This window comes from Grampus griseus (genome assembly GCF_964374135.1).
Source record: "Grampus griseus genome assembly, chromosome: 3".
Taxonomy (NCBI): Eukaryota; Metazoa; Chordata; class Mammalia; order Artiodactyla; family Delphinidae; genus Grampus; species Grampus griseus.
In genome coordinates, this window is record NC_139019.1 from 149,739,401 (window position 1) to 149,811,489 (window position 72,089).

A 72,089-nucleotide genomic window follows, 5' to 3' on the forward strand; every position below is an offset into this window, starting at 1 on the left:
AAATTGGATAAAATTGGGAAGATTTTAAAGATCCCCAGGTGATTCCAAGCTGCAGCCTTTTAAAAGGACCCTGGTAGGACTTAGGCAAACAGCATGAAATCCCGCTCTGCCGGCACTCTGCCTCCATAAATGCCCTAAGCTGCTCACTTGTCCATTTTGCTTTGCTGGTCCCTTAGTTTTCCCTTCTTGGGCCCTGGCCCTGGCCCCATTCTCTCCCTAATCTCTCCAATGAAGGAACCCATGAGGATACTCTTTCCAGCTTTGACCTCACCCCTCCCTGGGAGGATTCCTACATGCCCTCTAGCTATGCACCCCTCTCCTGTCTGGGTGCCTCATCTCCACCTATCCCCACCCCTTGAGATCTACAGGCAAGCCCACCCCACGCCCATCGTTCCCCACATGGGCCACAGCTCTCCCACCCATGCCCAACCAGTTGGCCTCTATGTTATTGCACATACTGCTCCCCCTGCAAAGAATGTCCTTTCCTGCCCCTTTACCTTGCTTTCTCCTACTTGTCCTTTAAGCCCTGGTTCACCTATTACCTCTGTCAGGAACCCTTCCCCAGCATGTACACAGAAAAGGCCAGTTGGGCCTTCCTCCAGGCTCCATGTCTGCTGCTGAGACCACCTGGCCCTGCCTGTGTTGGGCCCTGAGTGTCTTACCAGCAGGTGGACTGTGTCTAACTCACCTCGGTGGCCACTGTACCCTCATAGGCCTTAACCTGATGCAGCATCAGAGAACGTGGTGAGTAAACCAACAAACAAATGGGACATCGGAGAAAACTAGGACATATGCCTTGGTGTTCAGGTGCATCTCTGTTTGGGCTACAAGCAGTCACTTAACATTCCTATTTTTAACTTTCCAAAGTAAGAATGATCAGAATGCAGATGTTGCATGACGATGTTTGAAGTACAAGAAGCAAATGAGTGAAAAGTGGCCTGAATCCAGCCCACAGATGTTTTTGGATTGTCTTACCTTGTACTTAAAATAACTTAGCAACATTCAAAAATTAGGAAACTCTACATATTTTGTGGATTTCTGGTTTTTCTTGAAACAAATCAGTAGATGTGGCCCCTCGGAGCTCATACTACCATGGCAACAATGTGCTGGGCTGGGAGGACTCTGCCCTCTCCAGCAGATGCGCCCCGACCACTCGGCCCAGTTCCATGCTCTCTTCTGTTCTCATCACCAAGACCAAGACCAAGACCCTCAGGCCCTTTGAGCTCCAACCCCTGGTCTCCTTTAACCTTGCACATGGCGATGAGCATGTACTCCACCATGCACTGTGGTGTTAAGAGCATTTAACCTGGAATCAGGCAAACCTTCAGTCATAGAAGCTGCGTGGCGTTTAGGTACATTACTTCACAGCTCTGAGCGTCCTTCTTTGCCTTCCAGAGCTCACAGACAAGAAGAGGAGACAGACCATGATCATAGAAATTTATGTGATGAAATAAGTCCTCCTACAACATTACTACCAAACATTTATACCAAAGTGTGTACCCAGTGGAGAGTACAATAAAGTTCCTGACAAACTGAAGGACAGCTCCCTAGAGGAGGTGTCTTTCATCTGGGTTTTGAGGGATGTGTAACAGTTTGTCCAGGAATCAAGACTCTCTGGGGAAAGGCATTCCAGACGAAAGCTGTACAAAGGCCAAGAGGAAGAAAACAACCTGGTACATTCTAGAAACAGTGAGTTGGTCGATGTGCCTGTATCAGGGTGTAAGGCAAAAGATGTAACGGATTGGAAGTTAAGGTCAGTATCAAAAAGCCGTGAATACCATACCAGGGAGGTTGGACTTTATCAGGAGGCAAGAACCAACTTTCACATGGGGAGTGACGTGAGCTTCAGATCTTGGTAACATCACTCTGGAGGCAGAAATTAGGTGAAGACACATGCCCCAAACATGTGAACTAAATGCAAAAAAAGAACTGCTCTTTTATCCATAAAAAGATTGTACGTGACTGTTTATATCACAGCTGCTTTATTCATAATAACCAAAAACTGGAAACACTGTAAATGTCCATCAATTGGGAAATGGACACAAAAATTGTGGTCTATTCATATGAAGTGGAATTCTACACATTAGGAAAAAACAAGCTACAGCTACATCCAACAACATGGATACATCTCAGAAACATGCTGAGTGAAAGAAACCAGACACACACGCAAAAAAGCACATACTATATGATGCCATTTAGCTCAAGTTCCAGAACAGACAAAGCTAATTAGAAATAGTGCTAGACATCTACAGAAAAGTTTTGATGTGGCGCTGGCACGTGACCGCGGCTCAGCCAATCAGATGCGCCTGCCCAGGCGGTGGCGTATCCGTTCCAGCAGCGGCTGTAGTAAGCAGTTCCAGGAGCATGAGTAACTCTTGTGTAAGCTGCAGGGTCCGACATCCGGGGTGGAGGCCGTAGGATCCTCACCACAGTGGTGCTGTGGCGTGATTTGAGCGGGGAGGGTAACTGCGGCAAGCATTGTTCAAGGAGCTGAGAATACAGTGGCAGATAAGGCAGACAGGACCACTGCCCTTATGGTGGGACATTCTAGTGCAAGAGACAGAGAAGAAACAAGTCAACAAATGAGTCAACAAGGTGATTTTGGATAGTAATAGTGCAGTAAAAGAAATAAAAGAGTGATGAGCTCCAGGGGGAGTGGGAGGGGCTACTCCTACTCAGGTGGTCAAGGAAGGCTTCTCTGAGGAGGTGATATTTGACCTGAAAGCATTCCAGGCAGCTGGACCAGCATATACAAAGCACCTGAGGTAGGAATAAGTTGGCCTGTTCAGAAGTCAGGAAGTTTAGTGATATTAACATGAAACCACAGAAATAGTACAGGACGGATCATGAGGGTCCATAGGCCATGATGGAAAGTTCAAATTTAACTGTAAATAAAACTGGTAGCCATTGAGGATTTTAAAGCGGGGCAAGAATTGACCTGATTCACATTTTCAAAAGATCAGGGGATGAATTGTTAGAGGCAAGAGTGAATGGAGATATAAAATCAGGGGAAGGGTAATATGATGGTTACTTTTATGTGTTAGCTAGGCTAGTCTAGAAACCCAGTTATTCAATTAAGCACTAATCTAGGTGCTGCTGTGAAGGCATTTTGTAGATATGGTTAACATCTGTAATCAGTTGACTTTGTATAAAGAACATTGTCCTCCATAATGTGGGTGGGCCTCACCTAAGCAGTTGAAGGCCTTAAGAGCAAAAATTGATTTGCCCAGAGAAGTTCAGCCTTTCAACACTACAGCATCAATAGGAGCTTTCAGCCTGCTGGTCTGTCCTATAAATTTCAGGCTTGCCAGCTCCCACAATCATGTGAAAAAATTCCTTAGGAAAAATAGATAGATAGATAGATAGCTATAGAGATAGAGATGTATCCTATTGGTTCTGTTCTCTCAGTGAACCCTGACTAATACAAGTAGTTAACCTCTCAGTGTTTCTCTGAGGACTAGAAAAGATGTTTGTGAAAGTGTCTACTATGTGCCCAACTCACAGTGGGCACTCAATGACTGTTATTCCCCTATGTTCCTTCTCCTATAAGGCTCAGGAAGAACAGAAGTTTGATTAGGTCAGAAAAGAAAAGAAAATCCTAGAAGGAAACATACTAAAAATCTCCCAGGGAGAGAGCTGAGGAACAGCATGGAGTGTGTACATGAAGTTTTCCACACCTCTCAAATTCATGATTATGCATTTCTTTTATCATCACAAATAAATTTGCTAATTGAATCTGTAACTTAAGGTTTTCATTTAAATATTAATTTAAAAGAAACATATTAAGTCTCACTGAATTCCCTGTTCTTCCATGAGGAAACTCTCACCTTGTGATATATTCTGCAAGATCTTTGCTCAGCTCACGGAACTTTTGCTATGCTCAGAAATGTCCCCCTATCTTTGCTGACTTAAGCATTGTTTCGTTTTTGCCATGCCCTGAACAGTTCAAAGTCCATATTAAAATGCCAGGGTTTTGCAACCTTTGTCAATGCTAGACTAGCAAGAATTCCCAAGCCCTCAGTTTCCTTATCAACAAAGGTGAAAAATACTGCTTTAGCTTCCTTGGAAGTTCTTTCTGAAAGACGTTTATTTAAAACAATGGTAGGAACACATGTGGACACCTGCTTTTTATTCTTTAAACCTTAGCTCATTTCTTCTTCCTTCATCTTCCTTCTTTTCCTTGATTTTTCAAATTTGATTTCATTCAGCTCAAATGTCACCACTTCTGTGAAGCCCCCAGTCAGTTAGAGACAGAACTCCAACTCAAAAGAGCTTATGATTTAAAAATGAAGCCCCAGTCAGTTAGAGACAGAACCCCAACTCAACAGAGCTTATGATTTAAAAAAACAAAAACAAAAACAAAAACTGTATGTGGGTGGATTTATTGGCTCTTATAACTGGAAGCCTAGGAGGTAGACCTAGCTTCAGGATTGGCTGAGCCCAGGGCCTGCAGTTATGTCATCTGAACTCTCTCTCTTGCCTTCTTTCAGCTTACTTGCAATTCTGCAAACAGGCAAAAAGAGCAGCCCTGGCAGCCCCTGATCCACATTCTCCCAGCTTAGCAACCCCTATAGGGTCAGAGGAGGGGGATGACTTCTCTTTTTCCCGGTGTCTACATATAAATTCAGAGCGGGATTCTGTTTGGCCGAGCTTGGGTCACATATCCATGGCAGTGGCAGGCGTGAGAAGATAAAAGTCCCATGACTGACAATCTGACCAGGATCAAATGAAGTGAGAGAGAGGAGATCCCCAAAAGAAACTGGGAAGCTGGGAAGGCAAAATACACACAAGAAAGAATTTTTGAAAAAGAAAGCCCCCAAGTCTCCACTTGTCTATATATCACATCTATTTATAATGTCACTTTGCAGCTCATCCCATCAAGAGATAAAGAATCTGGGCTGGTCTTGTGACTTGGTTTGACCAATAGGCTAAAGCAGAAGTGAAGGCAGCCTTGAGGATTCTCTCTCCGTAACTTTGCTGGAAAAATGAGACCTGGAACAGAGCCAAGTCAGTCCACATGTCCTAGCTGGAGACTCAGACAGTGAGAAAACCCTGCCAAGACCCACAAAGCCACCAACTAAGGAAGCCTTGCAGAGCCCAGCTCTGATCAGCAGAACCACCAGCCAACCCATAGATGCAGAAACAAAAATAACCTTTTTTTTTTTTGTATACTCCTGAGGTTTTTTGTGGTTCTGCTATAGCATCACCGTGGCAACAGATAACGGATACACTTTGTATCTACCAGACCTCTCTCACATCACCATTCTGCGGGCAGAGCGGGGCATCCCTCCTGTGCTCACGCACTTACATCACCCAAAGTATGTTGTTGCAATGTTTATACTGAGTTGTAATCATCTATTGTAACTACTTGTTTACATATATATATATCTCCTTGACACTAAGCTCTTTGAGGGAGGAATTTTTTTAAATTTTTTTGAGCCCAACACTTGGCACAGAGTGTAGTAAAGAACAGACACCGGTTAAACGTTCCTAGGAATTCTGAGAATGAGGAGTCCCACCAAAAAACTATCTGTAGGGCTTCCCTTGTGGCGCAGTGATTGAGAGTCCGCCTGCCGATGCAGGGGACACGGGTTTGTGCCCCGGTCCGGGAAGATCCCACATGCCGCGGAGCGGCTGGGCCCGTGAGCCGTGGCCGCTGAGCCTGCGGTTCCGGAGCCTGTGCTCCGCAACGGGAGAGGCCACAACAGTGAGAGGCCCACTTACCGCAAAAAAAAAAAAAAAAAAAAAAAAAAAAAACTATCTGTGAAACCTACGCTGAGTGCCCAAATCCCTAGCCAGGTTGATTTTTTTTTTAGGTATCAGGGTCATTTGTTTTTCTGTCTCCGTGAATTGCATGCTTCTTGTTTTTTATTTGTTTATCTATTGGATTGTTTCTCTTTTTTCTTATTAATTTGAAAACTTTTTAATATTTTCTCCATATGTATTCTTTGCCAGATCATGTATTGAAAATATTTCCTGCCAGTCTGTGAACCCTTTCCCTTTTATTATGCTATCATTGATGAGCATGACTTTTTTAGTTTTAATGAGGTTTAACTTTTCAATCTTTCCTTTATATTCCATCCATTTTGTGTTTATTTAAGAATGCATCCTTATCCCCAGTCATAAAGATACCCTCCTATATTGTCTGCTAAAAAGTTGGGAGTTTTGTTTTTCATATTTGGGTCTTTAATGTGCCTGAAGTTCAGTTTTATATATGGTTTAAGGTAGGGGTTCAATTGCCCCAGCGTCATTTAATGAATATCTAACCTTCCCGTTCACTTAGGATGCAGCTAATAGAAGGTTTCTGTATGTGCAGGGTGTGTGTCTGGTACCTCTTATTTGCCTGCACTATTTGTTGATCCCTGCACAAACACACAACCTCTCTGTGTTCATAGGATGAGTCACTCCACCCTGCTCTTTTTCTTCAAAATAGTTTTGGCTATTTCTGGCTCTTTATTTTTCATATACATTTTACAGTCACCCTGTCAAGTTATACACCAAACTCTTATACCCACTAGAGTTGACAGAATTTTGTTTGGTATTGCATTATATTTTTAGGTTAATTTGGGGAGAATTTACGACTTTAAAAATCGAATCTTCCTATCCATGAACATGATTTAATTTCACTACTTATTAAATTTCACCTGTCTCCAAGATATACCCGGAATCCAATAATTCTCACCGCCTCTCCTGTTACCAACCTGGTGCAAGCCACCGTCATTTCTCCCCTGGTTAGCCCCGGGTAGCCTCCCTACTGGCTCCTCTGCCTCCACGTCATCTCCTCTACAGCCTATTCACACAGCAGCCAGGATGATGGTTCTTGTTTAGACATAAATCAGGTCATGGCCCTTGTACCACCTAAAATCGCCTTGTAGCCCCAGTGGTGCCAAATTCCACACTTTGGGAAACAATGGTTTGAATGAATGAATGAGAGGATGCTGACTATGTAAGACCCTGGGAACTGAGAAATGATCAAGTAAGGGGTCGGTCTCGGGGAAACCAAAATGGGAAACATGGCACGGAGCCCGCACCGCGGTGAGGGTGAACTTCGGAGTTCATGATGGAGCCAGAAGCAAAAGCGCGGGCACAGAGGATTGCGCCTGGACCAGGCAGAGGCTGCTTCCAGAGCGCAGCGACTGCGATGGCGCGTCCGGGGCCTCCCGCGCGCGGCCGCCGCCCAGCCCAGCCGGGCCTCTGGGCTCCGCACGGGGACGCGCTCTGAGGGCGCGCTCCGGACGGCGGCGGCGCGCAGGGCCGCCGTGGCGGGAGAAGCGCTTCCGGTGGCGGCGGAGGCGGCGCTGAGCGGGTCCCCAGAGCGGCGCGGGCTGTGGCCGGGGGGGAGCGGTGAGTCGTGGGCCGCAGACCCGGGTGCTGTGGGTTGGAAACGCGCAGGGAGCCTGGCGGAGGGGCGCGGGCTGGAGCGGGGGCGCGCTCCCGCGGGCCGGCTGCCTGGAGACACCGGGGCTGGGAGGTCAGAAGCCCCCTCGCCATGCCCGAGACTCCCCGTGCCAGGGGGTCCCTACACCTTGGAGACCCCTGCCATCCCAATGCCTGAGCTCCCCATCTCTAGCAGCCTGACCTCCTCCGAGCTCCCCCTGAGCCCCCGCGGTGGAGTGGGTCTCCCGGCATGGGAGGGGGCTCACCCATCCACGCCCGCACGCGCCCTGCCACGCTGTCCCCGCGGCCGCGTGACGAAACTCGCGGCGGGGAGGACACCCAAGATGGCTGCCGCGGGGACAGGCCACGGCGGGGACTGGCGCGAGCGATTGCTCGGTGGTTCGGTGGCACCGACCCCCTCGCCCCTCAAGCTCCTAGCTCCTGGCTTCTCCTCCTGGCGCAGAGGGGGGGGCTCGGAGATCAGAGACCACCTGGCCCCTGCCCTAGAACTCGCAATCTAGTAGGGAAGAGAAAAGCAGGTAATGGGAACAGGAGTGATCCTGCCCGGAGCTTGCATTTCCGTGCTGACCGCCTGAGCTTTCCCACTCGTCACGAGCCTCTAACCTTCTCAGAATGACAATAGACACAATGCCTACTAAGAGTTTGCAGGTGATTCAGGTCCATCTACTTTTACATTCCTCCAGCCCCATGAGGTACTTGGCCTTGCCTTCCTAATCCAGATGGGGAAGGAAACTGGGGCTCAGAGAGGTTGTGTAACCTGCCTAAAGTCACACAGTTGGTCATCTGTAGTCTCAGCTTACATGTTACTTCCTCAGAGATGCTCTCCCTTGGCTGTGTTGTTTGAAATTGCCCCTTCATGCACACATCCTCTGTTAGATTACCCCTGTGATTTTTTCCTTAAGAGAATTTGTCACCAGTTGAAATTAACTGTTTACTTGCTTGTTTGATTCTCTGCTTGTGATCAGGGCCTCTGTTTGTCTTGCTCATCTGTCTGTTCCCTGCACCAGGGAGACCCTCACTGAATATTTGTTGAGTGCCTGAATGAGAAAGCTCAGTATGAGTGACTTTAGAGCTCGGGCACTTAACCACTCCATGGGCAACTGCCTTCTGAAGCCCCATGGCATTTTGTTTTTACTTTTCCTCAGTCATAATCTCTCTTCTGCCTCATCTTCTAGATTTTTACTTGCGTGTCTCCAGCTTTTCTCTTCCTTTGCCCGTCCGCAGTTTGCTGAGCTGCTTCCATGTTCCAGGCACTGTAATAGGTGCAAGGCGGGTATACAGGTAAATAAGGAGACTTTGCAGCTCTTGTGGTGCTGAACTTGCCATGTAAGAGCTGTAAGCTGAGAGGGAAATCTGGGAGGATGAGTGGAGGCTCCACCAGGAGGTTCTGGGACCTCAAGCAGCTCCTTTCTCGCCTCAGGACTGCAGTTGTCTAGTTTGCAAAAAATGATGGTGTTTGGAGAGGAGGGTATATCGGTTTCTATCCAGCTCTAACATATGATTGCTTTAAGTATGTATTCAAGGCTTTGCTTGAGCAGGCAAGCATTTAAGTCCCATGGGATTTCAGGAAAGGGGTATCTGTGCTTGCAGTTGTCAGAGAAGAAGCTGTATAGCAAGGGGTAGATGTAATTCAGGATCAGGAAAATATTTAGAATGCTTTTAATATTCTGTAAAAGTTTTATGAAATCCCATGTGGATGAGTATAGAAAGATGTTGTCAGAGGGAGGGAACCCCTTCCCCCTCCTCACTTCCTGCAGAGGAAGCTGAGAAGACAACCAGAGCAGCAGTGACCCTTAGAGCAGATCCATCATAAAACTTCTTTGCTCTCTGATGCATTAGAATGAAATATGGCATCTACATCCTACTAAGCAAGCCGTGGTTAGATGCATTCGGTTGGAGTATAACTGTGAATAGAACCAACCTTTTGTTTGAGGTTAAAGGTAAGAAATCAGCACTAAGTCATTTTTTTAAAAGGCTGACTCTTACCTAGACAGTGAAAAGTTATTGTCAGCATACATATCAAACCTATACTTAATTATACAAAGTTCAAAGTTATTAAGTTTTTAGTTAACTGCTATTACTTTGTGAAATATTTTCATACACAGTATATATAATCTGTTACTTGATTCTTTAAAGTAGGTGGGAAAATATTCAACTGAATATGTCCAAAATACTACAGTTCGGGAGTACTTTATTATTTTTACAGGCTGATACCACCATCTCAAGTAAAAACTAATAGAATTTTTTTTAAAAAATGGATAAGAACTTCACTCATCATAAGAAATTGATTAAGAAACCCAAAGTTGATCTTGAGGTTCACCAGAATATGAACAATGATTGTATTGTTACCTGGGTGTTTTAAAGTTCATAGAAGAATGGGATCTGCCATGTGGATGGGGAGTGGAGGCAGGGAGTATGGTGGCAGGGAGACAGACAGAAGGCATTCATTCCCCATGGGTTCCTGATTCTACTACACAGGCCCCATGTCTCCATGCAGACCTGTCCCTGGAATAGAGGAGGGTATGCAACAGAAAGCCATTGCTGAGTGGAAATGCCCTTTGAAAGAATCTGCTTCTTAGCACAGGATTCAACTTTCTGATCTATAATTTTTTTTTTTTTTTTTTTTTTGCGGTACGCGGGCCTCTCACTGTTGTGGCCTCTCCCGTTGCGGAGCACAGGCTCCGGACGCGCAGGCTCAGCGGCCGTGGCTCACGGGCCCAGCCGCTCCGCGGCATGTGGGACCTTCCTGCACTGGGGCACGAACCCGTGTCCCCTGCATCGGCAGGCGGACTCTCAACCACTGCGCCACCAGGGAAGCCCCTCTGATCTATAATTTGATCTCTTGTGTGGCCATGCCCATAAGAGAGAAATGCTGTGTGTGGACGACCATCGCAAAGCCAAATGAGGAAATGTGTGCCTTCAATGAACGTGACTGCCCTTGCCAGACACATCACTTCTGGCCCCGCAAAGGTCAGAAGTGGGGTATAAAGTCAGGCCGAACTGCCTTCTTGGGCGTGGCCCTTGATTTCTCTGAGTAACTCTACAAAGTAGGGGGAAATTTCTTAGCTGAAGTGAGAATTTAGCAGTCTAGTAACGCGTGGAACACCTGTGTCTGGCCCACAATGGGTGCTCAGCCATGTACCCCTATAGTGACTTTGATAGGGTACATCACACCTCTCTGGCCCTAACTAAATAAACCAAGAGCAACCAGACTCTTTTTCAACTCTTTCAAATGCAGTAAACAACTGCATTATGTTAGTTAAAACATAACTAACAATAAGTTTCCAGTTTAATAATTTAATTATCGTTGTTAATCTTTAGCCAGGGTTAAAGGTCTTTCTTACCAAGTCCCTGAGAAAGCACATTCCCTGCTAGTTTGTTTTCTGTGAAGTTTTGGAAAATTCTTTTTTTTTTTCCAGTAGTTAAGCATTTTCTTGGCATGTAGCTAAAAGTTTGAAATAAAGCTTATCTCAGGGAAAATCACTTTTCTTAGGCATCATCTTCAGGAAGCCAAGTGCCCTTGCATTCCCCACCCTCCCCCCACCACCAACCCCACCAATACTACCAGCCACTGTGTTTCTGTGCAGGACTTGAGCCAATGAGGGCAGGAGATTCCTTGCTTGGAGAATGACATGTTAGTAATGACCCTACCTTTGTTTAGCCCTTTACACTTAATAAAGGTCAATAAAGCCCTCTTGCACACTTCAGTTTCCTAATTCTTCCAACTGTGTCAGCCAACTCTCATCTCCATCTTACAGACGAGAAAATTGAGGTTCAGAGAGGGGAGATGACTCCCCCAGTGACATGCTTAGAAAGGAAGAGACAGAGTCAGGACTCTAATCCAGATTGCAGTGGTTCAAGTCCAGTTCTCAATTCCGTGGTTTGGCAGGGTAGGTACTCAGCAGACCAGGCTGCAGGACAGGGAGCCTTCCTCGACAGGACCCAGCCAGCAACCAGCCTGAGTGGCCATGGAGTCATCTAAATATTTCTATTGCCCCTGAAAGAGGGTAAGAATCTTCCCTTAACTGGTAGGGCATTTGGTTATTTATCTATAGGTTTTATATCCTTTCCCACAGAGTGTTTCCCAAACTTAGCTGATCATAGGATACCCCTGGTGTATTTCTTAAGGATCACCTTCCTAGGCTCCACCCCCGCTTTCCTGAATCAGGATTTCCAGGAAGCCGCTTTCCAGGTCAGAACTACCTCCCCAAGGAGCAGGGATTCTGGAGCCAGGTAATAAAACGTCACACCCTGGCAGCACCGCTTCCTTGTAACCAAACCCTTATGAGGGTTAGATGGGGTAATATAAGGAGGGCTCTTATGATATGTGGTTATTAAACATTAGTGTTATTATTAAGCAGCATCCTAATTTTGCTGATAAAGATGCAGAAACTTGGGGCAGTGGGATAATGTGTACAAGGTCACAGAGTCGTCGGTGGAGCTGGCATTGGAACTCAGGTCTGTTGCCTCCACCAGCATAAGCCCCTAACCACTACACACCCCTGCCCTCATCACCTCCATCGGAGGATTCCAGGTTACAGGGCAGTTAGGGAGGTGCGGCTTGGAGCCAGAAATTCAAGTTCCACTAAACAACTGGTTCAGTAAAGTTATTTGGCAATGAAACTGATCACCGTTGTCTAATTGGAGCAGACTGTTTACCAGCCATGAAGGCTTGTGTGTGGTGGGAAGTGGTCCTGGGCCTCTGAGTCAGGGGGTGGTCCTCGCCCTTGCATAGCTGTGCACTGACTGTGTAACATCTAACCTAAAAGGGAGACAGTATTGCCCTCCCAGAATTGGTGATGAAGGTTGTGATATAACTTAAATAATGACTTGAAAAAAGATGGAGTTAAGTACCATTTCCAGTAGGCCTATAATGTGTAATACAATATTATGACTAGAGAATCTTTGTCATGGCACTCATTTTGGCTTTAAAAACTTATAAATTCTGTGACTGAGTTATTGTGGATGTTAAACCAGGTTTACTTCACTGAAATAATAGATATTTTTGAAAAGTGTGTACAGATTTGGATATGACAATCATTCATATCACAGTCTTCAATAAGGTTTACCCAGGTTAGTAATCTGATAACTCAGTTGAAGACTGCATGGACAGAGGTGGGTGATGTCCACCCATAATGAGTTCTATATGAGAAGGGTGTCTATAAGTACGTTTGGGGAAATTTAGGCTGTATTCATTAGAATGTGTTAGCCTTTCAGTTTATTTACCGCATGGTGGGTCTTTCCAAATCCAGGGCCAGGCCAGTGCTGGGTATAGGAGAGGCCTTCAGTGCATACTGAATGCATATATTAATTTTGTTTATGAATGAATGAATAAAGAAAACTTGGAGAAATTCATTTTGATGAGTTTTGATGAGGCTTCATGATACTATATTTACCCAAAACCCCTTAGCCAAGAGATTGAATTTTAGCAGGATTTTTTTTCCCCTCTAAGAGATTATTTCTATCCCCTTTGAGGGGTTAATTAATGTATATAATCTGTAAAATAATATCCTTAGGAATGACTCATTTAAATGCAATCTAATGCTATAAGTATTAATGGCCCCAGATAGCTGTCATTCTTAGTTTATTGATTTTGTCTTTCGGTAACAAAGCCTTGACTTTATTTCTTAGCATAAGTGATGTCAGTCACTACAGAAATTTTTTTTGAATCCCACTTTTTTTCTCATACAAAAAAATATTTTCATACCTTTACAATCCAAACTTTTCTTTGAAATCATTCATTTTAAAAAAAGATTCTTAAGTCAGAATTAACACGTCAGTTGGTCAAGTGTCAAAAAGCAACATTTTAGGGCATCCCTGGTGGCGCAGTGGTTGAGAGTCCACCTGCCGATGCAGGGGACGCGGGTTCGTGCCCGGGTCCGGGAGGATCCCACATGCCGCGGAGCGGCTGGGCCCGTGAGCCACGGCCGCTGAGCCTGCACATCCAGAGCCTGTGCTCCGCAACGGGAGAGGCCAGAACAGTGAGAGGCCCACGTACCGCAAAAAAAAAAAAAAAAAAAAAAAAGCAACATTATAACTATTTAAATATACAGACACCTCCTTTCACAGGTCAGTTCCTGTTAACGCCTCTGTTCCAGAATCTTCCAGCCTCCTTTGCTTCTCTACACCCCCTATTCCATCATTTCTTCAGGTCATGGAAACTGAGTTTGTTGAACATCAGAAATCTACTGATATGATTATGTGTAAACCGTAACATTCCACAGTTGACCATCTGCAGCTATTCAACCAGCTGGTCACTGGTTAGTAAATTTCTCCTTGGGAAGCTCTTCACTTAATCAATCTGTAGCTGTGATATTTCCACCTTTCCTGTCTCTCCTGTCTCTCCTTCTATAGCCTCTAAATTTCTGAAGATATTTCCACCCTTCTGCATAACTGTCAAAGCCTCAGATAGACGTGGCAGAGAGAAGATCCTCCCACTCATCTCTTCTCAGTCTGTCCATGGCATCTTTCACTTGCATGGCTTGTTGTAAAGCTGACACACTTGCACTTCCTTGAACACATTGTTTGGTGTCCCGTGCAGTCTGTCCCTTGGAGGTGTGGCATTTTCCCTTATCTCTGCCACCCCTGAAATTGGACGATATATACATATATGTATGTATATATACATATATGTACCTTGTTCTCTGAAACTTTCTTTTGAGCCATTGTGGCTTTGCAATCATCCGCGTGGTCCCCAGTATCATTGCTAGGGCTGTACAGCAGAATGACTTACCCAGTCTACTTTGCAGAAATTCTTAGCTGAGAAGCACTTGTTCTAAACTGTCACCATACATTGTCATGAAATACTGTCAGAACTGCGTGGTCAGTGGTGCTTAAGAACTCTCTGGAAAGGTATCTGATCTTTGACCAACGTCAACCTTGGTGAGGAGACAGAGAGGAAAGTCCAGAAACCACAAGTTCAGGGATGGCTGTGCTCTTCATGCATAAACCAGACAGTGGGGAAACCAAATCCATTTCTTCCCCTACCACCCCTGGGACTTCGCTTCCTTCCCACGAAGGTGCCCGCGGTGGCCCCAGCCCCTGGCCCACTGCTCGGTACCGAGTTTGTGGGGCGGATGATCCCAAAGCGCAGACCCCGGCAGCTGGTGGGCGTCCTGGATGCTGCAGGTCGCCGACCAAGTGACCAGCCCACCAAGCCCTGGCGATGAGGCAGGTAGGAAGGTGATGTACCCCAGGGACCCCCGCATAGCAACCAAGGCCATGGGTGTGCCTTGGCCCCGGAGGCCGCTACTGGGTCAGGAGCCCCAGCCGTGGCCCCCTGCGTCTTGGCCGGATGTGCAGAGCTGCTCCCAGGTCCACAACTGGAGGGAGACCAGTGATCCAGGGCAGCAGCGCCTGGATGCACTGTTTTTTTAGTGCAAAATAAGAAATATTTTTTTTGAAAACTGGACCCCTAATTATAGAAACTGGTTATTTTTTTAGAGTGGGAAAAAAGTGAAAACTGTTCCTGGGCTTGAAGGTTGGTGTGTGAAAATGCTTGTCTCATTGGAACATGGGAGTCCTAGTCAATAATTAAAATTTTATCTGGTTTGAGATCAGCTGTGTTTGTAAGAATGTTCATATGGTATTCCTGATTAGCCTTATGGTTTTGAAATTGGTGGGGGCAGGACAGGCGCTCAAGTCTAGTTGGTATTACTTACACCAGTATAGGGTTCTACTAAAATTCTTTTTAAAATTTTTTATTTATTTATTTTTATTGAAGTATAGTTGATTTACAATGTTGTGTTAGTTCCAGGTGTACCGTAAAGTGATTCAGATATATATATATATATATATATATATATATATATATATATATATATATATATATATGTTCTTTTTCAGATTCTTTTCCCATATAGGTTATCACAAAATACCAAGTATAGTTCCCTGTGCTATACACACAGGGAACTATAGGTGTAGGTCCTTGTTGTTTATTTTATATATAGTAGTGTATACATGGTACTCCCAAACTCCTAATTTATCCCTCCCTCGCCCCCCCTCCTTTCCCCTTTGGTAACCGTAAGTTTGTTTTCTAAATGAACTTATTTACAAAATAAAATCCTTTTAAGTAGGGGAAAAGAGTGCTGAATTAGTAGCCTATTGCTATTTAGCACATTACCACAAATGTACCTTAAAACAAAACAACTGTGTATTAGCTTACTGTTCTGAAGTCAGAAGCCAGAAGCCTAAATGGTTCTGTATTGCTTCTGGAGGCTCCAAGGGAGCATCTGTTTCCCTGCTGTTTCCAGCTTCCAGAAGCTGTGCACCTGCCTTGGCTCATGGCATCACTCCAAGCTCTGCTTGTCCCTTGTCACATCTACTTCTCTGATTCTGCCTCTCCTGCCTGCCTCTTTCTCTTATAAGGACCCTTGTGATTAACAGGCCCCCCTAGATAATCCAAGGTGGTTTCCTAGTCTCAAGAGCCTTAACTTAATCATACCAGCAGCCACCTTTGCCGCGTAAGGTAATCGATTCAGATCCTGTGGCGGTTGGGAGGTGGACATCTTTGGGCGGGCACGATTCTGCCCACCCCAAGTCTATACGAAGTGGATCAGTATGAGCGTTCAGTGTTGGGGTCTTGGTGGGCTTGGCCTGTCGTCTGATGATAAGCCTGCTTCCTCCCTTGCCGGGAGATAAGGGGGTAGCTGTGAGTGACGTCTCAGAATCTTACTTTCCTCTTCTGTGAAACGTGCACAATATGCGTAAAGCACAGCGTTGCGAAAACTGACATAGACTCTTCTGCCACTGGCACATGGTAGGGGCTTGCACTCTTAGGAAGCATCCAGCCCAGTTCCTTGTATGCAATAGAAACTCCGAAAATGTGGGGTTTCCTTTTCCCATCTATCTCCTTTCTCTTTGCCTTTTTAAGAAGGCACACTACTCTATATAAAACAGATAAGTAACAAGGTCCTACTGTATAGTACAGGGAACTGTATTCCGTATCTTATAATAACCTATAATGGAAAAGAATCTGAAAAAGAATACAGACACACATACTTACATACATAGGTGTATATATATATATATATATATATATATATATATATATATATATATATATATATCTGAATCACTTTGCTTTACACCAGAAACTAACGCAACATTGTAAATCAACTGTACTTCAATTAAAAACAAAAAAGAGACTTTGTGAGGCCTCCACAGCATTCTTCTCACATATACTATGGAGGCACCAGAGGGTTAGCGTAGCGCAGAGCTTCGTGGTGTGAGTAAAGCTGTTTTTATTGAAAGGAGAAAAGGAGAGCTTCAAAGATACCAATTCTGTGCAGACATTAATTGCTGTACTTTGGCGGGGGGGGGGAGGGGAATAGCTAAAAGAGAGTAATAGAGTAGAAAGAGTAAACTGGTTGACCAGTGCTCAGGAGGTCAGTTTGGCTTTGCATCCTCGCCCACTTCCTTCTGCCACCATCACCAGGAGCACACCCTGGACAAGTTATTTCCCCCTCTGTGCCTCTGTTTCCTACATGAAGAGAACATTGGGTGGATTATTTTTAAGATCCTCTCCAGCTCTTATGCAATAGAACATCTTTATTTTATGAAGCACCATGTTGTAAAACCAGATCATGTGTTCAACAGCTTGACCTGAAGCTTGCCCTATATTTAACAAATTGGAGATGGTTGGTTATTAAGAACTACAATTCTATGAAAGCTACATTTTAATTTTTTGTTTGTGCTATTGTTATATATATTAAGTGTGAAGGGGAAATAGTGAGAATTATACTTTAAAAGGAAGATATATTGCTTGGTACTCAATTTTATGAGAAAAAAATCAGTATCAGGTATCCACTGGGAAGCACTGCAGATTGCTCAGGCCTGGGGGAAGTCATAGGCGGCACAGAGAAAGATGCAGGGAAGGAAACAGCTCCCAGCTTCATGTAGAGTCCCAGCCTGGTGCCCAGAGAGCTGGAGGTCCAGACCCAGAGCGCCTGCAGAATCACATGCCCAGCCTTATGTGAGACCTCCTAGGTCTGAATCTCTAGAACGGCAATAGTATTTGTCTTTTTCAGAAGCTCTCCAGGTGATTTCAATGCGTTCTGTTGGTTAGGGACCACCGGTCTGTGCCGGTGACCTTGCAGGAATAAACAGTGCCCCGAAGAGGGGGCATTTAATGTGCTGTGCATTCACTTCCTACTTGCCATCACCATTGCTAAGAATTTTTAGAATTTGCCAAGATAACCATCTTTGTAGCGTTCCCATTCCCTAGATGGCCCTTCAGGAGTTGTATCCCCCTCTTCACTAGCCCAAGATGGGAGTAACCAACTACCAAGGTGTTCTTCCTTTTGGCCGATGGGACTACAAGTAGTCACCTGTCCTCCAGGACACCACGCTCTGCTGAGTTCCTACCCACTGGTCACTCTTTCTCAGCCTCCTTTGCTATAACTTAGTCTTTCCTGACCTCTTAACATTGGAGGTCTCGGATCTCTTCTCGGTTTACGTTCACTTGTCTGTCGCTCTCCCATTGCCTGAGTTTCAGCCGTCTCTGCTCACAGATGAAGATCTGCAGACTAAATCTCTCCTCTGAACTCTGGACTCTCGTACGCAACTGCCTCCTGGACATCTCCACTTGGAAGTCCCCTAGGCGTCACAAACTCCATCCATCCAAACCTGAACTTGCTGTTTGATCCCTGACACCTGCTTCTCCTCCAGTCAAACATCTTAGGAGTCATGCCTTTTCTTTCTCTCACACCCCACATCCAAGATGTCAGGAAATCCTGTTGGCTCCATCAACACAGTATCCAGAACGTCAGCACTTCTGGCCCCTCCTTGCTGCCACCTACGCCACCATCAGCCCTCTCCTGGATCCCTGCGGGAGCTTTACAATTGCTCTTCCTGCATCCACTCTGATAGCCCCACTGCGTTCTCCACACAGCAGCCAGAGACATCCTTTTCAGTTGTAAGTCCTCTGATTGGAGCCCACCAATGACTCCCATTTCCCTCAGGGTAAAATGCAAAGGCCTCACGGTGGCCACGAGGTGCCAAACAGAGTGATTCCAACTAAACCCCTCCCCATACCTCTCTGACCCCTCATCTCCTGTCTCCCTCCCTCTTCCTCTCTCCACCCCAGTTGCATGCCTTCTTGCTGTTCTTTGAAGACACCTGCTTCAGGGCCTTTGCAATGTCTGTTCCTTCTCCCTGGAATGCTGCTCCCCTGGATACGCACATGATTCAGTTCCTCACTTCTTTTTGAGCTTGCCCCATTGTTATTTTCTCCATGAGGCCTACCCCGACTGCCCTGTTTAAAAATGCAGTCTGTCCTCATGATGCTTCCCATTGTGATTCTTCCCCAAACCATTTATTACCTACTAATATAGTGGATACTTGGCTTACCTTGTTTATTGTCTGTCTAGCCTTCCATTGCCAGCACCCAACATCAGCTCCACCAAGGCAGGAATTTTTGTCTTTTGTTCACTGATTTAGCCCAAGAATCTGTCACGTGGTGGGTGCCCAGTCAGTGAACACTAAAGGTAGGAGCACTTTCTAGACCTTAAAGAAAAAACAAAGCTAAAAGTTTTGTCCTGGTCAGAATTTCATCTGTTCTGTATTTAGTATGCGATCTACTTGAGGGTAAGAATTATACCTTCTAGTGGTCCATTCAAAAACAGAAGTGAGTTAGACCAGATTGTCTGTCTTTTCTAGTTACATGATTATATGTAGCATTTATTTGGTGACGTTTAAGTATAGAAACAAATTGTGATCTATACGCCTAAGTGTAAATTCAAATTATGACCCTTGGACGAGGCCAGTGTCCTCACATTGGGGAAAATACAGAAATTGGGGGTAAGCATTTAGGAACTTTCATAACAATATGATAGAGTTCTAGTATATCTGCTGAACCTAATAATAAAAATGGGGGCTTTTGTATGTGTCCCACTTTTTTATTTCATTTTTTCAAAATTTATTTTTAATATAGTTTACAAAAGTATTGGTTCATGATGGGACCGGAAATTAGAACAACCAAAGCAGGTCCTTCGCCGGACATAGTTGAAGAGGCACTAATCAAATGGATACCGGGGCTGACTTAGGAAACTGGAGTAAAAAAAAAAAAAAAGCTTGAAACCTTCTGGACCTTTATGAATCGTCTCATAGATCTTCAGATTTTCCTCTCCTATAGTGATTTTCAACTTTTTTCTTTTTTGCTTTTTCTTCCCCCCCCCGCCAACCCTCAAGCATTAGAACCCTCCCTTTAAATGATCATTGCCATAAAACCCAGATGTAGAGAGCAGATGAAAGCAGACCTGCTCTAGTTGACTATAAACTCAGGGGCTCAGAACCCACCTGCTTGAATCCCCTCCACTCCCTGCAGGTCACTAGCATGCCTCAGCAGAGCCCTAGGTCCCTGCACACAAGTCTAAAAACACAAGTCTGAAAACACAAGTCTGGGTGTGAATTAGAGTTTTTGTTTGACTTTTTGTATGTTTTATAAATAATACATTTGGTACATTCTTATTCAAAATTGAGACATTTCTTCATACAATGACACAGCTCTTTGAAGTGAAAATTATATCCTTACATCCCTGGACTTGACGTTCATGGCTTAGAGGTGTCCTAATTTGAAATTTAGACACTTCTCTTATCATAGCCCAGCTGACTGAAAACCAGCAGGGACAAACCTTAGTTAAACAAAGTCATGTGTATTTCAATGAGGGAGACCACACACTGGAGGAACTGGGAGTGTCTCACCAACAAAGGAAAAGATAGGTCTTTCAGAGCATCTTGGAGAATGGTGGAACTTAGGGAAGTTTAATGAAGCAATATTTTGATTGGCTCAAAGCAGGGCTGGGTGTAAAGATCTGAACTGTGAAGTAGCCCATGACCTGGAAACTACAAAGTTTCCTTGGAAACTACAGAGTTAAGAAAGACATGGAAGGGACTTCCCTGGTGGCGCACTGGTTAAGAATCCTCCTGCCAATGCAGGGGACACAAGTTCAATCAAGCCCTGGTCCGGGAAGGTCCCACATGCTGTGGAGCAACTAAGCCTGTGCGCCACAACTACTGAGCCTGTGCTCTAGAGCCCGCAAGGCACAACTGCTGAGCCTGCCTTCCACAACTACTGAAGCGCATGCACGTAGAACCCATGCTTCGCAACAAAGAGAAGCCACCGCAATGAGAAGCCCACGCACCACAAGGAAGAGAAGCCCCTGCTCGCCACAACTAGAGTAAGCCCGCGTGCAGCAACGGAAACCCAACACAGCCAAAATAATAATAATAATAAATTAATTTTTTAAAAAAAGAAAAAAGACGTGGAATGTTGTGTCCAGAAACTCCCTAATCTGAAACTGCATCTGGGCTGGAAATCCAGGCTCCTTTTCTGTGTTAAAGTGGGATGATTCATTCTTCCTAGTATGATTTCAAACAGCAAAGTTTCTGACAGTCTGTGATTGTGGAGAACAGGGTTTCTCAATGAGATAAGAAAGCAGTGGTTACCCAAAGAAGGGGGTTGTTAGGACACCTTTTAGCTTCAGTGTGACCTTGGGAGAAATATGGTTTCCTATTAGCTTTGCAGCTGACTTTATCTGTGTTTGTCATCCCAGCCTGCTTTATGAATAATGGGGCTGATTTTTACTTTCTTACTCTCAACTGACCAGCTGTTTTACATATACTAGATTCCTCACATCTCTGGGCCTAACATGCTTGATTTTGATCCAGTGGGCCATGAAATGTGTTAATTTGAGATTCTGATAAAGTTCAAATGGCAGGCGTCTGCACCTGACATCTTAACAGACCTATGATCTAGTGAAGCTCTGAAAAATAACTTCATGAAAAATACCTGGAAAAGAAAGCCACTATAAGAACCAATATTAGAAATATAGAAAGAGGAAAGAGGTATGAGAAAGCAATGGTTTGAAGCCTTTATAGTGATAAGATCCTTTGACCTGCTAATATCACATAGAGAGATCTAGTTGAAGGAAGTCACCAGTTATGAGGAAAAAAATTAATAGACAAGGATACAGCATTATTTTTCATGGTGAAAAACTGAAAATAACATAAAGGTTGAAGGTGTTGCTAAATACCTGAAATGAATATTTAGTGCCATAGGGAGTGCTCGTGAAATAAGTACAGCAGGAAACAGTCAAGATATTAAAATATAGAGTATGATATCAACTTTATTTTTTTAGTTAGAGGATAATATGTATAGAAAATGTCTGCAAGGAAATATATCAAAACATCAACAATGGTTATTTCAGCATGGCTAAATTATAGCAGATTTTGTTTCTTTATTTTCTACAATAAGCTTATATTATTCAAAATACTACAATAAGCACGTATTACAGCAATACAAAGCAGCTCTAAAAATAAGCGTATATTACTCAGCGAAAGAAACTAGTTACTTTAGAAAGAAGTAATGGTTCTTAGCCAGAAAATAAGTATTTTATGAGGAAAATAATATGCTCTATGTTATTACTATTTATGGGGTTGTCAAAGTGTGTTTTTCCCACTATGACTCTGTTAGATTGAGGAGAATAATTTTTCATTTTTGATTGGTGGTTTATACGCTGAATAAGGCTGAATGAATCTGAATCTTGTTTTAATTCTAGACTTTTTAGCATGTAAGCCTTTTGGCATAATTAGTCACTTCTACTTGTAGGAAAAACAAATTTAGTAAACCAAAATGCCGCAGTAGTTTGACGTTGGTTCTTTCATCCAGAAAAAGTGTTTCAGACTTCAGACACTGTTATTGTTAATGTTATTTTTAACTCTTTATATTTTTTTCTGAAGAACAGATTTCCAAAGTAAGGGATGATGAAATACTATGTCCTCATAAAAAGAACTATGTGGGAAATCACTGGAATTTGGTTAAGATAAATTGAGATTTACAGACAAATTTAGCTTTGGATTTAAATAGCCTTTCTGCCATGTATAGCAAAATTATTTTCATAAATAGGAATGTAATGTAAATAACTCTTTATTTGAAGATCAGTGTGACTACAAAGTTCCTCAATGTGTAGTGACTTTGTAAGTCTTAACTAGGCCTGTCCTTTTGACCCTCTACAGTCCAGGACAATGTCTGGAGAACTTCCACCAAACATTAACATCAAGGAGCCTCGATGGGATCAAAGCACTTTCATTGGACGAGCCAGTCATTTCTTCACTGTAACTGATCCCAGGAATATTCTGTTAACCAACGAACAACTAGAGGATGCAAGGAAAGTAGTGCATGATTACAGGTAACATTAACAAGTATGCTTTGGGGCTTAATATATGAATAGATCATCATGTTACCCTATTGTCTTTAAACCTTCCCTTAGGGATTTTTCAACATTTTTTTTGCAATTGATTCCTTTTTATAAAAAAAAAAAAATGTAAGAAATAGGAAGACGTGTTTCATTCCCCATTGTTGACACTTAACACAGATACCCAGGGTGCGTAGTAACCTGAAAATAAGCCAGCCGTCCCTCCAACTTTAGGTGCGAATCCGTGAGGTCCCCTTTCTAGAGCCCTGCCTTCTGCTCGACAATACAACCACACCTGCATCCACAACTTTCTGTCTCCAGATAGAGACTGCATCTTACGAAAAGCAAGTCGTCAAGAATTAGGGTAGGTTGTTCGCTTCTTCTCAGATTAAGCCCCAGGGAATAAACCCCACGTACAGTAGCTCAGATGGGAAGGATGCTGGTGACACAGTTTGTAGGTTTGGGATGGACTCTGTCAGTTCAAAAAGCCAGGCATGAGGTGAGAGAAGAGACATGCTCTAAGGCAATGGTCACAACTTTCTTTTTTTTTTTAATTTATTTAATATTTTAATACAATTTTTAAAGGCTACACTCCATTTACAGTTACTACAAAATATTGGCTATATTCCCCGTGTTGTACAATACATCCTTGAGCCTATCTTACATCCAATAGTTTGTACCTCCCACTCCCCCACCCCTATGTTGCCCCGCCACACTATAACCGCTAGTTTGTTCTCTACATCTGTGAGCCTGCATCTTTTTTTTTTTTTTTTTTTTGCGGTACGCGGGCCTCTCACTGTTGTGGCCTCTCCCGTTGCGGAGCACAGGCTCCGGACGCGCAGGCTCAGTGGCCATGGCTCTCAGGCATGTGGGATCTTCCCGGACCGGGGCATGAACCCGTGTCCCCTGCATTGGCAGGCGGACTCTCAACCACTGCGCCACCAGGGAAGCCCAAGCCTGCATCTTTTTTGTTACATTTACTAGTTTGTTGTATATATATGTATATGTTCCACATATAAGTGATATCATACAGCATTTGTCTTTCTCTGTCTGACCTATTTCACTTAGTATAATGCCCTCCAAGTCCATCCATGTTGCTGCAAATGGCAGAATTTCATTCTTTTTTATGGCTGAGTAGTATTCCTGTGTGTGTGTGTGTGTGTGTGTGTGTGCGCGCGTGCCACATCTTCTTTAGCCATCCATCTGCTGATGGACATGCAGCTTTCTTGATAGAAGACCATATAAGAAATATTTCAGCCTTCGTGGACTACAGAGGATTTCTGTCTTATTCTAAATGTTCTGCCTAGTCTTAGTGTCTTGGGGGTTTGCTTGCTTGTTTGTTTGTTTTCCAGGGCTTTTTGTTTGGTTGGTTGTTTTACAATCCTTTAAAAGATGTAAAAATCACTCTTAGCTAGCCAGCCATACAGGCCACAGACAGTAGTTTGCTGACTCCTGCTCTCAGGGAAAGTCAGCCATACGCTGAGAATTGGATTAGTGGGAGCTGTGAGCCTAAACATGCCAAGAATAATCCATGCAAGGCACGTATTTGACTGTCACATGGGTAGTCAGCGAGGCCACCAAGGGCGGTCGATAAACTTTGTTACCAAACAGTGAGTCTGGCCAGGTCTTAGCATGCGCAGCCGTGCAGAAAGAGGGCTCCCTGGGAAGCAGAACGTCCTGGAGCCCTACGAGCAAGTCCTGAGGAACGAGGCAGAGGAAGACGGCAGAAGTGCATTTCAGAATTCCGGCAAGTCAATGTTCCATGATGCTGGAATAAAAGCCATAAAAAGAGGAGAGGTGGAGATGTAAAGACAGCTAGAGGAGTTGAAAAGAAGCCATAAAAGCGATTGCAAAGCCCCTAAACTTGTAAGAGCAAAATTAAAATCTTCACTGGAGGCAGCGGTGGAGAAGTAATGACATCAATGGTACCGAGAAAAAAGTGGAAACAGAGATGCTGGGGATAAACCTGAGTCACTCTCCAAGGGTGAAGATCTGAGGTCGGCACACTTTTTCTGCAAAGGGCCAGATGATAAATATTTTCAGCTGTGCAGGCCCTACAGTCTCATCCTCTGTTGTTTTGCTTGTTCACCACCCATTAAAAATGGAAAAACCATTCTTAGCGCACCAGCTATTCAGAAATAGGTGTGGGCTGTAGTTTGTCAACTCCTGATATAGATGAAAAGGTGAGAGTGTGAAAAGGATTATATTTCAGGGGACTAGAGGATGGAGAGTGAAGATATAATTTATTGATGCTTCTCAAGGAGAAACTAGAAAAATGCGAAAGATGTCATAGTAAGTAGATAAAAGAATTGTCCTGTAGTGAGGACAGACATCCACAAATTAGGCTCACCCTGTTTCAGGCAAAGAGACCCACGTATGGAGATTTTTTTTTTCTTTTTTCTACAAACCAACTTCTAAAAATTTCGTAAGCATTCAAACAGTGAAAAAAAGTTATTAAAAAAGAACAAATGACAGAGAAGTCTCAATCTTCTTATCTATGTACTGAGTGCCAGAGGACAGTAAAGGAACGTGTGCCGAGTTTCCAGGAGAAAGCATGTAACCCAGGAATTTTATACCAGAGTGTCTCTGTTTACAGAGGCAACAGAAAAATACATAACAACATCAAAAATAAACTCCTCATAAATCCTTCTTGAGAGGTCAGGAGATGAAGCAAAATTGAGTTCAAAACTAGGAAATCCATAGTATATTGTGATTCCTCAAACAATTCAAAATAGAATTACCATATGATCCAGCCATTCTACTTCTGAGTATATATCCAAAAGAATGGGAAGCAGGGTCTTGAACAGATATTTGCACACCCATGTTCATAGTGGCATTACTCATAATAGACAAAGGTGGAAGCAACCCAAGTGTCCATGGATGGATGAATGGAAAAATAAAACGTCATATATTCACGCAATAGAATACTATTCAGCCTTAAAAAGGAAGGGAATCCTAACACATGCTACAACATGGATTAACCTTGAAGACATTATGCTAAGTGAAATAAGCCAGTCAGAAGAGGACAAATTATTGTACAATACTACTTATATAATGTGCCAGGAGTAGCCAAATTCATAGAGAGGGAAAATAGAATGGTGGTTGCCAGGGCCTAGGGGGCCGGGGAATCAGGAGTTACTGTTTAACAAATACAGTCTCAGTTGGAGACGATGAAAACATTCTGGAGATAGATGGATGGTGGCAGTAGTTGGACAATAACATGAATATGCTTAGTACCACAAAACTGTACAGTTAAAAATGGTTGAGATGGTAAACTTTATGTTATATACTGTATTACAGTAAAAAAAAAAGCTGTAATATAAATAGACTAGTGATGAATGTCAAAACTGTTAAAATAGAAACAGTTGTTACATTTCTAGTTATAAAGCAATGTATAGGCAAAAAGAAGTTTTAAGTGTTTTGTAAAAAATAGTAATAGCTATCTGAATCTAAAGCCCTAGATTGTAGTATCAAAAAAAATTTTTTTTAATTAAAAAAAAGGAAGAGGGGGAATTAAAAGTATACCAAATATTTATCTTAAATAGGAGTTGGACTCAAAAGTATGTATGGTTTGGCCCTTTACCATGTTAGAGAAATGTATCTTAGAATGGTTTTGAGAATCTTTTTTTGTTTTGCGGTACGCGGGCCTCTCACTGTTGTGGCCTCTCCCGTTGGCGGAGCACAGGCTCCAGACACGCAGATTCAGCAGCCACGGCTCACGGGCCCAGCCGTTCCGCGGCATGTGGGATCTTCCCGGACCAGGGCACGAACCTGTGTCCCCTGCATCGGCAGGCGGACTCTCAACCACTGCACCACCAGGGAAGCCCGGTTTTGAGAATCTTAATGGTAACCACTAGTCAAGTTAAATCTTAGTATATATCTTCTAAAACCCCAAAGGCATAAAAACAAAGACAGCGTAATAAGTATAACTAAAGGTAAAACCAAAAAACTGTCATAGAAGCTTTTAAAATAACGTAAAACAAGATGGAGGAGGCCAGACAGCTTAGTAATAACAGTATGTGTAAAAGGGATTAAAACCCTCTATTAAAATCAGAGACTTTAAAATTGTGTAAAAACACTTAAAAAGCTCAACAGTGACATGACATCCCAATCAGAATGCATGAGAGTTGCTAGCTACATGACTAATCTCTGTATGAGGTCACTGTGCATGGAAAAATACAATGACTTCCTCCAAGAATCGTTGAGCACCTCACCTTCTTTTCTCTTCACCTTTTAAGGAATATAAAACCCTTAAAGTCTGTGTCATAAATTGCTCCACTGGGGATTAGGTGTAATGCTGCTTTTATATTCATTATATATCTATATATCTATATCTATATCTTTATCTATATATTCATCAGTAAAACCAATTTGTGAATTAATGGATAAGAAATACCCCAGAGTTCTCCCCCTACCCACTAAGAGACAAATTAGCTGTGAACTCTCAGAGGAGAATAGCTCAAAGGGTTAGTTGGAGTCAAGGAAGTATCATGTACAGTGTACCTTCAAGGAATATGAATACCAATAATCTGTAGTCCTCATGGGATACCAACATACTATTTTAGTATGAATCCAAAGGGAGGTAATAAAAATGGCTAACATTACAAAGCAGGACAAAGGTAACTGCAAATAAAAAGGAAGCTGTATGAAAATCGGACAAAATTCAGTTCAGGGCGAATAGATCAGAAAAATTTGATATTTATAAAATGACCATGTTTGGTATTCATGAACTAGTTAATGTTACATCAAAATATACAAAGAAAAGACTGTTAGAAGTACAGACAGAACTTGATTAATCACGTCAGAATTGTTCAGTACTTTAACTGTACAAAAAGAAAAACCAAAAGTAAAATTACAAAGTAAAAATAATGAGAAAATTAATATGAAAACTTAAGGAATTGTGTCAAAATTGTACTCTGAGTGGAAGTTTATAGTTTTACATGTCTCTCTGATTAAACGTTAAAGGCTTACAACAAATGAACTGAGACTTCAGCTTAAGAAATTAAAGAACAGCACAAAATAATAAAAAGAAAATAGCAATAGCACATGCTGTGTAATGATACTGCCTGAAGCACTTCATGTGCATTCATTTACACCTCAGCAGCCCTTGAAGGTAGGTGCTCTCGTTATGCCCATTTTTCAGATGAAAGAACTAAGGCACAAAAGTCAAAGTCCTGCCACTGTTAAGTGGCAGAGCCAGCATAGAAACTCAGACAGTCTGACTCCACAGTTCATGCTGTTAACCACTATATAGACTGTTTTTCAAAGAAAACAGAGAGAAGGTCATTTTTTTAAGGTCAGAAATTAACAGAATTGAAAAATACATGAAAAACTGGTTCTCTGATAAGCCCAGAGAAAGATAAGCCTCTGGCACATCTAATCAATATAAAATAAATAAATAAAACTCAAAGTATGTAACAAGAAGATAAGAAAGTTGCCTGTGAGAAATAGAAATATAAAAATGAAGGGGATTCCCTGGTGGCGCAGTGGTTAAGAATCCTCCTGCCAGTGCAGGGGACATGGGTTCGATCCCTGGTCGGGGAAGATCCCACATGCAGCAGAGCAGCTAAGCCTGTGTGCCACAGCTACTGAGCCTGCGCTCTAGAGCCCGCAAGCCACAACTACTGAAACCCATGCGCTTAGGGCCCGTGCTCTGCAACAAGAGAAGCCACTACGATGAGAAGCCCGTGTACCGCAACGAAGAGTAGCCCCCGCTCACCACAACTAGAGAAAGCCCGTGCGCAGCAATGAAGACCCAACGTAGCCAAAAATAAGTTAATTTTTTTTTAAAAAATGAAGCCTACTATGTAGCTCTTTGCTAAAAATTTTAGAAATATTCGTGAAATGTCTAGCCTTCTATGAATATATAAATTACCAAAATTGACTCAATCCAAAATAAGGCAAGGAAAGAGAAAAAAAAGGAACAAGGAAGAGATGAGACAAACAGAAAACAAAGAGCAAGATGGCAGAATAAATAAATAAAAATAAAACTTTCCCACAAAAATCTCCAAGGCCAATTAGCATCACAGGTGAAAGAAATTATTTCTTCACAGAAAGAAACTATATCAATTCCATCACAAACTTTCTCAGAAAATAAAAGAGGGGGAAAGACTTCTTCATCCTTTTTTTTTTTTTTGCGGTACGTGGGCCTCTCACTGTTGTGGCCTCTCCCATTGCAGAGCACAGGCTCCGGACGTGCAGGCTCAGCGGCCATGGCTCACAGGCCCAGCTGCTCCGCGGCATGTGGGATCTTCCCGGACCAGGGCACAAACCTGTGTCCCCTGCATTGGCAGGCGTACTCTCGGCCACCAGGGAAGCCCTTCTTCATCCATTTTATGAGACCACTGATAGCAAAACCAAAGGGATTACAAGACAAAAATTACAGACCAATATCCCTCATAAATATAGACACAAAAACTCCTCAACAAAATTTACAACTTAAATCTAGCCATCTTTAAAAGGGATAATACCCAAAATAAGCAGAACCCAAATATGGTTCGTCACAAGACTGCAAGTTCATTTTAACATTTGGAAATCACTGTATCAGTAGACTATGACAGAAAAACATACAGTCTTCTCAGTAAGTGCAGAAAAAGCAGACAAAATCCAACATCCCTTCATGATAAAACTCTCAGCAAACTAGGAATAGAAGGAATAAAGTACATCTAAGAAAAGCCTATAACTAACACCAAACTTAATGATGAAAGAATGAAAACTTTCCCCCTGAGATCAGGAACAAGGCAGGGAGTTCAGCTTTCACTACGTTTATTCAGCATTGGACTAGCATAGCTAGTCCAATAAGAAAAAAAGAGCAACAAAAATAAAAGATGTACAGATAGGAAAGGAACTAAAACTCTCTTCATTCACAGAAAACATGATCATCTATATAGAAAGAATCTACCAAAAATGCAAATAGAGTGTTTAGCACAGTCACAAGATATAAGATCAATATACAAAAATCAGTTGGGTTTCTGTATAGTAACAATTAACAACTGGAAGTTGAAATTTTAAAAATCATATTTTCAGTAGCAACAAAAATATTAAATGCATGATTTCAAGACTTACTGTAAAGCTCAAGTAATCAAAACAGTATAGATATATAGATCAGTGGAACAGTATAGAGGATCCTGAAATAGACTCAAACATATATAGTCAATTGATTTTTAAATAAAGGTGTCTGGATAATTCAATAGAGAAAGAATATTCTGTTCAATGAGTGGTTCTGGAAAAAATGGATTTCCACATAAAAAAAGAGTATTAATCTTTAAACAAAATCATAAACATAACTTGAAATAGATGATAGACCTAAATATACAAGCTAACACTGTAAAATTTCTAGAAGAAAACAAGATAAAATCTGTATGACTTTGGGATAGGCAAAGGTTTCTTAGATAAGACATAAGCATGAACAATAAGGGAAAAGATATGTCTCTCCACTTCGTAAGACACTGTTTAGAAAACAAAAATGCAATTCACAGACTGGAAGAAAATACTTGCAAAACGTATAGCTCATAAAGGACTTATGTCCAGAAGAGATAAAGAATTCTTTTCATTCCAACCCAATTTGTTTAAATGGTCAAAAGATTTGAATAGGCTGATGACACTAAACCAAAGAAAATACAGAAATATCAAGTAAGCCTATGGAAAGATGCTGAACATCATTAGTTGCTAGGGAAATGCAAATTAAAACCACAATGAAATATCACCTCACACCTGTCAGAATCAAAAAGACAACAAATAACAACTTTTGGCGAGGATGTGAAGAAAAGGGAACCCTTCTGCCCTTTTAGTGGGAATGTAAATTGGTGCAGCCACCTATGGAAAATAGTATGGAGGTTTCTTTAAAAATTAAAAATAGAACTACTGTACGATCCAGCAATTCCATTCCTGGGTATTTATTCAAAGAAAACAAAAACACTAATTAGAAAAAGATATATGTACCCCTGTGTTTATTACAGCATTATTTACAATAGCCAAGATAATAGAAGCAATGTAAGTGCCAATCAATAGGTGAATGGATAAGAAGATGTGGTATATATAGATATGTAAAACATCTATTACTCAGCCATAAAAAAGAATGAAATCTTGTCATTTCCAACAACACAGATGGACTTGCATGTATTATGCTAAGTGAAAATAAGTCAGACAGCGAAAGACAAATACTGTATGATTTTACTTACATGTAGAATCTAAAAAATAAAACAAATGAACATAAAACAAAAGCAAACTCATAGATACGGAGAACAAACAGGTGGTTGCCATAGGAAAGGGGGTTGGGGGGAGGAGAGAAATTGGTGAGGGAGATTAAGAGGTTCAAACTCCCAATTACAAAATAAATGAGTCACAGGTATACATGAGGTACAGTACAGTGTGGGGCTATGTCAATAACTATAATTTTAATATCTTTGTAAGATGACAGATGGTAACTAGACTTATTGTGGTGATCACTTTGAAATGTACAGAAGTACCGAATCACTATGTTGTGTACCAGGAACTAACATAGTGTTGTAGGTCAATTATACTTCAAAAACAAACAAGCAGACAGACAAACGCATAGAAAAAGAGATCAGATTTGTGCTTACCAGAGGCGGGGGTTGGGAGAGGGGGAATTGGCTGAAGGCAGTCAGAAGGTATAAACTTCCAGTTATAAAATAAATAAGTACTTGGGATGTGATGTACAACATGGTAAATAGAATTAACACTGCTGTACGTTATATATGAAAGTTGTTACGAGAGTAAAGTCTGAGTTCTCATCAGCAGGACAAATATTTTTTTTCTCTGTCTTTAATTTTGTATCTGTATGAGATGATGAATGTTCACTAAACTATTGTGCTGATCATTTCATGATGTATGTAAGTCAAGTCATTATGCTGGATGCGTTCAACTTAGACAGTGCTGTATGTCAACTATATCTCAACGAAACTGGAAGAAAAGAGTATACATTGGAATGTCTAAAAATGAAAAACAAAACAAAAACCACAATGAGATACCATTTTCTACCTACTAGAATGGCTAAAAAGAGAATTGATAAATACCTGTGGTCCATTCATTGAATGGAGTACCACTCAGCAATTAACCGGTCACTGATACAACAAAGATGCATCTGAAAGCACTATGCAAAGTTGAAGAAGCCAGACACATACTACTACTTGCTCGTATGATTCCATTCATGTGAAATTCTCAGAGGCAATACTGTAGTGGTAGAAAGCAGATCTATGGTTGCTGGGCAGTGCAGGGAATGACTCCTAAGGGGCCTGAGGGAACTTTGGGGGAGATGAAAATATTCTATACCATGATTCTGAAGGTGGTTACACCACCGTGTACATTTTTCAAAACTCATCAAATTGTATACTTAAATGAATGACTTTTATAATATTTAAATGATACCTTAATAAAGAGATTTAATTTCTTTTAATGTTATGGGGACATAGAACACAAAAAGATGCTTTCCCCTTTGGTAACCGTAGGTTTGTTTTCTATTAGACAGTGTTTTTCAATTTCATTCCTAAGAACTATATATATATATATATATATATATATATATATATAAAATACCTGGGAATTAACTTACCCAGAAGTAGGAGGCAAGTACAGACCACTGGGCGACATTAAAAGATGCCTTTGAGTAACTGGAGAAATATGTGGTAGGCCTGGATAGAAAGTCTTATTGCTGTAGAGATAGCAGTTCTCTTCAGCTTAATATAGTTTTGGTCAAAATACAATTGCGATCCCCTATAACATTAACAAAATAATTGTAAGAGTTACCTGGAAGAACAAATTACTGGGTGTAAGTAAGGCACTTTTGAGAAAGCAGACGAAGAGTAGTGGAGTGAAGGACCATTGCTCTACCAGATATTCAAAGGGACCCTCAGTTAAAATGGTGGGTTTGGCAGCACGAGGTGCAGATGATGGGCACACTGTAGAAAGTCCAGCCTAACATTCACAAAAGTTCATGATGGTAAATATAGCATTGAAATCTTGGTCTTGGAAGGGCAGACCAGCCAACTGGAATCTAAAATTAAGCAATTTCACATATTCATATCTTAAGATAAATTTCAAATAGCTTAAAACTGTGACCAAAAAAAAAAAACTATTAGGAAAATGCAAAGAACTATATAGGTGAACATACCTATAATCTTGAAGTGGGTCACACCTTTCTAGGCAGGAACTCCATTTGTTCCTACCTGACTGCATAATCATAAAAATTTTCAGGGTGGCAGATAACATAACTAAACAAAATTATCCACATTGTATAAAGAATATAACAGGTTACCTAAATAATAATGATGCTACTGCTGCTGAGGATAAAAAAAAAAAAAAGACATACTCAAGTAGAGGAAAAGGATAAAAGATATATTTACAGTTTTAATATTTTACATAGCTTTTGTCTCAGCAAATGTACTCATTTCTTTCTAAATAATCTTGGATGGGGGAAAAGTTTTATTTATAAGGATATTTACTTCCTTATCCCTTACCAATGGAAAAGGTTAAAAGCAATTAAAATGTCCAACAGTAGGGGATTGGTATAATTTCTAAGGCTGCCATAGCACATTACCACAAACTGAGTGGCTTAATACAACAGAGAAATTTATTCTCTCACAGTTCCAGACTCTAGAAGTCTGAAATCAAGGTGTTGGCAGGGCTCTGCTCCTTCTGACGGCTCTAGGGCAGAATCCCTCCTTTCCTCTTCCAGCTTCTGGTGGCCCTAGGCTTGTAACTACGTCACTCAAATCTCTGCCTCTGTCATCACATGTCCTTCTTTGCGTGGCTGCACTTGGTCGTATAAAGGCATCAATCATTTGATCTGCTCCCTCCCGCCCCCGCCAATCCAGCATGACCTCATCTTAACTATGTAATTACATCTGCAAAGACCCTGTTTATAAATAAGGTCACATTTTGAGGTTCCAGGTGGACAAGAATTTTAGGGGGGGACACTATTCAACCCAGTACAGATGATATAGAAGAATATCTAAAGATATAGAGAAATGTTTACAAAATATTATTGAATAAAAAAGGTGATTTGATACCATGCCTTTAAATAAAAATATCATGTATAATAGATCCAATAAAAGCCTGAAAGGGCATTTACCAAAGCATTGCTAGTGGTGCTAAGTTGGGAGAGGCTTGAATGATTTTAATTGTGTTAATGAATTCCTGTATTTTCTAAATTTTTTGCAATGAATATGTGTTTCTTTGATAAAGAGGAAAAATAGTGAGCCTTTCTTATCTAGGTTTTCAAACTATAGGTTTAAAAATGAATTCATATTCTTGATTGCTACAACTTTTGTCTAATGAGTTAAAAATAGCATTTACAGAGTTCAAAGTACATTTTTAAATGTCATTTAAAACAAAGACTATTTCAAAGTTGAATACTTCCCTATTATACAAGATGCTTTTGTTTTTCCAAATTATAGGCAATTTGAGGTTTATGGGTTTGACGTGCTCATTTTAAGTGTTTATTGTCTTTTGTGTTATTAGAATTTTCCCTGACTCTGTAATAGTTAGATTTGTCACTCCATCCAGACACAGATGTTCTAGGTAAACATAAACTCCAGAACATTCTAGCTACATGTCTCCAGAGCACTGGTGAGATATTTGGAATGAACAATCGCCGTGTTATTTGTTGCTGTTTTCCTAGGCAAGGAATTGTTCCTCCGGGTCTCACAGAAAATGAGTTATGGAGAGCCAAGTACATCTATGATTCAGCTTTTCATCCCGACACTGGTGAAAAGATGATCTTGATAGGAAGGATGTCAGCTCAGGTTCCAATGAACATGACCATCACAGGTTGTATGATGACATTCTATAGGTGAGTTCTGGCAATGTAACGACAGTTTGTTTGCTTTATATTCCAGAAGCTTAAAGTACATTTTTTTTATGTGAGTGGTTTAATCGAAATAAATGTCATTTCATGTGGCGTTTCAGTTTGTATAAATGTTGCAACTCTAGGGGGTTGTTTTACCTTTTCCCTCTATTGAGTAGAACTCTCCTTGTTGCCCAAAAGGAGGTTGAATTTCTCCCTAAATCTTAGACCCAAAAGAAAATGAGAAAGAAAATAAAAAGATCCTCTAAGCAGATTCTGTTTAATCCATTCATATGCTATAGGTATAAGTATAGGTGTAGGTGTAGACATGTAGTGAGGAGGGACCAGAAATAGCCTACAAATGGCTTTTTTCCCTAAGAGAAGGGACCTGACATTAATCACATTAATTGAGTGCCCACTCTTTGCTGGGCTCCCTTACAAATTTAAGATAAAATTTAAATAAGTTATCTCCATCCTCACCCTAACCCTCTGAGTTTGTTGCTATCCATATCTAACGAATGAGGAAACTGAGAATCAGAAAAGGTAAAAATCTGCCCAGCCACACCGGTCCTCGGCCTCTGACCCAGAACACACAGTCCTGGACCCAGCGTTCTCCCTTCTCCAGTCCATCTCCTCTCGGGTTACTGGTGCTCGTGTTGTCCATTCTGCATGGCGGCTGATTCACAAGCGCTGGTGGGTATGTGATGGATCGATCTGTTTCAGGACCACACCAGCAGTGCTGTTCTGGCAGTGGATCAACCAGTCCTTCAATGCCGTGGTCAATTACACCAACAGAAGTGGAGATGCTCCCCTCACTGTAAAGTAAGACTGGAAGATTTAACTGTCCTCTGCACTTCTCTGGGGTTCATTTGATTCACTGGTGATGCTCTCCTGGTTAAAAAAGTATATTTGTACAAATTGTTTATACGGTTTGGAATCCTAGGGAGCATATTTTTCAGTAGTGTTTCTTTTCCTCCCTTTCTATGTAGGTAACGGTTTTTTGCAGCCTGCCTTTCCAGACATCATCCAGGCCGTTAGTGGCTCTGGTAGGAGGACATGGTTCCCACACCCTAGGGCGCATCCCCGCCTCACCCCCGCAGAACACACAGCAGGCAGCTCAGGGCTGGCCTGTGTGACATGACACACTGTACCCCCAACCACCCTGTGGGTGTAGACAGATACCAACATCAAAAGTAGCAGAATCAACAGTGTGATCTCTGCAGAAATCCAGGGGAATTTTGTATCTGATTTGTCTTTAAAATAGGACGCCTCCGGAACCCAAAAGAAAGTGAATGGATTTAAAATTTTGCCTCCTGTGAAAAGATGTTCAGATAGACTAAAGTGATTAGTTAACCAAAACTTTGAGCCTAACTTAGTAACACTTCAAAGCGTTTTCTTTTTTGTTTTAACTCTCAAATTGCTTTTGACCATCTGTAGTGTTCTATTATCATCCTAGGGAACAAAGAATATTGAAATCTGCAACCCAGCAGTGCCGGTCACACCTTCATTTCATCCAATCCTTGAATTAGAATTTATTTTAAAGCAAGAGAGAACGGCTTGGGCTTAATTGTATTTTGAGGATGAGACTTTTAGTCTTTTTATACCATAAGATGTCATTTTTAGAATGGCGGCACTGCATTTTTACTTTCAGTATGTATAGTGATATTTTGAGAAGTATTTTTTTATTTAAGCAAATATGCTACAACCATTTAAGCTAATATGCATTTTCCCACATTTGTAGCTTGCTGCACAGTCCCTGCTTCCTTCCCCCCCACCACCACGCATGCGTATTCTCTATGTCTGCTCGTTTGGCATGGTAGTTAGGTTCTATGTGAAAAATGCCATTTTTGTGTGGGTCTGCGTGCTTTTTCTCTGAATATCTCTACTTGTAGAGTGATGACGAATGTTGTTCTGTGGGATCTCCTTTTTAAAATTTATTTTATTGAAATACAGTTGATTTACAATGTTGTGTTAATTTCTGCTGTACAGCAGAGTGACTCGTTAACACATACACACATTCTTTTTCATATTCTTTTCCATGATGGCTTATCACAGGATGTTGAGTATAGCTCCCTGTGCTAGACAGTAGGACCTTGTTGTTTATCCATTCTATATATAATAGTTTGCATCTGCCATTCCCAAACTCCCAATGCATCCCTCCCCTACCCCGCTCCCTCTTGGCAACCACAAGTCTGTTCTCTGTCTGTGAGCCTGTTTCTGTTTCTTTGATAAGTTCATTTGTGTCATGTTTTATGGAATCTCTATTCTTAATCTTGATTTCTTCCAAAAATGTTGGGCTTGAGTTTTCTGACGCACACTTGTTGTTTATGTACCATTTTCCTTCTTTTCAGTGAACTGGGAACAGCTTATGTTTCTGCAACAACAGGTGCTGTAGCGACAGCTCTAGGACTCAATGCATTAACCAAGGTACTCAGATTTTTATTTCCATAGCAGTAAAGCTTCTTAATTTGTTCTCACCTGCCTGGCTCTAAGTCTCTCTGTTAATTTCTCAAAATAGTTCAAGTCCTATGACTCTCTTATTATAGTCATTATCTTCGACTGCTTTTTTAAAGTGTATATTTCAATACGTTTGGGAAGGAGTGTCACTAATAACGTCTGCCAAGAGCCTGGTCTGTACCTGGCACTGTGTATTCAATGCTAAATGCTCACCCATCCATACAGCCCACCAGAGGCTGGGTGCCGGGCTGGGTACCTCCAGGCACTGCCCTGAAGAGGTAGAGGAGTCAGCATCTGAACCCAAGACTGTGGGACTCCAAAGCCCCTGCTCCATCAGCCACATAAAGCCATCAAAATATCTTGGAAGTCTGCCTTGTCCCAGTGTGCCCAGGCTGGAAATAGAAAGTACCTCTAGGAAACCAAGTTTTGAACGTACTCTTGGCCCAAGTTTCTATACAAATAGGACTCTGCATTTGTAGAGGTTTTCAAGAAGAAATAAGTACTTGCATTCAGTACTACAGGAAAAATAAGATCTTGCTTTTGGAATTATCTTTTCTGCAGCATGTCTCTCCACTCATAGGACGCTTTGTTCCCTTCGCTGCGGTAGCTGCTGCTAATTGCATTAATATTCCATTAATGAGGCAAAGGTAAGCTTAATATGCCCTCTTAGAGAACACTTGTGCTTGACAGTAGGGTCTTATAATAATCTGCTTTGTTGAAACTTAAATAAATTTGTTTTATTTTAATATTTACAGATGAAGTTTTATGAGATCTGGGATCTGCTTCCAAATAATCTGGTTTTGGGGGTGAGGATGGGTCCATTGATGAAACAAGGTCAGCTCTGAGTTGCTGATTATTAAAGCAGGCTGATGGCCGTATGGGGTTTAGAATAGTCTTTCTACCTCTGTATAATAAAAAGTTTAAAAAATAGATCTCAAACTTACGTCTATGCCTAGAAAGCTTCTTCTATACAATAGGTTCTTCCCCCCAAATTTTCTCTTGGGGTTTCAAGTAATATTAATCTATATCTCTGGAAGTATTTTTTAGTGCTGGCAAAAGTTAAAGGAGAAGAAAAAACGAGAAAAAAGCATTTTGGAATGGATAACGAAAAACAGGGTAACAGTAGGAGCTATAATTGTAGCAGTAGTGACCATAGTTAAATATGCAATAGTTCCGTGTACTTGTGATGCCTATGTCAGTACAGTTAGTTTATTTTTTAGTAATTATATCTATCTCTCATTTGGAAAGTTGCTCAAATTTGCACATGAGCTTAGAAATCAGCCTTATCTCTAAGTTAGCGTATTCACCTGTTGAGTCCTATTGTTGTTCAAAATGCTACACCTTTTTTTTTTTTACAAAGTTTACTAGCATTATTTTACTTGTGTGTCTATCACACGAGGATTAAGCATGTTTGTGGTTTTAAAAATAGACTTATTAGTGCCAAAAATGACACCGGAGTGGATTTTTGGATTAAGTAGGGACTCGGGCTTTCACAGCTTCAGTGCTGTTTCCAGCCATTCCGCAAAGGCACCTGTGAACTTCTTTGCCCGTTGTCTTGCTCTCTAGGGAACTCAAAGTTGGCATTCCTGTCACAGATGAAAACGGGCACCGCCTGGGCGAGTCGGCAAACGCCGCTAAACAAGCCATCACGCAAGTAGTCGTCTCCAGGATCCTCATGGCGGCCCCCGGCATGGGTGAGTAGAGCTTTGCCATCCATTCATTTGTTCGGTACGTTTCAATCAAACAAGCGTTGGTGCACCGGTGAGCAATAACCGCAAAGGATCCCTTCCCTTAGTGGAACTTACTTTCTGGCGGGGGAGGCAGAAAACTAACAAAAATAAGTAAAATATGAATAGGTGAGATGGTTATAGAGCTAAGCGGCGGGGGGGGGGGGGGGGCGGGGAAGAGGGTTGGGGATCTTGGGGTGGAAGTGCTATCGAACGTAAGTCCGTGTGCCCCACATATAGTGAGGCCAAATGATACCCAAATGTTGCGAGTTTGGAGCAGAGAAAGGTTTATGGCAGGGCCATGCAAGGACAACGGGTGGCTCATGCCCCCAGAAACCCCCGAACGGTCTCAGCAAAGCATGTTGAACGGCCAGGTGAGGGAGTGGGGGCACAGGGTGTGTGATCAACTCATGCACAATTCTCTGATTGGTTGATGGCGAGGTAACAGGACAGTTAACATTATCAATCCTTAGGCACCAGAAGGTCTGGGGGCTACGTGCTCATGATCATCAAACAGTTAATTTCTTCCATTGGGTGGTGGTTTTTAGCATCTGAAAAACTCGGGAAATATCCATGAGGTACTGTTAGCTGGGTACTTCAGAGAGGAGACGCAGCAGAGGATATGGGGAAGGGGTCTGTCCCAGGAAGACCCCGTGCAGTCCTGCTTGGTTACAGAAGTAGACTGGACAGATGGGAGCGAGGGAGCCAAGTGGTTCCAGGGTCGAATATTCTGGGCAGACGGAACAGCAGGAGAGCAGGGAGCTGTGCCCAGTGTGATGGAAGCATCACAGGAGGCAGGTGCAGCGGGAGGGGAGAGAAGGGTGTGGGAACAGCAGAAAGGAGTAGACGAGGCCCCAGCGGGCAGAACGCAGGTGGCCCTGCAAGCATTTGGAGCCCTGGCTTTTAGTCTGAGGGGTAGGAGGCCGTGGAGGGTTTCGAGCACAGGAGTGGGAATAATAATCCGGCTTAGGTTTTAACTGAGTGACTCAGGGTCCTGCGTTGAGAGTAGGCTGAAGAGGGACCAAGAATGGTGGTTGGAGACTGTTCAGGAAGCTGTTGACTGCTGCAGGCAAGAGATTATGGTAGTTGGACCAGGGCAGTGACCGTGAAGGTGATGACAATTTGAAGGGAAAGAATTTGATCTTTGTAAATCTTGAAAAGAAACTTCCAAAAGTTCTTGAATTGGAATAACTTCTACTGAAGATTTATTCGTATCAACGGGAAAACCTTAGAGCATGAACCAAGTTGGGTTAGTTATAGGAGCTATTAATATGTGTCTCAGTTTTGTCCCTAGGGCCTGGACTCAACATAACCAAAAGCAGAAAATCTCCATGGTGATTTAGTTCCCCTGAGAATCTCTGGTCCACTCCTAAGGCTTCTTCAGCTACCCTCAGACCAGGGCTCTCGAGAAGGTTCTCAGACTTACTCAGAAACCAGAGGGCCCCGGAGTACATAACTCTTTGCAGAAAAATATAAATCTATATTTTACAGAGAGAAATGAGTATGTTTACTTTCCTTGTCTAAATCAGATGCAAACAGCACTTGGCTATTAACTAAACTCTCAAAAGAAGCATACTTAATCAAGTGCTGTCAGGTTTTCTCACTGATATTTTTTGTTGTCTTTAAATTCCTTTTGTCACTGGGAAAGCTCACCAGCAGACAGTAGGAGTGGGCAAAGGAAAGGTGAAGAAAAGGGCATGAAAGAAAACTTGGAGGCGCATTCCAGCCAATTGCACTCCAGCTAATTGGTTATCTGATTTAACCACCATTAAGTGATTTAACAAAGAAGCACCTCAGTGCCCTCATGAGACAGCGGTGTGCACCGTAGGGGTGAGTGAATGGTGGAAACCACAGTCGTGAACTGTAGGCCAGGAGTCCCCTGAGTCCGGGACCAGCACGTTGTCAGTAACCTACGAGGAGGCTGGGGAGGCAGCCCCAGAACACCTGCTGAGCCCAGATTTCCAGTTTGCCGAAATCAAGGTGGCCATTCCGGCTTCTACCCTGGGTGGGCTTTTGGTTTTGTTCTTTCCCATTTTGAAATAAGGACGCTCCTCTTTGAAGTTCAGCCGGCCCAACAAATTTGTTTCCAGTGGCTTGGTTACTTTAAACATTATTTAGTCCCCGGAGAAGGAACGCAATCTTTCTATCCCAGCGAAATCTCTAAAGGTAATTCATATATTGAAATTGATGTGACAGTTTAGTCTGATAAAAATCATGAATAAATGAACTAACACTATCCAGTGTTTTACGTGCATCATTGCATCTAATCATCCTGGCTAGTTTGATACAATTGTGCCTATTATATAGATGAGGAAAACAGAAAACTGAGGCTCAGAGAATTGTTTTCCAGGCTCACCCAGCTAGCAAGTGGTCTGCGTGACTCAAAGCAGGAATCTTTATACTGGACTCTACGTGGGATGGACACCCCAGGAAGGCTGCATTTGTTTCATTGGTATAGGAGGGAGAAGTTCCTGATGTTTGTACTGTTGTGTATTTAATGTTAGATATAAAGTTCTCTTCAATATCATAAAATTTTCTGGCTGGCAAAGAGCATTGTGTTATTTTTCAAAAATCTAGAGAATGGAAACAATGGATTTTTTAAAAAAATACTAAGGTATTTTAAAGAATTGTTGCAATTACTTTTACTCTGCCAGTGTGAAAATAGCCTAAAAGTAATATAAGCCTTTTGTGAAATTGTTGGGGGGAACAAAAAAAAAGTGAGCTGAAAATAGACATGAAGATTTAAGTGGATCTATCTTTACTTCCAGCCATCCCTCCATTTATCATGAACACTTTGGAAAAGAAAGCCTTTCTCAAGGTAAGCCCCACTTCTATTTATCCTTGTCTCAATCCTTTCAGTTTGTTTTCAGACTTCAAATTGCAGTATTTCCCACATGAATAGTGAGTAAAGAATTTGAAGGCCAGTGGCAATTGGGCACTTCAGGGAATATTTTATTTCTAATATCAGATATTTGAAAAAGCTCTCATAAATCTTCATTTATTGAATGCTGCCCACTCCTCTTGAGAGATTATAACCTGGGTACACATTCATCGTAGTCAGCAGTCAGATCCCTAGCTAGATGATAATGAGGAGATGGTGTGAATTTGGAATGATGTGTTTGTAAGTCCCGATACATACTATCAGAAAGGAAAGAATAACCTGGAGTAGTAGCTTCACAGAACACTGAATTTAGAGCCCTGATGTATTTTTCTTTGGTGATCGTATCTAATAATCTATTAATCTATCAGCCGCCTCCCCTCAGGGTCTGAAAATATTACAGGATGAAACTGTCACTGAGAAATCTCTGTGCACTGTCTGCATTGTTTTTGTAACTTCCATGATTTAATGCAGTCATATGTATGCTCCATCTTAGCTTTCCAGTTCTTGTAACAAGTAGGAAAGGGTGGGATAGGGTGACTCGTTTGGCTCCTGCTGTATCTAGAAACTGACGCCATTACACCTGCGGGGAGGAATGGGTCCAGTTCCTTGCTGGAGGAGCAGGTGTGTTGTAAACACTGCAACTCTCTTGGGGTGAATTGTTTTGGGTCTTAGCGACAGAACCGTCACACTGAGAGGACGGTATCGGACTTTGAAAAAGGGACATGGTTCACAGACCAAACACTTCCTGAATGATTTCTGTGATTAGGAGAATTCTAAGTGTCCAACAGGTAAATGTTCATTGACCTTTATTCACCCTATGGGCTCCATCCAGGCCAACACTAAATACTTTCAATACAATCACATTCTTAGAAAAATAAGCCCAGAAAGGATGCTTTGCAAAAATAGTAGTGTTGTGTGCCTCATTTGACCGGCATGTCAATGCACCAACCCCATGTGAGGGAAAGGGGACCCTCTCTTCAGCAGCCCCCTCCCAGTCTTCCTTGGGAGCTTTGGGTACGTGAGCAGATTATATTCCCTGAGCTTCTTCCTCTGGCAATCTTACATGTCGATGTGAATGGCAAGATAGGGTGTCACAGTGGCTCTGTAGTGATTGAACTATCCCATTGCTCCTGGGAACGTTCCCAGGGGTGTCCACAGACCCCCGGGCCACCCCAGGAGGCTGCATCCTCAAATGCACTCTGAGTCCCTGTCCCATCTCCTGTGAGGGTTTCTACAGCCTTAAGTGTAAGATTAAACAAAAATATAAAACAGTTACACTGATTTAATCAGTAATGCTATTGGTGATGACCAAAATGTAAATGTGACCTCATTGGACATAATTTACCTACTTCGATAAGCCCTTATTTTGAGGATTCATGAAAAGGCTTTGCTGAAGTCTGTTTCTGCTGCAAAATTTAGAAAAGATTAATTCTTTAAAGCTGCTCAGGGATTAGTTTATGTACTAGAACAGGGACTAGATCTTGAAATTACCAAATTATGTAAACAGATGAACTCTTTAAAGCTGCCAAAGGAATTAGTGTATGTGCTTGAACAGTGACTAGATCTTAAAACTACTAAATTATTTAAACATCTAAAACTCACCAACTTTGACATTTCAGTGATTTTTCAAATAATCTAAAAAAAAGAAAATTAATGCTCCTTCCTCTATCCATCCCTGCTTTCCTTATGGGACGTAATTTAGGCTTTGAGGGAGAAAACCTATCAAATGAACTTAGAAAGGGGGCCATCGACATTATCCTCCAGGATGCTAATAGGAAGTGACCCGTCCAGTGGATCCGTAACTTTGCAGACGTGGAATTGATGCCCTGGGTTCTTCTCTGCTGGCTCTTGATCTGATAAGTCATTAGGATTATAGTCTTTCTGCAAGGGCATATGTTGACCCAGGCAACCTTTGGATTTGCCTGGTTGTTAATTTCTTCAGGTATTGGCATGCCAACTTTGGGAACAATGGAGAATCAAAAACCGTGTTTAATAAACCCAACTTCCCCCTCCCATGGAATTTAAGCAAAATCAGGTTTTTAAAGCAAGACCAGATTTCTGGGTAGATAACAAGGCTTGGAAATTGTCATCTCATCATGTTAGTTTGTCTGGCATGAAAGTGAACTTTGGCAAGAGAGGAATACTTTTGCAAGTGTAGGTCATTCCATCAATAATATATGATTGTCGTGAATTTGCAGGTGACCGTGAGAGCAGTTGGGAGGCCACCTTCAGTGACAGTGTGTCCCCACCCTGGAAGCTTTCCCATCCCCTTCTCTCTGCCTCTCAAACGTCACCCAGCACCCAGTTAGCAGAGGTATGTCAGCAGCCCGGCTCTGGAGTGGAGACTCCTAATCTTGCCAGCTGCCGCTGCTGGTGGGACATGATTCCCCGGAGTCTCACTCCAGGCTGTGGATACTGAGCACACGTGGCTGCTTGCATGTGAGCTGATCATGGCGTGGGATTCCAGAAATTCCGTAGGAAAGTCTGCATTCGAACCTACATTCATGCTAAAGAGTTAGGTCACTGGGGAAGACATGTGAAATGAACTTGGTCCTTTACTCTCCCAACTGCCTTTGAACTCCTGGGGTCTCAGCGTTGTTGGAAAAGTTGCCACGGTTACTCTCATATCTTGGTGACAAACACTGGGCAGGAGACATAGCTGGGCATATTGTATCATTTTCTTGCTGGGACAGACAGAAATTGCTGTAGATACAGCCTGGCATTTTCTTCCATGAAGCGACCAGCAAATGATACCAGCGGTTAGCCACTGTTGCCACACTGCCCTAGGCTTTTCACAGCAATACATGAATAAATATTGTGTTTTCCTCCCTTGTTTTTGTTTGTGGTTTTCAGCTTTGCTTGGTACCATACCCTTCAATAATCATATAGAGGTGTGCCACCTCGATTCCCCTCTGCCCGCCCCACTCCACTACTGAAGGGCCTCATGTGGAACCGGAAGGGGCCGCTGGCATCAGAAGCCATGGGGCAGGGTTGGGGGAGGAGGTCAGAATAGCTCATGGGTCAGTCCGAGCACCTCGCTAGCTACAAAGGGTCTGGCTGCAGCTGAACTCATTCGGACTTCTGTGGAGGATGATGCTTTGAAAAAGCAATGGCTAAACGTTGAGCTCTTCAGACATAACATCCCACTCCCATGTTCAGGGTTGCTATTACACCCAAATATTGCATTTTGCCCATGTAGCGAGGACTGTAGGACTTCACTGATACCTATGGCCATTACAAAAGCATAGGCAGAGCAGCTTATCTTCCTATCCATATGTTTCCATCTGCAAAGCACTTTCACATGCTATTTGGAAGGGCAGGCTTTTCTGAGCCCTTTTACAAAGGCTTAGAGGTCATTTCCTCAGCCGTTCATGTCCATGTGGGTGGCATCTGCCTGGGTCGGTTAGCCCTCTGATTGTTCCCGCAGCTCCAGCGGCCAGATGTGCCTCTCTGCAAGGATGTACTTATCTGGGCTTTTACCTTGAATTTGACCAGACTCCTCTGCAAACATGAAATGAATTGAATGTTCTTGGCTTTTTTAAACGGTGAGCTCGGGGAGCCTTCGGCATGACTCATACTTCCCCCCACGCTTTATCTTTTCCCAAATGGAGCGCTGGCAAAAAGCATCAGCTGTGGGCAGGTGACTCACAGAAATCTTTGCAGTAAACCAAAAAGTTCACTGCTTAAAATCTGGTGCTTTTCCCAACAGTGTTCTTGAAGAATAGCTCCTGTGGTCTCTCTACTTTGCTGGCACTTTCATTGGGAATAAAGTTGATATGGTCTGGGTCAGATAAGAGCTGCTCGTTCCTTAAGTTCTAGTTCATTTATATTTTCTTTAATAAAAGTGGACAGCTCTGTCTACTCAGTAGATTTTCAGGATCGTCTGCTAATGGAGTGTGAATGTAGCATTTATTTGTTCATTCATTTATTTTATTCAGCAGCCCTTTGTTGACTGCCTGTTGCGTGCCAAGCAATGTGCTAGGTCCTAGCATCAGAGAAATAGGGCTTGGGCCCTGCTCTCAGGGACCATATAGCATGGGGGTGGGGAGAGGCACAGGGCAAATGGTTCCAATACATGGTGAGTACAGCGTGAGGCACAGAGGGAGCATAGAAGAGGTTTCGCCCCCAACTGCCCTAGGTGGGCAGAGGCTTGAAGACAACTGGCCAGGGACATCTGCTTTGCAGAAGCTCAGAGAAGACACAGAGCATGGCTTGTCGAGAGACTTGTAGATGGTCAGGTTGCCTGGGATGTGGGCCATGTGTAGGGAACTGACTGTACCATATATAAAAATCAACTCCCAATAGTTCATGGAATCTAAATGTAAAAATCTACAATTGTCAAACTTCTGGAAGAAAATATAGCAGAACATCTTTGAGATCTAGACTTGGGCAAAGATTTCTTAGACATAACACCAAAAGCACAGTCCATAAAAGAAAAAATTGACAAATTGGGCTTCAACAAAAGGTTAAAGTTCTGTTTTTTGAAAACTGTACAGAGATTGAAAAGACAAGAAACAGACTGGGAGAAAATTTATGCAAAGTATGTGTCTGATAAAGGACTTGTATCCAGAATATATAAAGAGTCCTCGATAATTTTTAAAGAAAACAACGCAGTTGGGTTTTTTTTGCATTTTTTTTATTGGATTATAATTGCTTTACAATGGTGTGTTAGTTTCTGCTTTATAACAAAGTGAATCAGTTATACATATACATAGGTTCCCATATCTCTTCCCTCTTGCGTCTCCCTCCCTCCCACCCTCCCTACCTCAACAGTTTTTTTTTTTTTTAAAGGCAAAAGTTTTGAACAGACATTTCACCAAGTATATATAGATATAAAATAATATCACATGTAAAGATGCTCAGTATCTTTAGTCATTGGGGAAATTCAAGTTTAAAACCACATTAGCTACCATTAAACGCCTATTGGAATGGCTAAAATCAAAAAGACTGACCATAACAAGTGTTGACAAGGCTGTGGAGGACCTGAAACTCTCATCCCCTGCTGGTGGGAATGTAAAATGATACAACCACTTTGGAGAAGAGTTTGGCAGTTTCTTAAAAAGTTAAACCTATGCTTACCATGTGACCCAGCCATTTCACTCCTAGGTATTTACCTAGAAGAAATGAAAACATATGTCCATAAAAGACAGATGTTCAAAGCAGCTTTATTTGTAATAGCCCAAAACTGGAAACAATCCAAATGTTCCTCAACAGGAGAATGAATGGAGTATCAAAGCAATACATTCCATGCAGTGGAATACCTAACCCAGCAATAAGAAGTCCTGAACTATGGATACATACAAGAGCATGAATGAATCTCAAAACAATTACACAAAAAAGTAGATACTGTATAGAAAATCCTAGAAATTATAACCTAGTATATAATGACAGAAAGTAGATCAGAGGTTGCCAGGGAATGGGTACAGGGTTTAGGGAAGATGGTGGAATTGCCAAGGGCACAAGGAACAAGGAAAACATGAAGGATGATGGCTGTGTTAATTATTTTGATTGTGGTGATGGCTTCACAGCTGAATACTTAGGTCAGAACTTTTATCATACACAGTAAGTATGTGCAATTTATTGTATTTCATAAAGCTGTTGGAGGAAAAATCATTGGGAGGAGAAAGAATTTACTCATATCAACTTTTTGAGCTCTTACTTCATTGAATATATATCTTTTAAACTTGTGATTACTGTCTTTAATTCATTTAAAATATCCTCTGTTTGCACAATTCTGTGCTAAATAAGGTGTGTCCCTCCCTCACGGAGTTCTGTGATTATCTAGGGGAAAACCAAACATCCTCAGCTCACTTATTTAATCTCAGACTAAGTTCTGTTTAGGAAGTAGGGATGAAGGAGGCAGGATGGGATGCTGGGAAGGAGTCGGGAGGAGGGATGACATCCAGGTTGGGTTTCATGGGAGAGATCAGAATTCTCCAGGATCCTTGTCGTTACCAAGAGCCTTTCCAACAAAACCCTCTGCACAAGCTGCCATCAGCCTTTGGTTTGTACACATCCATTGTTGAGATTACACACAGCTGTTCAAGAGTCCACTTGACCTGAGGATGGGCTCTCATGGGTTCATCTTCCCTCAAGATCTCATTCAGGGCTTAGCTTGCCTTCCCATCACCAAGTCTGTGTACCCGCACAGATGACACACATCTGGGAAGTGCTAGGAAGAGGATTTACCATCTCCTTATGAAAATCCTTCATCATCAGACAGAGCCAGTTGCCCCAGATACAATATTTCCTTTTCCTGCTTTCCTTGGAGGGGTGGGGCCCCTCTGTGCGAGCTCCATGGTCTGTCTCTGCTTGATGACATCTCTCCCTTCCTCTCCAGTCCACGCCTCTCTCCCTTCACGTTCACCCATGTGATGTACCTCTTCGCCAGAGGAGTCTGCTCGGGGACCAGGGTATGCCTGTCACACAAGCCTCCTTGGGGTCATGATCTTTTAACAGCTTGTGTTGACACTTAACTAAGTTGGCTGATTTCATTACAGCCCGTTCACAACTTGGTTGCAGCTCTTTCAGTGGCCTTATTGATATAATCTATATATTTCGTTGCTCTTTATGTTGCATATTATGCTTTTTTAAAACTCCCTTTTGAACACTAAAAATCTAACAGCACTTATTCTCTAAAAGACCAACCAACTCGTTCATTTCCATTAACAAAAAAGTAACAGGCAAAAATTTGTCATGCCAGCAATAGTTTTAGCCATACCGACAGCAACTAAAACCAAGAAAGGAAAGGTGCAGAGGAGGAGGGGGGAGACTTGTTGGGTTTCTGCTACGTTCCGGGCACGGTGCTAGGTGCTTTATGAATGTTATCTGGCATATCTTCACTCACACGCTTTGAGGAAGCTGTCGTGATCCTCATTTTGCAGAGAAGGAACCAAAGGTTGGAGGCCGTGCCCTTTTCCCACAGTGGGGATGAACTGGTAGGGCAGAGATTTGATTGCAATTTTGTTTGTCTTCCAGCCTTGGAACCACGCTCTACAGACCCCCAGCCAGGAGAGAAATTATAGCTAAGTGATAACCATTTCTCCAGCTCCCATATAGCCAGGCATCTCTCAGATTATATGTGCAAGGGAGAAAAATGAGAAGCCGCTTAATCTTTGCCTGTGCATTCATGAGCAGATCGAAGAGGGAAGTCAGGACTAACTGTAGCGCTGTTACAGTGTTATCCCTGCGTTTCACTAATCGCATTCCAGCTGGATCTTGTAATGTGGCGAGATTCCTGTCCCAGTTAACCAGCAGAAGAAATTGTTTCTAAGAGCCTGTATAAAAAGTACTCAAAATAATTTATTTCTCAACACAGAGGTTCCCATGGATGAGCGCGCCTATTCAAGTTGGATTAGTTGGCTTCTGGTGAGTAGAATTACTTTGATGTCATTAATTTCTTTTTTTTAAGATAAATATACAGCATTTGAAATGTGAGGGATAATATGGGACACACGTTTTGAAAATGAGACCATCCCAGAACATCTGGAACTTATGGTCCCAGTCATTAGCTAGACATAAGCTGTCTTTAGAGAAACCTACAACATTTGGGGCTATTTGTGTGATTCTTTTTTAAACTCCTTTTATCTCTTTGATTTAAAAAAAAAATTATTTTGGCAGTCCTTGGTAGTAAAATTATACGAACAGGACATATTTTTGTGAGGCAGCATAATACTTGAAAGAAAGAAAGGGCATTGTTATCAAAGTAAAATAATAAAAAAGAATCTGAAAAGTCGACCATTTCAAAAATGCTCTGATTTTTTTCCTTTTTTTTTTAAGTTTGGTATTTGCTACACCTCTGTGCTGTGCTCTGTTTCCTCAGAAAAGGTATGTATTTGTTATTCTTCAGAGTGGTCATGCGTTTTAATCCTAAAAACCAGTTGAAGACACAGGTCCATTTCACTAGTAGGAAAGTTGAGTCTCAAAAAGATAATGAAGCCAAGCCTCTAAAAGGAAGAGATAAGAGGCAGAAGTGAAATGCATGTCTGTCTAATATCAAAATTCTCTTTGCCCAGCTCTTTTCTACCTGCTACTGTTACATTTGAAAATTCTTTATTCTTGTGTAAGACTCAGGTTAACTCTGGTGCCAATTTGCTCTTATAAGAATGTAAATATGGCTTGATGTCCAATCCATTGGCAAATGCGTCTATAATGCAGATATATTCGAATTTAAGTTCCACCCCCAGGGACAGCAGTTATATGCACTTAGCTTTGGTGGTTGGTATATTTGCTTCCCTTCTTCCTACTCAGGGTTTTTTTTTTCTTTTTTTTTTCTTTTTTTGCCTTAAAAGCTTGATTGTGCACGTGTCTTTCATCACAAGCTGCCCTTGAATCCTGCCTTTGATGTAAGAACTGTATTGACAGGCCTTAAATCAGCATCCCATAAATCTAAGGCTTCAGCTTTTTTCTATTCCAACATCAAGGCACAGAGGAGCAGCATTTTGTTGTTTTGCTGTGGTTTGTGTTACCAGACTCCTGCCCTTGTAATATCCTTCGTGGGCCAGCAGGCCCCAAACACATGGCCTTTAATGCCCTAGGCTTTCACAGTGGGTTTGGGATGAGGTATTCTGTTCTAGAACTAACTTCATCAGGTCCCTCTACCTGATAGAAAAATCCATCTTTTATCCGGTCTTTCACTTCTGCCTTTGACCCCCACTGTTCTCAGTTGGGGATTTAAATTTCAAGGAGAGGGAACTTTTATCACCTTGATGCCTACAGCTAAGCCCCCCTTGAAGAGGGCGGGACCTTCAGCACCTCTGTTGAAGCCCAATACAGATGAATTTCCTAAAGAGGAGCGTTCATACCTATTTAATTGTACAAACCCCAGAATCTCAGGGCTTAAGGTAAGACATGTTTATTTCGTTAGTATATCGCATTGGAATGTGTGTTCAGCCCTTGACCTTGCGCTCGGTGACTTAGGAACATGGCATTTGGGTCGAGAAAGATCTGACTTCAAATCTCAGTTACACCTCCAGTTTCCTTATCTGGAAAATTAGGATAATCCCTGACTTGCCAGGCTTTTATAAGGGTTAAAACGCATAACGTCGGACCCCGAAACTGAGTACTAAGTCATACCCATTATCATTATCATCAGCAACATGATTTTAAAATTACCCAAGTTCCCACTATATGGAAAAAAAAAAGCCATTGTGTTTTTTTTCTAGTTTTTTTCTATATTCATAATTTTTCTCTTTTTTGCATATGTTTATAAATCTATATCCTACCTTTTTTTTTAATTTATTTTATTTTTTTATTTTTGGCTGTGCTGGGTCTTCGTTTCTCTGCGAGGGCTTTCTCTAGTTGCAGCAAGCGGGGGCCACTCTTCATCGCGGTGCACGGGCCTCTCACATCGCGGCCTCTCTTGTTGCAGAGCACAGGCTCCAGACGCGCAGGCTCAGTAGTTGTGGCTCACGGGCCTAGTTGCTCCGCGGCATGTGGGATCCTCCCAGACCAGGGCTCGAACCCCTGTCCCCTGCATTGGCAGGTAGATTCTCAACCACTGCACCACCAGGGAAGCCCCCTGGCAGGAGTTCTTTAGACCCAACCAAGTTGTCAATTACTTGCCGCGCAGTCTTAATTTGGATGTTTGGTGGTCGTCTGGGTGGATCTTTTCAAGTCCAAAGAGATAGAGCAATAGGAGAATGAGAAAGACTGAGGGGGAAAGCCTTGGCCTCAGTGCGCTTCTTCACGGCCAGAGAACTGGTCTCTGCCAGGTCCTGCAGGCGACGTCAGCTGCCCCTTAACGGGCTGCTTGAATCTCCATGGCTCAGGGTAAGTCCCAGCCACCCTTCAGAGGGGAGCCATAGCCCAATAGGCGGATCGAGATTATGGCCTTGGAGGCCCCGCATTGGGTGCCAGGAAAGATGTTGCAGGAAAGAGAGTGGGGTACGAGAGGATGGTCACATCCCAAGTCATGTCTGCGTCCCTGGGATGGCCACCCAGTGTGGGTTCTTGGCTTTGTGCAGGCAAGAATTCAAGAGCAAGACGTAGTAAAGTGAAAGAAGGTTTATTCAGGGAGATACACGCTCCATAGACAGAGTGTGGGCCATCTTGGAAGGCAAGAGGCCTCCTACCTTTTTGACCTCGTAGTTTACCACATCTCAACTATATTAAAGAACAAATCTTTTTAAAAGACTAATTATATAGTGTTGCCAGACCCAGGTTCGGCTGCTTGCCGCTCAGAAGCCAATAATTCAAGAGGCAAGTGTCAGTAGAAAGGAAAGGTGCTTTAATCATAAAAGCTGGCGGTCTGGGGAGATGGTGGACTTGTGTCCAGAGACCAGCTCTGATGACTCTGCTCAGCCATGACAGTTTTTAAAGGGAAAAAAATGGAGGGGGAAGAATCTCAGCGAATCATCGAGGCAGGAGGTTGGATTCTGCATCATTCTCCGTTGCGTTGAGTGCAGACTGGCTGACTCTCTTCACGTGTTATCTTGCCCACATGATCTGCCTGCGGGATTACTTAGGGAGATTCGTTGCAGGTAGAGAGCTAGTCATTTTTTTAACTGCTTACTTCTTCATTCTTTTTATCTAGGAAAAGAATCAACAGGTTAGACAAGGCATGGTGTGCATTCAGGACAGCACAAGTCAGGAGTTAGGCTAATCGCCTAGTGATCTCATCCCTGTCATTAGGTTCTTTTAAGATTAGAGGGGAACAGAAATGGGCAAACAGGAAAGGGGCAAATGAGTTGCTTTCAATAACAAAATGTCCACAGTTTTTCTGGACAGTTTTTCTTCATCCTTAATACATATGCACATATAAAACATTCAAGTACATTTTTAAAGTATAAAGCAAGCACTAACAGTGGTCAACAAGAGATGTTTTTTCTCATACATTTTAGTATTTTCTGAAAGTTTTAGAATAAGTATGTTTTACTGTACAATGGACAAAAGCAGATTAACGCAAGTGAATTTGTAATGCTAAAAAATTCCACTGAGTGCATATATCTTTTTTTAATTAACGGTGAACATTTATGTTGTTTTCCTTGGGAAGTGGCGTGACCACAGGTTGTTTTCCAATACCATCAGGGTCTAAGAGTGTCATCACCATACCTCCTTGCTGGCAAAAGTGGTTTTTAAGGCTTTTAATAAGATGCGAGGTAAAAAGCGTATCTCAGTGTTGGGTTTTGATGGTGCCTTTCTTTGATATTTAGTGACAGTTTTCTGAGAGGAACAGGATACTCGTTTTCTGGGCACGTGAAGCATTTTTCAAACAGGACTCTGTTGTCCCAGTCACGGGGGGTGGGTGGGGCTACTCTCTCTCCTCTCTCCAGGTTCTAATTCCCACCTCCGCCCGTGGAATGACCCTGTCTGTCGTTTCTCCCTTCTCCCAGTTCCATGTCTGTGACAAGCTTGGAGGCCGAGCTGCAAGCCAGGATCCGAGAGACCCATCCTGAATTACGGCGCGTGTACTTTAACAAGGGATTATAAAGTAGGGAAAGAAACATCTTCAGAGGATCCTACCAACCACAAGTGTGGTGTAGCCAAGTTGGTAAGGAATATCCTGGTTCCGGTCGACAGGTGACAGATACCTTTTAACGATCCACGTTAGCCTTTTAGAGTCAAGCTGCTACTTCTAGCACAGCACCTGGGGTGGCCTCCCCTTACATTTGAATCATGGTACAATTTACAGAAACACCCTTCCTGTAGCTTTTATAGTCACTGTTTTTTCAAAGACAATATCCCAACCCTCACCCAGAGTTTTCAAAAGCACCGCTAGGCATAGAGTAGATGTTCAGTATATTGACTGTCAGTCAATGAAAAGGAAATCTGTTTAAAATACTGAATTTTTATCCTACTCTTGTTTCAAATCAAGGAGAGCTCAGTAGTGAGTTGAGAAAACACAAAAGCTCTGAAGCTAAACTGTAAAAGAAAATGACTCGTAAATATTAAGGACAGTTTACTTTCCTGCCCAGTTCGGGCTGGAGGCGACCCGAAGTAGATGATGAGCTCTTTGCATTTGTAGGATAAAAGCTCCTTCATACACCTCCCGGAAGTCAGAGTGATAGACAATTGTGAAAGGTCCCTGCTGTCAACAGCTGTATGCTTTCGTATTGCTGGTGGATTTCTTCGGTTGAGTTTGAAATTTATTCTATTTTACATTCTTATGAAGATATCAATCTTACCTTGCACTTGTTGACTTTATATTCAATCATTTAAATCAACTAATCAAATAACGGAAATGCACAAATGTCAAATTTTGGAAGTATATTCGAAACCAACGCTGTATGACTGGGTTGAATCTGGCGTGTTTGATTTTTTTTTTTTTTAGAAGCGAAAGAACAGTTCCCTCTGCCTACATGTCTTTTCTTGTCATCCTCGTAGATCTCTTTGGCGTTCAGAAAGATACGGAAATAATGTGTATGTGAATCAATGACTCAATGAATTTTACTTGAATGTTGTATATTACATTCCACCCTGTTTGAAAATAATGAACCCATGGACCACTGTTTACATCATCTGTAGTATCTTCACATATAATATATTTAATGTTAATAGATTATGTTTCAATTCTGTAGAGGTTCAAAGGCATACGTGAGGTGGTCATTTCACTGAGTATAGACCACTCGATTCGATCTGTAATTCAGAATGTAGAAACTAGTTTGGGCAAATTTTTCCTGACACTGTGACCAGACTGAATTTCCTCATAAAGAAAAAATGGTGTGCCTCGTGTCTGTGTTTCTCTTTTCTCTGAAACGATGAATGGACCTGAAGGTTTTGGGCCACTCTGAGCCTTCCTTTATATACTGCCGGAATATTCTCATTTAGATTTCCTGTCTTAAGCCATTTGAAGCAAAAGAGCTTCCCCATGACATTCTGGCCTTGGATGTCTTTTGTGGCCATAGATGCTTCTCTTTAAAAATGGGTAAAAGCAGGAAATTCAAGGCAGAGCTCCACGAGGTGCTTAAAGGGCACTTTTAACAAGAAACTAAAGCCCTTGAGGCCTACCCCACTCGCCCCAGCTAATCTCAGAATGCTTACCCCCAGTCAGGTGGCAGCTCCATGTCCAAATCTTAACCTTCGTTGAAAAATTAATGAGTGCCTGGTTGGAAGATTGACAAACTGACCAAAATTTTAATACACACCAGGATGAGATGGCCAAAGGATCATTACAAAAGGGATAGTGAGCCTGGAGATGTGTCTTTTTAAACATCATCTGTTGAAGCTTCTGACTCTTGATGCTTTTATAGAGAACTATGAATTGTATAGTTGAATCATGGTTTATATAAAGGAACAAAATGAACCAAGATTGGCGATCTTTGCTGATCTCTTAGGAATACCTCTTCTGGAGAAAAGTTCACATGAAGTGCAATATGCTTGTAAAGGTAAATAGTTATTAATATTTCTAGCAACATGATATAAAGAATTATGACTGTAAGTATTAAACGACTGGCAGCTTTTTTTCAGTATTAGCACAGTGTCTGGCCAGTGTTGGAGTCGATGTATTATTTCAGTTCAACTGGATGAAATGTTAAATAAACTCAGAATGAAAAAAAATTCTCTCTTTTATTTGTATGTAAAGGATGATGCAGTTTTTATGTTATACTCAATGGTACCTTTCATTCTAACTTAATATCTGGGTACCATCAGTAACTCCTGATGAAGAGATATTTTTGTATTATGCCTTTAGCAGGAAATATATTTCTAGTCCTGGCTACCAGTTTTCCACCTTCTTGAACACCATAGAGGCTCCCACCCCCACCCCCCGGCAGCCCCACACAGCGTAATTCCAGGTACGTTCATTATGACACAGGGGGAATGAGATTCTGCCTTAGACCCTGATGACTGACACCCTTACACATGTGGTCAGGTCAATTTGCTTTTATATTGTTTGTCAGATTCTAATGTGGAACTAGCGTTTACCATAGTTCACAGAGAAAATCTAAATTCAGCCCAGGATTGGGGAGTGCCTTATTAAGAGACGTAAAAAAGAACTGAGCATTTTACCCACCGTGGTCACGTCTCTGCTCTGTGTTGCTACAGGACCTCTGTTTATCACTTAAATTATTGAAATATATTCAAGAGCTTGGGCCTAGGAGTCAGAGCCGGTACAATCTTGGTTGTACCCACTTTTAAAATAAACATATCTGGGCTGGTGACATTCTCTGTGACCTTCAGTTTTATTAGTTTAGATTGTTTGGAGAGAATAATTGAATCTACCTCATAGAGTTGTTGTAAACAAGATAATTCCAGCACAGCGGTTGACGTAGTGCCTGGCACAGAGTAACCATTCAGTGGATGATTGCCAATCGTCTACAGATGCTGGACGTGCATTCAGAATGCCAGTATATCAATCCACCGGTAAGATTTCAGAATCTTGGCGGCTTCCCCAGAGATAACCCACAACTTCACTAAAAGTAGCAGATTAAAGTGGCCACGGGGAGACACTTGAATCCATCCTTTTAAAACATCCAACAGTTAAGGTTTTGCCTAAATGAGACAGAGGTAGGAAAGTCTCTGCTCACAGATGAGAAGGCTGGGGCTTCAAGTAGTACAAGTTCAAGGCTGCTCCTGGTCGCTTGAAAACTATAGTGGCAGCCAAGGTCTGACACCTGAATCTACAGCCCTGTCCAAAAGTAAACGACTGGAACAGTCCAATAACATTAGTTTTTCAAATTGGTGTATTCTTGTGTATTCAGAATTTCACTAAAAGCCAAAGAAAGGTCAGGTTACATCTGTTAGTGATGTTAGAAAGTATCAAACTCTAGATATTCAAAGTATGGTCCATAGCCCAGCAACATCCAAGTTTGTTAGAAATGCAAGTTCTTGGGCCCCAGCCCAGACCTGCTGAGCCAGCATCTGCCAGATAACAGGAGCCCTGAGATCCCCGCATGCATCGCAGCTGGAGAAGTTCTGGCTGTGCCACATCTCCGACGCTCCCAGGGACCCGAGCTTCACTGGGTCAGTTTCAGATCAACTTCTAATACTCTGTGAATTTGCGTATTTACCCCTCACCAGATTCCAAGGAGGCTTCCAGCTTCAATGTTGACGTTCTTAGGGACGTAGGGTCAACAAGCTTACGAGGGCAGGGATTTCCGTTTTGTCCACGGCCGTAGCTCCATCACCTAGAACAACTGGCACCAACGAAGGGTCCCCATATGGTCATCGGGTTCATCCTGGGCTCTTTCTGGGAATCTGAAGAAGGGTCTTCACATTTTCGATTTCCAGTTGTGGAAAGGAAGCCACTTGGCGTCACGGAGAGGTCATCACCAAGATGTGGAAAGAACAGGGAATCTGAGGGTTTCTGGGACCAGAGCTGGCCATGAATGTTATCCTTGGGAACCGAGAGGCAAAATGAACATCCAATTGTACCCATTGTTTTGGAGCCAGCCCAACCGTCACGGATGACACCACTGCCCCTGTAGCTTTTGGAGACGAAGGAGCACTTGGGACAATACACATAGGGGCTTGTTGAACCCTCAAGGAGACCACGATATGCCCAGTTTTAAAGAGAAGGAATTTGAGGCTCAGAGATGTGGGCTGATTTGTCTAATGTCATGCAGTGGCCCAACTGCTGTCTCAGTCCAGGCCTGTCAGACTCCAGTGTCTTCCGCTGTACTTCACAGCTTCTCCATCAATAGGAATAATTAGAATTAGCTTCGGTACAGCATTTACAATCTTCAACGTGTTTTTATTTCTGCATACATTACTCCTTGTAATACCCCCAACAGTTCCTCTGAGCATCATCTCCATTTAAAAAGTGGGGAAACAGTCTTGAAGAAGTGAAATCACTTACCACCAACCTAACTTGGGGGATTCAAAGGATTATAAAAGATGTATTCACGTTCCCACACACACACCCACAAACAAAAGGTTTATGGAACATACGGAATTCCAGTAAGGACCCAACCAAGGTCACAGGCAGATCAGCAAGGTCATTTCCAGATAGGATCCCCTATTAGAGTAATAGGAACAATGGTTTTCAAAGTGTGGTCCCTGGTCCAGCAGCATCAGCATCACTGGGAGCTAGAAATGCATGTTCTCAGGCCCTCTCGTACTGAATCAAAAACTCGAAGGTGGGACCCGACCAACTTCTAACAAGCCCTCTGAGTGACTCTGACACAGTCCATTCAAACTTGAGAACCACTGCGTGGTTGTTAGGATGAATGCTAGAGTCACGTTCAGCTCCGTTCTATGAACTGAGGCAGGCTAATCTCTCTAAACCTGTTTCCTCACCTGTAAAATGATGTTAATGCCACTTCCGTCCTTGGGTTATTGGGAGGATTCAATGAGAATTAATAAATGGACAGCACTTAGCCTGGCACAGGGCACACTCAACGCATTGTAGCTAAATTTATGCGATCCCCGGGGCCAGAAGTTTGACAACACTGTTGGTGATCCTACAGGGAAACAGGCACTCTCATGACTGCTGGTAGACATCCAAATTGCTGCAGTGTTCCTGCAAGACAGTTTGGGTGTATCTCTCAAAACTTATAAAAGCACATACCCTCCTTAAAGCAATTTCACGTCTAAGAATTAATCCCACAGATGGATACACTCGGGTTCACAGGAGACCTGTCTACTCCTGGGAGGGAACCATATGAATGGAATGGTCGGGGGAAGTGAAGGAAGGGGGAGGTTGGAGAATATTTCCAGAAGATGGTGAGAAACTGCCAGGTAGGTAAAAAAAAGTGTACACTATTGTGGGTAATCCCAAGTATAAGAATAAATTTTCCCTTGGGAAAAAGAATTTAATTTCTGAATTGGATTTTTGCAAGATAGAAGGATAAATAACAGTTGATTTTCACAAATATAAGCTAATTTGGGAAGAAAGGCTATCTCTGGATGGTGGGATTTTAAGTGATTTTAAAATTTTCTCCTTCATGCTTTTCTAGTTTTACAGATTTACTTCTGTTTCTGAACTCAGGACATATTAAATGCTACTTAAAAAAAAAAACCCTGTAGGTTATAGTCCCAATTTTATAATAATATATATGCACTGATATGTATAAAAAGACATATTAGAGGAATATATACCACAATGGTTAACAGTTGGTATCTCTGGATTTACAGGTAATCTTTATTTTCTTTACAGCTTTCTGTTTCTCAGATTTTCTGGAATGTACCTGTATTGGTTCTAAAATCAGAAACACGTCAAGTTCAGGCCGTTGAGTGACCCCCAGCTCAGGCTTGGAAGCGGGTGCCTCTCAGCTCCCAAGCCTTGGGATTACCGAGCCAATCATTGACCCTCCCCTTGATTCCATCTCTCTCCTGGAAATGATGGAAACAGTATCTACCTTATAGACAGGCCTGAACCTGAGGTTTTGGAGCTCCAGGCCGGAGAGATCCGCAGCGCCGAGAGACGCCGCCAGGGAGCAGCATTGCCTGCAACATCGCGCGGCTGGAGCCCACCGATCCCCAGAGCTGCCGGCAGGTGGCGCAAGGCAACAGACTGCGGCTCTCGAAAGTGCATCTCTGGATTTCCAAGGCCAGGTCGGGAAGATGGTGCAGGAAGCCAGGAGAAGGACATGATCTCTCCAGCTTCAGGAAGCTGGAAACATGCCAACAAGCAGGAATGGGGCTTATTGTACAGGGCACCTGACTCCCAGTAGGAGGGGGGCAGTGCGGAACACAGAACAATTGTAGACCAGACCCAACCCCTGCCCTCAGAGCCATCAGTGCTGCGACACAGGCCAATCACACCTGAAGCTGGCTCAGGGAAAGGGAGCTGGGAATCAGTGAGGGCTTTAAAGAGTGGCATCTCAACTGATACCGGGAAGAGGAGTAGAAATTTCTCACTGGGAGGAGAAAAGGGGCAAGAAGAAAACTAGGGCTTCTCCGTACCGGAATGGGCTTCCCTTTCCATGGAAAGATCTGGAAACCAGGGAGAGTGTGGCTGAATGGTGTGTGCAAAGGAGGGAACTTTGGGGAAGATGCCACCAGGATCTCAGGGTCGTGAGGGCCCTTCAGTGCCCAGGGAAGGAGTGCGGGCTTCATCCTGAAAGCAGGGACTCCTTCTGGAGGCTTTTGTCCCGGGGAGGAACAACAGCCAGATCCTAACTCTGTCACTTGCTGTTTTTGTCATATGGGACCAGCCAGTTCCCCTCTCCGATCCTCAGTGTACTCAGCTGTAAAATGGAGACAATAAAACCTACATTACAGTCTTGCTGTGAAGCTTAAAATGGGTAAATGGAGAACCTGAAGTCGTGACTTTCCTTTCCTTGTCCTTTTATTTCTCTGCAATAAACCAAATGGAAAAGACAGACAAGCAGGCCATTTCCAGCATGTCACAGTGTTGGTTTGGCAAGTGTGACGTTTCCAGGGGCCAGGAAATCGATTCATCATGTGTGATTGCAATCAAGAACAAGTTCTTTCCTCGTATTCTCATTTATGATGAAAATGTATTTTAATCATGTGCAATCTCCAAGAAAGATGGTAGCAGGAGAGAACAAGGTTTTTAATAACGCAAAGCTAAAAATAGAGACGAAGATGACGATGCTATTGAAATTCCAAAGGATGCCACCTCCTGATACAAACCCTGAATAATAATTTCGGTCCAGAACTAGGAGTGGGGTTGCTGGGAACCCTGTTCCCCAGGGGAGCGGCCTCAGGTGCAGCCGGGTGGCTTACCCGCTGGATGGCTGACATAGGAAAGAAGCAGAAAGTTTTCTTCCAACGGCCTTCTCACTGGGCGGGGTGAGTCACATCGGCAAATCTAGTGCGGATGACCCGATGAGGAGGAAAAGGATGCTGTCACCGAAAGAGAAGCTGGGACTGGATTCCACTTCTGCAGTGCACCTCCAGCTTCCCAGGGCTCCTTTGCAAGGCAAAATCTGGACAATGGGGAAACAAAAGAAAACAAAGCAAAGGACTCCCAAGTAGAGGCTGACAATAAAAATAATGGAGAGAGGGAGAGAAGGCTGGACAGAAAAGCTGCCTGGACCAGGTGTAGACAGCACTCTCAAGTCTGGGAGTTGAGAGCCGGGAAGACAGGGTTTGGGGGGAGGGGACACAAAGAGGCAGCAATGGGCAGCCCCCATCCTTGATGCTGGGCATTAAGAAGGCACCCCCGTTTGGGTGTAGGGTAGGGTTTCTCCCCCCTTGGCTTCACTCCAGAATCACCTGAAGAGCCTTTCACAAGTCTCATTGCTCAGGTCCCATCCAAACCAATCACATCCCAATATTCAGAGGTGGCCTGGGAATCGGCATTTTAGGCTCCCCAGGGCTCAGGTTCTAAGTGCAGCCAGGGTTGAGAACTGTTGTTCTCGAGATCAAAGAGTACGTTAAAGTGATTCCACGGCTTTGGAGGTGCCGGGGAGCGGGGGCAGTGGTTAGTGCTCTGCCGTGGTGGGGACGGGACGTCCCACAGTGAACCAGGAGTGTGGACACTAGGAGTGTGGACCTGTGTTATCATTTATTTGCACTCGACCACTGTCGAACCTCCATTACAGACAGCGATGGCTAACAGGCACTGAGCAATTATTTTACCCTATTGCAGCCTCATTTACTGTCACAACAGCCTGTCAAGTAACTGCGACTCTAGTTGCTCCCACTTCACACATGAAACTGCATTTCAGGGACTTGCCAGAGATAGCCAGCTCACGCGTGGCAGAGGTAGGCAGAACGCCCTTGGCCTATGTGTCCTGCCCAGACCCTTCCCTTAGCCTGCCATCCATCGCGGGTGGGGGGGGCGGGGGGAGTAGTGTCGAGCCAGCCTCTGACCCCAGGGTAAGCACAACCAAGGCTCCATTCCCACAGGCCTGGGAGAAGAATTCTGGAACATCGCCAGAGGCAAACAACAGATGTGCCCAGGACCGCAGTGGCTTGTTAGTTCTGGACAATGTGGCTCTGGAAGGATTCCAGTGTGGGTGGAGTTTGCAATGTGAAAGATGAAGCTTCTGGAGCCCTGCAGCGTGCTCTCTTCTGGGCGCGAGGCTGCTTCCTGCCTCCTTTCCCATCCAGGCTCCCTCAGGCTCCGCCTCACACTCCTGCTTCTCCAGCCTTCTTTTCTGCCTCAACCTCTCTGACCTAAGAAGCCCCACCAAAATAATACACGCTCATAAGAATAAACTAAGATGACGCAGAAGTGTATAAAGAGATGGCTTCCTTCTTCTCCTTTCCTAATCTCAACCCCAAGGCTACCTTCTCCGGGGGTAAAGGCTGTGGACTTTGATCTCCGTTCATCTGGCCACTGCATATGTATGCGCTCACCTGTAAGTGTATTTGGTTTGACTTTATACAAATGAAATATACATATTCTACTACAATCTCACTTTTCCCCATAAAATTTTTTATTTTTTAGGTAATATTTATAGATCTTCCTCATTCTTGTTAACAGCTTCATAGAATTCTGAAACGTGAATTCCTATAATTTATTAATCATTCCTCTATTGACGGGCATTTCTGTTATTTCCACAATTTTGCTACTACAAAAAAATTTCTGTTGTGAATATCCTTGTGCAAAGCTTTATATTCTTACGCTGTTGTTTCTTTAAGAGAAGTTCCTAGAAGGGAGATTAGTTAGGTCCTAGGATGTGAGCATTTAAAATTTTGTTGATGATGATGAAAGCTAACAGTATTTAGCCTTTATTTTGATGTGCCAGGTCTGATAAGCGCAATTTATTCACTATCCCATTTGAGCCTCTCATCAACTCTGTAAGATAAATTCTCTTATTAGCCTCACTTTTCACACAATAAATTGAGGCCTAGAGAGGTTGAAACCCTTGCCCCAAACCACCCAAGGAGTAAATGGACTGTCCTCCAAAAAGGTATTTCACTCTAGCAACAGGGCCCACACCCTCCCCAGGATAGGATATAGTTGTCTTTGTAAGAACTAAATATCTAAAGGTCACTTTTTAAAAATTTACTTCTCATCCCTTGGGGTAAATCTTTTGAACCTCCACTGTTACCATTCTCTTTTGGACCACTGTCTCCCCTACTTGGACCAGAGCCTCCACTGGCTCCTGCTGCCAGGCTTCCCTCTTTCAGCCCATCCTCCACATTTGCCTGAGCAGGCACACCCTCCCCTGAAGCCATTTGACAAAGTCCTGGCTCCTCCGTCTGACATGTGAGAGCCTCCATGACTTCCTCCCTGCCAGACTATGCAAATGAATATCCTCTCTCTGGCCCTCCTGTCCTTTTCCCGTTGGCTTTTGCAAACCATGTCCATGTACTTTCACATCTCCAGGCCTGTGCACATGCCATTTCCTCTTCCTGGAAAGCTTTCTTATCTTTGATATGCCTGGTGAACTCCTACTCATCCTTCAAAGCCCAGTTAAAATGGCCCCTCTTGAGACCAGGGTAAAACCAACAAGAACACCAAAATATTAATATTGAAGTGAGACTGATATTTATTTCTGTTTTATACTTTTTTGTGCTTTCTAAATGTTTCGACATGAGTAACTATTTCATAACTAGAAAAAAATAAAATAACTTTAATCTTTGAGCATTTTTCAGTTGAAATGTCTTAGTCTGTGCTCTCTAAAGTAGTGCTTTAGGGCCCTGACCTAGATAATTCTAAATTACTCTCTGAGAGGAACCTTGGCCTTGCCTCTTTGTTCATATTTGGGTCCAAGTAGGTGTCTTTTTCCTCTGAGAGAATTTCCAGGTGCCTGGCACATAGGTGACACTCAATAAGCGGCTACTAAATACATTAATTAATTAACTAACTAACAAAAAAGTCAAGCCCACACACACACCTTGGCTGACTTCTAAAGCATAAGCTTCTCATGCATTCAAAAGAAGATTCCTTCCTGGGTTCCTCTCCCCCAGACACAAGGACAGACATGCCCTCAAGGAAGTCCCTACATGTGATTGCTTCTGGGTCCCTCTGGGTCTTCGGCAGCTAAGAGAGCAGACGTTACATATTTGGCTCAGCGTTGGACCACTGTCTCATTCCCCAAAGCTGGGAGGCACAGTTTAAGAGCAGAGGGATTGGGACTTCCCTGGTGGCGCAGTGGTTAAGAATCTACCTGCCAATGCAGGGGACACGGGTTCGAGCCCTGGTCTGGGAAGATCCCACATGCCACAGAGCAACTAAGCCCGTGCGCCACTACTGAGCCTGCACTCTAGTGTCCGTGAGCCACAACTACTGAGCCCACATGCCACAACTACTGAAGCCCACACACCTAGAGCCCGTGATCCACAACAAGAGAAGCCACACACTGCAACGAAGGGTAGCCTCCGCTCCCGCAACTAGGGAAAGCCTGCATGCAGCAATGAAGACCCAACTCAGCCAAAAAAAAATAAAGTAAAAAATAATAAAATAAATACATTTATTTAAAAAAAAAAAAAAGAGCAGAGGGATGGAGAAGAGGGTCATGGGTACTCAGGTCTGGCTATTTCTGTCCAATGCAGATTCTTCTAAAAACAACCTTTGCTCTAGAACTTGATGCTGCCTTGGCTGAACTTCAGAGCTGCGCCACCGTCTGAAACTTTCCCTGCCTCTTCCCCCTTTTATCTTTCATGGGCGTTATGCCCATTAACCTCGTGGCTCTGCTAATTTTTACCGAGCCTTTAGCACACATCAGGCACTGATGTTCTCCGTGCACTGCCATTTAGTCCCCACAGGAATCCTCGGCTGTAGGAAATGATATCATCCCCCCTTTTTTTTTTTTTTTTTTTTTGCAGTACACAGGCCTCTCACTGTTGTGGCCTCTCCCATTGCGGAGCACAGGCTCCGGACGCACAGGCTCAGTGGCCATGGCTCACGGGCCCAGCCGTTCCACGGCATGTGGGATCTTCCCGGACCGGGGCGCGAACCCATGTCCCCTGCATCGGCAGGCAGACTCTCAACCACTGCGCCACCAGGGAAGCCCTCCCCCTTTTATAGATGAGGAAACCGAGGAGTGGAAAGATTATGTGGCTCCCCCGGGGGGCCAAAGCCAATGGGAGGAGGAGCCAGGCTTGGACTCGGAGATGGTGTCTGCATCCCTCCCAAAGGGAGGATGCCGAGCAGCTTTCCAGCATTCTCATTGCTCCGCCCTCTCACCTGGATGTTTTCCAGACTCTCATTAACTCCAGATTTTTTATTTTTTATTTATTTATTTTTTTGATGATACGCGGGCCTCTCACTGATGTGGCCTCTCCCGTTGCGGAGCACAGGCTCCGGAAGCGCAGGCTCAGCAGCCATGGCTCACGGGCCTAGCCGTTCCGCGGCACGTGGGATCTTCCCAGACCGGGGCACGAACCCGTGTCCCCTGCATCGGCAGGCGGACTCTCAACCACTGCGCCACCAGGGAAGCCCTTAACTCCAGATTTTTAAAAATACACTTTCCTTCTTGGAATTTGACCAATTAGGAAATGACGTTTACTGGTAATCTGGTCATAAATTCCTTAGCAAGAGCTGAAATGAAAGGCTTCTCCTTGGTAAAGTTGCATCAGAAGTCCCACCTTGGACACATGAGTCAGAATGTGGGAAGGAGAGCGCTCGGTGCGCACAGAGTGGAGGAGGATCTGCCTCGGTCTCCCCATGGTTGGCAACCCTCAAAGGCCAAAGACCCAAGCTCGGGAGATGCTGTAGGTTAGAGGAAGAGCGGGGTTGGCTGACCCCTTGCATCAGAAATGCACCTCCAACCTACACTGTTGGTGGGAATGTAAATTGGTGCAGCCAATGTGGAAAACAGCATGGAGGGTTCTCAAACAACTAAAAATAGAACTACCGTATGACCCAGCAGTTCCACTCCTGGGCATATATCCGGAATAAACAAAAACTCTAATTCAAAAAGATACAGGCACCGCAGTGTTCATAGCAGCACTATTTACAATTGCCAAGATATGGAAGCAACCTAAGTGCCCATCAACAAGTGAATGGATAAGGAAGATGTGGTGTATACTACAATAGAATACTACTCAGCCATAAAAAAGAATGACATTTTGCCATTTGCAGCAACATGGATGGACTTGGAGTGTATTGTGCAAGTGAAATAAATCAGGCAGAGAAAGACAAATACTGTAAGATCTCACTTATATGTGGAATCTAAAAAATACAACAAACTAGTGAATACAACAGAAAAGAAGCAGACTCACAAAAAAAGAAGGAAGGTGGGAAGGAAGGAAGGAGGGAGGGAGGGAGGGAAGGAAGGAAGGAGGGAAGGGAGGGAGGGAGGGAGGGAAGGAAGTGAGAGAGGGAGGGAGGGAGGGAGGGAGGGAAGGAGGGAAGGGAGGAAGGGAGGAAAGGAAAGAAGGGAGGGAGGGAAGGAGGGAGGGAAGGGAGGGAAGGAAGGAAGGGAGGAAAGGAAAGAAGGGAGGGAGGGAGGGAGGGAGGGAGGGAAGGAGGGAAGGAGGGAAGGAGGGAAAGGAGGGAGGGAGGGAGGGAAGGAGGGAAGGGAAGGAAGGAGGGGGGAGGGAGGGAAGGAGGGGGGAGGGAGGGAAGGAGGGAAGGGAGGGAAGGAGGGAAGGAGGAAAGGAAGGAAAGAAGGAAGGGAGGGAGGGAGGGAGGGAGGGAGGGAAGGAAGGAAAGAAGGAAGGGAGGGAGGGAGGGAGGGAGGGAAGGAAGGAAAGAAATGTGCCTCAAAGAATGACACGGGTGGCTCCCAGTGTGGTAGCTGCCCCACCACAGACGTGATGCATTAGCTGCCCCTCTTGTTCCAGGAGGCCCACCTCCTTCCCAAGAGTCAAGCAGACAGAGAATGGCTGAGAGAACTTAACTCCTTTGTGCCTCTAGTAATATCATCAAAACACACTGATGGCCTCTTCCCAGGGCTCGACTGAGCTCTTCTATGGCTCAGAACCCCACTTTCATCAATATCTCATGACCCAGATCTCTAGAGCCTAGATATTCTTCCCCCATCCCCTTGGAGGTGGTCTCTAAAGTCCCCACTGAAGGAGGCTCTTCACATCAAATCAGTGGATTAGACAGAGAACAGAATCAACCAGTGCAACCTTGGCTTCTGGCCCAGGATCTCTGTCCTGGAAAATTACTAAGTCACTGTGTGAACTTGCATAAATCACTTCCCTCTTGAGCTTTGGTTTTTCGCATTTGTAAAATAGGGCTAATAATAGGACCTGCCTCATGGGGTTTTCAGGAGGATCACGTTCAATGATGCTTATGGAGGGCTAAGCACAGCACCCGCACACAGCCAGCACTTAAGTGTTAGGTGCTATCTTGATCCGCTAGGGCTGCTGTAACAAAGATACTATAGACTGGGTGGCTTATAAACGATGGAAATTTAGTTCTCACAGTTCTGGGGGCTGAGGAGTGGAAAGCAGGGTGCTGGCTTATTCAGGTCTAGTGGGGACTGGCTTCCTTATTGAGGGCCATCTCCTCACTATAACCTCTCAGGGTGGAAGGGACGAGCTGGCTGTCCAGCGTCTCTTTTATAAGAGAACTTATCCCAACCAGGAGGGTTCCGCCCTCAAGGCCTAATCTCCTCCCAAAGGTCCCACCTCCTAATACCATCACCTTGGGGATTAATTTCAAATATGAATTTGGGGGATTGGGGGCACAAACGTTCAGACTACAGCAGTTACCATCTCATCTGGGGTTCATCAAAGAGTAGAATTTGGGCTCCTGTTTTTTTTATGAGGTGATGCCAGGAAGCACAGGGGGGACCAGGGAGGAGTGTGACAGAAGCCAAGCCAGTACTGGGTGTTGTTTTGAGCAGGTTCCTGCTGGGGGCACCTGGGGCTCAGGCCCTCGTGCAAGACTCTGAGAAACAGTGTGGAATCATGTCAGTATCATCCTCCCGGAGGATGGGAAGGAGGCTGGAACGTTTACCCCGACTCTCACCCCCATGACGTAGGGGTCTGCCCTGGGAGGCAGTGACCAGCCCCACTGCGCATCTGGGCACAGCTGCATGAGGAGAGAAGCCCTTGGCAGAGAAGAGAGATGGAGAAGCTCGGGGAGGGAGGTGCTCAGCTTTCGGGTCAACCCCGGAGGGCCAGGGGCATGTGCAGCGGGGTTTCAATCACTTCTGTTACAGTTGCCATTATTATTACTAGTAACAACAGGTATGCATAGTAGGGTATTTTTTTCTTTCACTACCCACTTAAATATAACAGACTGCTATGACCAACTCAGTCTGATTTTCCTTGTCCTCTGTGATGCTTGGATTTCAATAAATACTCGAATAGCCTCCAGGGTCCATGCAAAGGAAAGAAGGGAAGCGACCAGTTACGGAGGGCTTCTGTGTGCCAGGGACCATGCTAAGCACCCAATCTTCACACAACTTGTGCACTTGGGGATTCATAGCCCCATTTTGCAGGAAACAAAAATGAGGCCTAGAGAGGTTATGTATCTTGTCCCAGATCTCACAGCTTGTAAGAGATTCAAATATTCAAAGTAAGACCGGCATTGCAGATGTAGAGAATGGACTTGAGGACACAGGAGGGGGAAGGGGTAAGCTGGGACGAAGTGAGAGAGTGGCATGGACATATATACACTACCAAACATAAAATAGATAGCTAGTGGGAAGCAGCCGCATAGCACAGGGGGATCAGCTCGGTGCTTTGTGACCACTTACAGGAGTGGGATAGGGAGGGTGTGAGGGAGGGAGATGCAAGAGGGAAGAGATATGGGGATATATGTATATGTATAGCTGATTCACTTTGTTATACAGCAGAAACAAACACAACATTGTGAAGCAATTATACTCCAATAAAGATGTTTAAAAAAGAAAGATTCTGGCATCGATCATCCCAACCACTGCTGAGTTAAACTAAAAACGGCTCCATTCTATGAAGTGACCCAGAGATCTAGTGAGTGAGTAGGACAGAGCAAGGTACTCAAAGTCAGGTGCCTAGAGGGCTGAGTTACTGACCTTAAAAACACTTCCCAAGGAGTGTCCAAAACACTTTTGGACACCCAAGGAGTGTCCAAAACACTCCTGCAGGATTTCTCTTCTATTCTCAGGGAAGCCAGGAGATCATTTGCACATTGAGAAGAGAATGGTCCCGCATTCAGGTTGACTGGGTGTCCTTGGTAATAGCGCCCCTTTCCAAATCATCCTGGTTTGGACAATATATTGTCCCCCTCGACAAAATGCTAGTTACCAAAGAGCTTCCTGGGGATAATTTTATTTTATCTTCCCCACAACCTTGAGAGAGCAAAGAGAGACCCAGAGAGGAAAGATAATGTGCACCAGGCCACACAGCAAGCCCCTGGCATATCTGAGACTGTCACCCAGATGCCCAACCCCAAAGCCCATGTTCTTTCTGCTCCATCATCCTGCATTTTTCTTAGATTGGTATCCATTCATTTGTTCGTTTATTCTTTCATTCTTTCTTTCTTTTTCTTTGGAGCACATGATGCCAGTCCTCATGTTTGGCTCTGTTTCCAGAAGCTCAGGGTCCAGGACACAAAACCCAGGCTTGCATCCCTGCCCTAGAGCCCATGAGATTCTGTGCACTGCACATGGAGCCAACTCTGTGATTCTGCCTGTGGGTTTCAATCCTGGCTTTGGCGCTAACGAGCTGAGTGACTCCACCTGGGTAAGTCTTGGGCCCCCCCCAACCCCATCTGCAAAATCAGATAATCCAAACCAGTGCCCACCTCATGCAGCTGTTGGGAGGAGGAAAGGAGGGACTGGATGGAGAGAGAGGGCTTGGCACTGTGCCTGGCACACAGGAAGTGCTCGGGAAAAAAAATGTGAGCCATTATTTCCTCTATCGGGCAGGAAACACCACCCAGATCTCAACCTGGATGATGGAGTCTCTAGGAAACCAGAGAATTGGGGTTTTGTTTTTGTCTTTAGCCCATGGCCAGGAACAGTCATTCAAAATTTATCTTCCCCCAGGGAACATGGACAACTTTCCAAAGAAACAACTGGGACTATGGAGAGGAGAGTTATTTGGCTTCTGAGGAAAGGGGACTTGAGAAATGTGGGTCCTTTATTTAAGCATCTGTGCTCTGTTTATCCTAAGACAGTCTCCATTTAATCACACAGAAAGGCGGAATCCAAGGGGGAGTATTTGCATAATAAAAGAGGTGACTGAATTCAAACGTGTACAGTCTCTACCTTTCAGAGGCTGCAATCCTTTTGTTCTCCATTCTAATCATTTCTAGCAGTTTTTTCAAAGGCTAAAGCTTGTGTCACAGGGAGATACCAATTCAGGAGGGGAAAAAAATGGTCATAAAAGGGGTTAATTTGAATCGTGGGCAGAAAGCCTTTTTTCTTTCTCTCTCTCTCTCAGTTATTTTTTTTTTTTTTTTTTTTTTTTTTTTTTTTTTTTGCTGTGAGGGGCCCTGACCCAGACGGGGACAGCAGTGACTGACAGCAGCAGAAGGAAAAGGAACTGATTTCCTGGTTCCTTTTTCCTTTCTTCTTCTTCTTACCCAGCAGGGGGTGAGGGAAGGGTATTTCTTCAAAGTGGAATTTTAAAACGTTCTGAATTCACATCCTTTTTTTAAAAAAAAAAAAACAAAACAAGATGTAAAACTGCTTGATAAATGCAAACAAAACACTGGGAAATGTACTTCAGTTGCAACATTATGACCAGTTGGAGAGGCAGAAAGGCACTACTTGAGGACCTACCATATTCTTAATCTTCTCAAAGTCTTTGATGTGTTTATATTATTTTCATTTTACAGATGAGGAAATGAGGTGTAGGTGTTTCAAGAAAGTCCCAGGAAAGTGCTTGAGGAAGGGACTGAATCTCATTGTTTTTCCTACAAAGAAAGCAATATAGAAAAAAAAACAAAAACAGATCTCTGCCTCCCCCAAAAAAGAACACATGAACAAAGAAAGAAGGGGGGTGGGGATTGACTCCTTAGCTATTATAAAGAGAAAAAAATATAAAGAAAATATAAGCAGATAGATTCTGAAACACACACTGAGCGTCAGAAATACAGCAAGAAAAATAGAGGCTATGTGGAAACAGACCTCTGGAGGCCAGCGGGGTAATATGTCCTGAGTAAGGAAGTGAAGCCACCTGGTGGGGACCTTGGCACCGTGGACCGCACGTGTCCTGTCTAAAAGGGCACAGTCAAGGATGGAAGAGATAGTGGCAGTGTAGTTGCCTCCTCTTACACACATGCACAGAATAACTAGGAGAGCAAAAGAAAAGTAGCCACAGACAACATATTTAATAAAACCAGGGGACCAAGGATCCCAGAATACAGGAGGCTGCAGTGACACCGCTGATGGCAACAAGGTCACCTGGGTCGCAGCTGTGTGGGAGCAGATAGAGGGAAAACAAAGACTTCCAGACGTCCTAAGAGCCAGGCACTGCAGAGACTGACAGCAGTGAGTCCTTGAGAGGTGGACGTGTTACAGCGGGCATGTAGCTACATATGAGCAGAGAAACGGCGGGGCGGGGGGCACCAGCCAGGTGGCAGGAAACCACACATCTTGTGAACAGCGGGGGTCTATGGGCAGACAAAGAAAAGCAGGAACCTCCAGACTGACAGGAAACCACACATTTGGGGGTGATAAGTGCCCTAGAGACAGACTAAGAAAGGTGGGAAAAGGCAGGAATCTCCAGTGTCCAAATGTAACATTTTGCTCATTATGCTGTCATTACAATAAAATTAGCCTTGCAGCTAAAAGTACCCATCATGCACCCATGCCATGATACTATCAATCAAAGCTAAATAAGGAGTATTTGCATAATAAAAGAGGCGATTGAATCGTGGGCAGAAAGCCTTCCCTTCCCTCTAGGGAAGGTGGAGCTGGGATGAAAGTCAGGGAATTTGACCCCCAAACCTCTTCCTCCGCAATGACTATTCTGCCCCTTCATTTGTACGCCCCTTATAACCGGCTTGCCAAAGAAACTCAGGGCAGCAGCTGCTCGCTTGTCTGCCTGCTGTCCCTCTGAGAATGTATTCTTGCTTAAATAGATCCTTACTTTACTTTCTTGATCTCCCCGTCTCATTTCTGAATTCTTTCTGTGATGAGACAAGAACCCCACTTTCACCGGAAACAGTCTGGAGTACACAGAACTGGGAGAGGCCTACAAGGCTCTGCTTTGCAGGTGGCTGCACAGGGACAGAAGGGGTCTGGGTGCTGAGATAACCTGGGACCTCGAAGCTCTCCAAAATGCTCAGGAAAGAGACAGAGTCACTCATGGGGGAAACTGCTGAGAATAGTACGCAATACAACCAGGGTAGAAAGTTTGTGAGTAAAAGTGAAAAAAGGTTTAATTATCTGTGAGGGAAGTGACCAGAAGATACAGAGCTCTGAAAATAAAAAGGGAGCTGGGGGCTTCCCTGGTGGCGCGGTGGTTGAGAGTCTGCCTGCTGATGCAGGGGACACGGGTTCGTGCCCCGGTCCGGGAAGATCCCACATGCCGCTGAGCGGCTGGGCCCGTAAGCCATGGCTACTGAGCCTGCGCGTCCGGAGCCTGTGCTCCACAACGGGAGAGGCCACAACAGTGAGAGGCCCGCGTACCGCAAAAATAAATAAATAAATAAATAAAAATAAAAAGGGAGCTGGCTGTACTGAAAGATAATACTTTTTAATACTTTGTGGAAGCAACAGCAAAGAGAGAGAAAAGTGTGGAGTGACAAAGAAAAACAGTACCAGACACATGTTAAAGGCAGCAAGACAGATTTTATTCAGACCAGGGCAGTAGGGCAGAAACCCAGGTACAAACTGAGCTCAACTCTGACTGGGACAAAGGTGACTGAAGTTTTTAAAGGGAGAACAGAAAGGGGCTATGAGGATATGGAAAATCACAGAAGGGAGTTCAATGAAGAATTACTGAAAATAGTTTGAGCATGTGGGTTGGGACAAGGTACATTTTGTGGTTTG

The 72,089-nt window shown here is 43.3% G+C and overlaps 1 protein-coding gene across 4 annotated transcripts; it reads left to right on the top strand.

The window, feature by feature from the left end:
- The first annotated feature begins 7,216 nt into the window (after nt 1-7,216).
- SFXN1 (sideroflexin 1) lies at nt 7,217-54,919 on the top strand. 4 transcript variants are annotated; one of them, XM_082651747.1, is made up of 12 exons: nt 7,271-7,344; nt 8,574-8,679; nt 22,414-22,586; nt 34,231-34,401; nt 35,119-35,217; nt 36,747-36,822; nt 37,414-37,499; nt 38,419-38,546; nt 41,348-41,397; nt 48,779-48,828; nt 49,240-49,287; nt 52,794-54,919. In XM_082651747.1, exons 3-12 carry the CDS (start codon nt 22,423-22,425, stop codon nt 52,888-52,890), a joined length of 969 nt encoding a protein of 322 aa, XP_082507873.1. In that variant the 5' UTR covers nt 7,271-7,344; nt 8,574-8,679; nt 22,414-22,422; the 3' UTR covers nt 52,891-54,919. The 4 variants fall into 4 exon arrangements, with proteins under 4 accessions (XP_082507872.1, XP_082507875.1, XP_082507873.1 ...); XM_082651746.1 differs by lacking the exon at nt 8,574-8,679 and having other exon boundaries at nt 7,217-7,344; XM_082651748.1 differs by lacking the exons at nt 7,271-7,344; nt 8,574-8,679 and adding an exon at nt 20,432-20,576.
- The last annotated feature ends 17,170 nt before the right edge of the window (nt 54,920-72,089 follow it).

Coding starts and splice junctions, on each gene's coding strand:
- SFXN1 (XM_082651746.1), top strand. CDS start 22,423: ATGTCTGGAGAACTTCCACCAAACATTAACATCAAGGAGCCTCGATGG. Junction 36,823..37,413: donor GACTCAATGCATTAACCAAG/GTACTCAGATTT, acceptor TCTTTTCTGCAG/CATGTCTCTCCACTCATAGG. Junction 38,547..41,347: donor CATGGCGGCCCCCGGCATGG/GTGAGTAGAGCT, acceptor CTTTACTTCCAG/CCATCCCTCCATTTATCATG.